Here is a 72,089-nt window from a genome sequence, read left to right on the forward strand (position 1 = left end):
AGACGACTCATCCGAGAGGTCACAAAAGACCCCAGGACAACGTCTAAAGAACTGCAGGCCTCACTTTCCTCAATTAAGGTCAGTGTTCACGACTCCACCATAAGAAAGAGACTGGGCAAAAACGGCCTGCATGGCAGATTTCCAAGACGCAAACCACTGTTAAGCAAAAAGAACATTAGGGCTCGTCTCAATTTTGCTAAGAAACATCTCAATGATTGCCAAGACTTTTGGGAAAATACCTTGTGGACTGATGAGACAAAAGTTGAACTTTTGGAAGGCAAATGTCCCGTTACATCTGGCGTAAAAGGAACACAGCATTTCAGAAAAAGAACATCATACCAACAGTAAAATATGGTGGTAGTGTGATGGTCTGGGGTTGTTCTGCTGCTTCAGGACCTGGAAGGTTTGCTGTGATAGATGGAACCATGAATTCTACTGTCTACCAAAAAATCCTGAAGGAGAATATCCGGCCATCTGTTCGTCAACTCAAGCTGAAGCGATCTTGGGTGCTGCAACAGGACAATGACCCAAAACACACCAGCAAATCCACCTCTGAATGGCTGAAGAAAAACAAAATGAAGACTTTGGAGTGGCCTAGTCAAAGTCCTGACCTGAATCCAATTGAGATGCCATGGCATGACCTTAAAAAGGCGGTTCATGCTAGAAAACCCTCAAATAAAGCTGAATTACAACAATTCTGCAAAGATGAGTGGGCCAAAATTCCTCCAGAGCTGTAAAGACTCATTGCAAGTTATCACAAACGCTTGATTGCAGTTATTGCTGCTAAGGGTGGCCCAACCAGTTATTAGGTTCAGGGGCAATTACTTTTCACACAGGGCCATGTAGGTTTGGATTTTTTTTTTCTCCCTAAATAATAAAAAACATCATTTAAAAACTGCATTTTGTGTTTACTTGTGTTATATTTGACTAATGGTTAAATGTGTTTGATGATCAGAAACATTTTGTGTGACAAACATGGAAAAGAATAAGAAATCAGGAAGGGGGCAAATAGTTTTTCACACCACTGTACATACGAGGATTAACATGTAAAATTTTGTTTTGAGGATACTTATGGAATTGTATAGGTTTATGTTTACACTAAGCTGGCCAAATTTTGGAATAGTCATTCACACTGTTTCTTGTTAAGACGTTCAGTATGTACTTTCCAATAAAAAGTAAAAGGGCTGGCGGTGAAGAGTGAGACGAGCTTATTCAGTGGTTATTTGAGGCAATGTTATTTGCTTCCGCTTCAGGATTTTAACTCAAATCGACTGGTTGAAAAGATCTTTTTACTCCTTATTTGAATTAATCTTTTATTCAGCTTGCAGTTTTTTAGGAGTGGGCCTAATTTTATTTTTATTATTTTAAGATATCTTTAAAAACGTGTTTTACGAGTCCGGTCATAAAATGTTTAACTTTTTTGCGCGTCTCATTAAAATATATTTTTGTTAAGACTAATTTAAATTACAAATGATGAAGGTAAACCGACAACTTTTGACGACACGTACGAGAATCCAGCCCATTGCATGGCACAATCGCCCAAATAATATTGTTACCATTTTGAACAGAAACATTACTAAAAATGTAATTTTTCAAGACAAAAAATGCAACTTTAAGAAAAAAATGTAATGTTAAGCAGGTTAAACAACACAAAGAAAAATGCTTACCGTTTACACAGTAACTGTCACAGAGCGCTGCCCTGAGGGTTTTACGTGACTTCTGTTTCGTGCGTTTCTAGTTTTGAAAATTATACGAGAGAATCTGTCCGAGGTTAGTTTATAAAGGCCGCCTCTTTCACCATGCCGCAAGTCAGTCACGTACTGTACAGTATCTGCTGTACTAAAGATCCGTAAAACTGCTCGCAGTTACAACGGAAGATGGAAACTTTACTACCGACTGAGCTGGTACTAGTCCAGTCGTCTGATCGTGATAAAGTTAGCTTGACGTTCGACATTCGTTTGGTATTCACACTTTGAAGTTGCATATCTTTGAAAAAATAATAATTTTTTAGAAATCAACTGGGAATAAATTAACATCTTGCATTTTTTTACAAACTGGCCGATATTTCCACTTTTGGTTGCGGGGTCGCTAAAGTTAGCCCAGCTTGCCAGCTCCCACTTAGGTTTTCATTCGCCAAATAGGCATTACCGAAATTTCTAGTGCCGACACTGGACTTTTGTAGAGTCCTGTTTTTTCATTTTGTTAATAAAACCTCTTTTATTTTATACCTGTTGACGTTTCCTTCCAATATATCAGGTCAGACGCAGCACGGGTTTACGGTCGTTTGGAGCCATCAGTTATCTAAGCGCTAATGGGAGACTGCGCATGCTCTTCCCTGATAGAGACCGCTTGGCCCTGCTTAATGAGCTGGAACTGAACTTGAGCACATGCTCTAGGATGTTGTTGTTATAGTTACGGGGCTACGTGGTTACAAAAGACTTCCGCCCAACTGAGCTCATAAAGGGAGATGCCGCAGCATGCTCAGTCTTGATTCACCTTGGCACGGGCCAGGCTCTCTAGAGAGACAACCGATAAAATGACAGACTCTCCTCCTGACGTGAAAGGATGCCATTTAGGAATGTGGTCGTTTTTTGTAAAATCGCGGAGGCGGCTCGGCAACAACCAAGTTAAGCAGCAGTTGAAGGAATGTTACGAGAAGGTGCAGAACCTGGAGGAACAGACGGAGAGCCTGGAGAGGCAGCAGTACGTGCAGAGGGTGTTTCGAGCGGCTGTGTTGGATGCGCTTCAGGTGATCGAGCTGGCGCTCCAGCGGGCCGCTGAGGAGGTGAGAAAACGGCCTGTTTGCAAGCAGACACAGCCCGCTATCCAGATTGGTGCAATTAGGCTACAATCGCCCCCGCCACGTGGCCCCTTTAGTTCGCAAGTTATATCAACCAGCTTTAAAAGATGAACATTACTTCTAATGACCACAGTAGTTACGCGTTTTCAGGGTTTTCCTTCTTAAAATAAAATCTTCTGATTTTCCTACCCAGTCTTATTTAATGAACATCAGCGGTCGTTTTCTATTTTGTTTTGTTTGTACCAAACGCTCTTTTTTCACTGGGATGCCGTTGAGAGAACATTTTTGGGTACTAAAGAGGCAGTCCACATGAACTTTATAGAAAAGTCCTTACATATTGTAAATCTGAAACAGATTCCACAAATAATCGTAGATGATATAACTCTTGCTGTCTGTCACTTTGTACTTGCAGCTGCACAGATGTTGAATTTGTTTGGACTTTGGAAAAATATTAGTGGGTAAAGGTTGAACACATGGCCAGCATTAAGTTGTAGTCCTAACTAACTTCTGTACAATGCTGTTAACTCTACTCAACATTGATTGAGTGCTTTTATCACTGTAAACCAACAAATTAGAAAATGTATACATGGCATAACACTCAGATGTATTGATGGACTGCAGGGTTAATTGATTTGAAAGTTGGAACATTTTAAATTTACTTATTTACTCTGAAAAGTCAGATGTTAAAAAAATCTGCAGCAGTGTCAAAGTGGAAAGTATTCAAAAGTAACCAATGTACTCAGGATTGCCTTGGCATAAATAAATGGGGGTAAAAACTGTCTTTTGGAAATTCAGCATGGCTAAACACAACCCACAATGAGACAAAAAAGACCTACTCTTAGACAAAAGCTTAATTCTGTGAAACAATGCCAAACGAATTAAGAAGAAAACACTGTATATACCGTTTGCTTTGGCTGCTACAATATGTTTGCATCCTTATGATGATATCCTCATCCCTGTACACTCAAGCTGCATGATGGGAATTGAAGTCCCCTTAACAGTGCTGTTTTTTTGAGTTGTCCTCCTCCCATTATAAGCTCTGTTCCTGATACGTACGACACATATCTCAAATTTTAAGGTGGAGTGGCAGCAAGGTACATGCAATATTTCTTGAAAACCAGATCAGCTATTTTTAATAGCAAAAAGGCTAACAAACACACATCCAAAACTGAAAAGGATTAAAAGTTTAAAAAGATAAATATACAAGTTGAAGGGACCTCCAAGGTTATATTTGACACGTTAAACTAATCCATAATTAAAGTTGCACAAAATGTTTCTCTGTTTTAATATTGATGAGTTTGCAATGCTTCTCAAATGGAGATTTTGATATTGCAAATCTTGTATAGTGTGCTACATTAAACATATAGTATTTCAAAGAAAACTGAAATGTCCTGAGAAATCCTCTTAATAAAGAGTGAGTATGCCAGATTTCACACAAATTGGTCCACTAGGGAGGCTAGTTGTTTTATGCAGACAGACAGATGGACACACAAGCATGGTCAATTATAGCAGTTGCCTTTTGCGTTATATGTGAATGCAACCTAAAATCAGTAGTAGGATCTTGGGATTAGAAGGTCAGATGACCGCTACTCACATCACACTTATTTCTCTCCTTCTCTTTCTCCATTCCTTTGTTTGTGCTCTCTAATTCTTTCTCTCAATTTGTGGCCTACTATCACAGTCCATAAAAGAGAGCAACCCAACAGGAGTTGTCTTGTTAGTCCCAATAGCCTCACCATCCTGACTTGCCAGCACTGGTCAGAATTACCCATTTAGAGGGTTATTTCATAACATTATTGCAAAAATATGGGCTCTTTTTCTAGACTATCCCTCCATCCATTCATTTTCTAAACCAGCTTCTCCAGAGCAGGGTCCATACAAAACATAAATTTAGGATGAAGTTAAATGTCAAAAACAGTCCAACTGAAGGCTGTAGGAAAAGGAAGACTGGCTGTGTCATTTGATTTGAGCAATGGTAAGTGCTTCCAACTGTACAGTATTAATACATTTTAATTACATCCACTTAATTTCCTTGCTATGTTCATTGAAATATTATCTATAGAAAATGTAAATTTCTGCTCACATTCATGAGCTGCCTTAAAGGATATACTGTATGATTCGAGATCTTGTACTGCAGTTTCTTGTTTACTTACAGATTGGGTGCATTACATATAGTCAAAGTGGGAATGATGATAGAGTCAGAGACCTTTAGGAGTTTTGGGATTGCACATTATTTTTGAAAAAATATGCTTGCATTGGGATTTTGGCAAATAATCTATTCTGTGCTCCAAGCCATTTTATCATAAAGAGTACTTTATAAAACACATTGAAAATGCCAGACTGAAATTCTTGGACATAGGGACAAATGTCATTTAACACAGATACTGTTATAGAAGAAGAAATACAAATGTCTGACGGACTATTAAACTGAATCTGCTCACTCCTGCCTCTGCAGCAGAACACCTGCCAACATATCGCTCGTAATGTTGATGACTTGTGCCTGATTCCAGTTTGTGTTCAGTTTAATCTCATACTAGAGTTCTCATGATAAAGTAGAAGAGGAATAGTGATACAGATATCTGGCAGTGGTGCAGTCCACATATCAGTTTACTTTTGTAAATTAAAATCAGTCTGTCTCAATGAACTGAGAAATCAGTAGAAACTAGGACTAGTCTTAGAATTAAGTAAAAGTATGGCTAATCGCCCCTTTTCTATGCTTTATTTCTTGTATCCTTTAAGTTTTATTTTAATCTTTCTTTTTTCTTAACATAGCTTGCAGTTAGCATTTTATGACTATGTTGTAGAGCATGCCATTTTTAATGTTTTAGGAAAAATGTAAGTTTTATATTGCAGTTAGTTGAATAAAAATGTAAGCCAATCCTAGAGTGGAGAGCAATTTCCCTCAAATGGAATTGGTAACACATTTCTTCGGTTTATTCTGAAATATTTTTAATCAGATAATTAATGCTGAACATTCTACTCAGCGGGTAATTCAAGTGACAAATGGCTAGCCAAGGCATTTCAGCTTGGGTGAAGTGTTTTCTTAAAATAATAATGCTATAGGTATGAACAGGAGCAGGATTGTGTCTGTTTGAGTTAAATCAAGACTCCATGTTCTCTACGGACCCTTCTTGATAAAATAATTCAGGTTATGGTCTAGTGAGACACCTAGCTCTTCCCTTTACGGATGTGTTTGTGTTCTTTACCGACACCCTTACTTGTGGCTTATAAGCCATAAATGAAAGTACACCCAGGGAAGGGTTACTAGGCTTGCTCCAAGATCGCAGAGTAGAAATTCTAAGAAAACGTTAAAATTAAGACACGTTAAGCATAATCAGTGTACAACAATATTACAAATGCCATGTCAGTAATTATATATGCAATATTAATCTGTATACTATATTACACTAGTGCCAAGTTAAAAGGAAAGACTGAAAGAATTTTTCAGCCTTAGGGCTGCTCTTAATTTCTGTGTATAAAGATCTGCACACAGATAGAATGAAGTTATTTTGGCTGAGTTGACAATCCCAAGCAACTTCAAATTTTTCTTTCCACATAGACCTGTCTGCCTGAGGGTCTGCCATCCAGGATCCCGAGAGCTGTTTTGTCATATGGTGGGTGCAGCAACGTGCCATACCAGTGCATGCTGCCCAACTTGACCTGACAGACCTGTCTGCAGTGACTGTACATGCACTGTGAACGGCACAACTGTGTTCCATTCTTTCCAAACTTAAACTTATCTGTGCAAACTACGCAACAAATGTCGACTCAAAAACAGGTCATGAAAGATTAGCCGTTTGGAATCTGTTGGTATGTGGACTTCATGTCCGCTGAAGTACCATTAATGCTACAACATATTCAATGAAGACGAGGGTAATGGAAACTGAATACACAAGGCGTAAAAAAAAGTTATAATGATCTGTCAACAATACCATTCTAATTTATACATGCAGGATGTTATAAAACAGCATGAAATAACATTTCTTAAGCAAGAAATTGCTACTTTAAACGGTTGTAAAATATTGGCCACATATGTAATTTGCTCTTTATATATGTGGTTCGCTGCTTGAAGAAATATTTTATAATATTCCTGCAAAAACATAATCTGAACCAGCATCCATCAATGCTTTTGTGTCTTTACTGTAAACATATTTTTAAATGCCAGCTATCACATCATTAATTATTTAAACCAGTTTGGTAATGTATACTTTTCATCCCGATTAAGAATGCTTTAAATAAGCTCCTTGCTGATTTTGTTTTCTTATGTGTCGTACATGCTTATGCTTATGGAAACTGCATTATTTTAAATTATGTGCAAAAAAAAAGTTGTCTTTTCCCAGGGTCGATACATTGTTGCTCCAGGATACGGTATGAATGAGGAAGATCATGTAGTTCCTGGACAGATTTCTAGAGCTTGGCAGACTGAAGTTCTTAATGATGCTTTTCATGGCTGGTCATTGCGTCGACTGAAGAAATTCTTAAAGTTTGGCAAAACGAAATGGAAACTAAGGAAATATAAGACAAAGTTACAGACTCTTGAGGTGAAAAAAGAAAACTTGCAGACCTGTCTACAGCAGGACATCTGGGAGTTGGGCAGATTGATGCTGAAGCTGGAAGAGAAGTCGGAGGCACTTCGCCAAGCCGCTTATGAGGTATAAACTGGCTGCAGCCTTACACGTCCTGGATAGTAGTGGTTCAGTAGTCTGGCACATGAGTACTGCGGGAAAAGGCATATACTTTATTAATGTATTTAATAACATAAGTAAGTGAAAAAGAGGAATGAGTTCCATTTGCATCACAATGTTTTGTTTACATAACAAAAAGGAGATCTATTTTTGGTATTTCTATCGGATTTATTATTTGATGCTTCCAGACATTGCTGTAAACTTAAAGATTACTTTCCAAATTGCCATGCACCTGATTGACTAATTAAGTGCTAGTGGTAGTTAAAGTAGACATTGGAGTAGCTGTCAACACTAGGATCAAATGTTGTCCTTGGTGTCAATGTTTGTAGATCTTGCACCTTCAAACCATGTCTAATAAAATTAAGTTTAGATTTGTGTGGAAAATTCTTGCAAATGGCCAGCATCCTATTCAGTATTGGTTCTTGCCAATCATGCTGCTGGGATAGATAGACTGTGGTCTTCCATGGCACTGTTTTGGAGTAAACTGGCTTACTAAATGACCAGACTGATGGATGTTGGAAAAGAAGTGATCAACAAATGAATGACAGTGAATTCACTTCATATAATGTAAAGAAATCTGGCTTTTTATAAAAGCTAAGACTTCTAAATTGATTTACTTACACTTATCTTGCAGGAATATCTCATCCAACATACCAAGACAGTAACTCTGGATATGATTGATGTGGCAGATCTGGAGCTAGCAGCCTTCACAATAGAACTTGTAAACCAAAATGATTTGAAGGATGGAGAGAGATTGGTTAAAGATCATTATTTTGTAGAGATGGAGAAATTAATGCTACAGGAACAGTGTTTACAGGAGGAGGGAGATAGAAATCAGACTGATATACAGGAAGATGTGGCAGGTGTAGTTAAGAAGACAGCTTTAAATCTTACTAAGACATATTTGAGGGACATTGAAAAAGCTGAGGAAGATGATGTTGAGCAGAAGTGCTTTGAGAACAGAGCAGCAACCAATGAGTGTATCTTCGATGATGCAGTTGAGAGTGGTGCACTTATGAGATACAGTGGAATAGAGGAAACAAATAGAGAAGTAAGGTGTCATCATGACCCTGAGAATATTATTAAGGTGAAAGTATTAGAGGCTATAGAGCAGAAGGACACAGAAATGCAAACGTTTGAAGAATACGGAAACCTGGAGATTTTAGAGAAGGACATTAAAGATGAAGCACTGGATGACATTTTAAAGAAGATTGTAACAAAGAAGGGAGAGTTGAGTGCTTTGGTAGAAAATTACATGGAGAAGGCAATGTTGCATGCTTTAGGGCAGATATTAAAGGGGCAGAGAATCCAAGAGACTTTCAGAGATGAAATGCTGACTACATTAGTAGAAAATGATAATATGAATATGGAACACATGGCAGTTATGCAATATATTTTTATTGATGAGGAAATGTTAGACCCCATGACTTTGAACTGGACAGAAAGGGCTTGGAAATTAGATGGATGGATGAAAATGTTAAAAGTTTTTGAACAGACTTTAACAAAAAATAATCATCTTGTGAATGCAAAGGAAAATATGATAGAGATGGTAGAGCAAAATATTTCTAAAGCAGGGATAGTTCATTTTGTGAATCACAACCTCATGGATAGAAGAATGATAGGGTTGTTGAATTTGACTTCAAAGAAAACTGAAGAGCTTGCAGTGTTAGTGGAGACCATGACAGAAAGCAGAGATATAGAAATTGTAGGGCAGAATACTATGAAGCAGAGCAATTTGAAAGTTGTGATACCGAATCTCACTGAGGAAATAATGAACAATTACTGGGAACCATTGGAAAATGACTTCTTGGAGAATAAAATGTTAATGATTTTAAACCAGAACATAATGAAAAAGCGAGAATTGGTGACTTTAGAGCAAGTTATCATAGAGAAAAGAAATGAACAGAGCATAGAGGAGAATATTTTAGAGAACAGAGAGCCAAGTGTTGTTGAAATGACCTTCCAAGATCAGGAAATATGTGAGAGTTTGGAACAAGTATTAAGGAAAATGGAGCAGGAGACTGTGCAGCACAAACTCAAAGATGAACAATTTGTAGAGATTGTAAGATCGAATGAGTTGATGAGTAGGGAGCTGGTGGTTGTGGAAGAGGGAAACTTTCAGACTTTGGAAAATATGTTAAGGAATAAGGGTGAGCTAGAGACTGTAAAACAGGAGGTTGAAGAAAAATGTAAAATTTTAAAGGAAAATAGTGACATGAAAGATAAAGAACTGGACCTTTTTGGACAGACGGAAGAGGAACTGTTAGATGAAAACTTAGAGTATTTAGATAAAATACTTACAGGGGAAATACTTACAGGGGATGCATTTTGTGAAGCTGAACAGCAAAATATAATGAATATTGAAAAGCTGACTATTATAGAGCATCCTCTCAAGGAGAAGAAAACATTGGAGGATTTGGAGCAGACATTCAAGGAGGAGGAAGAGCTAGAAATTGTACAGCATGACATGAAAGAGGAAATACCAGATGAGAAGAATAATGTTAGGGTGGGATATTTGGAGACATTTCAACTTAACTTACAGGAGATAGAAAATGTAGTGGTTTTGAAGCAAAATTTAATTTCAATGAAAGAGTTTAAAAATTTGGAGCTGATCTTCAAAAAGGAGGAGGAGGAAGAAGAAGGAGAAATTACAGAGCAAAATTTAACGAAAAACAGAGTGCTGGATACTGCGGAAAATAATTTATTTTTGACCATGGGACATTTGGAGGAAATATTTGACAAGCAGGGAGACCTTGAGGTTCTAGAGCAAAACATCACGCCTCAAAAAGTAGAAGAGAATCTGGATGAGAATGTTTTGAATTTAAGAGATGCAGAGATTGTGGAATATAATTTTAAAGATGAGGACATTTTTGGTTATTTCAGCCAGACATTAGAGAAAAGACCAGCTGTAGAGGAAATAGAGCATATTATCACACAGATAGCAGACTGTGAAATTACAGAGCAGATTATTTTCAGTGACATGAAGTTGCACATTTCAGAAGAGAACAGCTTGTTAGAGGTTTTTCAGCAGAGTTTACAAGATAAAGAAGAAGTAAGTATTGTAGAGGAGGGCATGAATGAGGAGAAAATACCTGACATTGTTGAGTTTAATACTGTGAAAGAGAGCGAGACTGAGGCTATGGAACATAACCTTGTGAACAAGCAAGTGTTAGAGGCTTTGGATCAGGCTTTAGAAGACAACTTGATAGAGAGAGATGTTTTAAAAGGATCAGAGCAGATGTTTGAGGAGAATGCTGAGGTGGAAATTGTTGGAGAGGTTACAAAAGAGCAGAGTCTAGGAAAGGATGAAGGGCATAATATTACAAGAGATTTTAATGTTGGGAAGCAGAGCTCTATGGTAGATGAAATGTTATATGGTTTTTATGAAGCTGTGCAGATCTTAGAGCAAACTATTGCACAGGAAAAAGTTAAAGACATTCCAGAAAAGAGTGTTAAAAATGAGGGAGATTTAGAAAATATGGAACAGAGTATTTTGGAGGAGAAAATGGATGTAGCCTCAGAACAAACCTTAAAGGCTGAAGGAGTCCTAGAGACATTAGAACAGAGTCTCACACTAGAAAACGTGGAAGAAATTACAGAACAGGATATTGTAAAAGACAGGGAATTTGAGGTTTCAGAACTGAATGTAATGAAAGACACCTTGTTGGGGGCGTCTGAGCAGAGTTTTCAAGGAAAGGGAGTAATAGATGTTGTTAAAATAGATGTCAAAAAGGATAGTTTGGGAGATTTTGTTGAGTATGTTATTGTGAGGGACAGAGAAATTGAGGTTGCGGAAGAGAATGTAATGGAGGATGAAGTTCCAGAGATTTCAGATCAGACAGTGAAAAAAACAGAATTTGAATTTTTAGAGCATAACGTCAAAGAAGTTGATGTGAGAGAAACTGTAAAGCAAAGTATTATGGAAGAAAAATTAGAGAATTTAGAAAATAAGTTAATGGAAGAGAACAACTTAGAGGTTTCACAACCATTGTTACTGATCAAGGGAGAGGTAGAAGATATAGAACAATACTTTGTGGAAGAGAAATTGGCAGTGAATATAGGGAAAGATGAGGTGAAGAATGGAGCATTATTTGTTCAGAAGGAAATGTTAGAAGTATTGAAGCAAATATCAGGGAGTAAGGAAGAGGTTGTATTTGGAAAGGATATAATCGAAAATGAGAGACTGGAAGAGTTTGTAGATCAAAATTTTGTGAAAAATAATAAGTCCAAATATGATGAACAAAACAGTGAGCAGGAAATTTTAGAAAAAGACATTGAGGAGGAAAATTTGGAAGAGTCTACTGACTACAATTTTTCATTCAATGGAGAGAAGGAAACCAAAAAACAGAATGTTATGAAGGAGGTAATGATAGATAGCCTAGATGAGTCTTTACTTGGTATGGTAGGTATTGCACAGCAGTGTATAAATGTAGAAGAAATGGAAGAAACCATGCAACATAATATAGAGGACAGAGAATTGAAGATCCTTGAACATAATGTAGATGGAGAGGAAATATTAAAAATTTTGGAGAAAATATCAAAGAATGAAGAACAGCCTGAGATTTCAGATCAGTTTTTGAAAGGGGAATTAACAGAAAGGTTTGTAGATCAAATTGCAGTTGAGAATACTGAGTTCAAAGCCAAAGCTTTGGAACAAAACGTCACAAAAGTGAGCATGTTAGAGACATGGGAACAAACGTTGCAGAAAAATGAAGCACTGGAATTTTTAAGGCAGAATAATAGAATTGAAATTTTAGAGAATAATAGTTTAAAGGATAAAAATTCAAATGACATGGAAAAGATGTTCATGGGGGCAAAAATGTTGGCATTTTTGGGTCAGACCATAAAGGAAAAAGGAGAGTTGTCAATCTTAGGTGAGACCATCACAGAGGAGAGTGTGGCCACTAATTTAGGAAAGAATTTTTTGAAACACAGTCAGACTGAGGTTGTGGAACACAATTGTAATGACCAGGAACATTTAGAGGTTTTGGAGCAATCACCAAAGGCAACTGAACAGATGGAAACTCTAGAGCATAACATTGCAGAAGAAAGCTTGGGAGAAGAGATTGTTAGGCAAGATATTATAAAGAAGGGAATTTATTTTACACAGAAGGAGTTGGTAGAGGCTTTGGATAAGATTTTAAAAAGAAAAGAACTACTTGCAGTTGAAAATTATTCTGTTGGAGACAAATTTGCTGGATTTGTTGAGCAAAATACTTTAAAGAAAGGGGAATCTTGTGCTTTGCAACCTAATTTCATGTGGGAGGATTTGTTGGAAGGATTGGAACAAACTTCAGAAAAACAAAGTGATTTAGAAATTTTAGAGCAGGGTATCAAAATAGAAAGAACGAAAATGACTGTAGAATTTAACATTAGGAAATCTAGGGAGCTGATATCTTTTCAGCAAAACTTCAAGGAAGTTGACATGTTAGATTTTTTGGTTCAAAACAAAAACAAAAAGGAGGAGATGTATAACATAGAGCAGGCCAGCATGGAAGAAACAGTGGAAACAAAAGGAGAGGGGAATGATGTGAAAGGTAAGGAATTAAAGGTTGTGAAAGACAACTGTATTGATAGACAACTCTTGCAGGCTTTTGCACAGACTACAGAGGTAAAGGGAGAAATTAAGATTGTAAAGTATGATGTCAGAGAGGAAATAAGAGGAGAGTCTATACAGGAGAATAATGAGATGAATGGCTGTTTGGAAATATTCCCAGAGGAGAAAGGCATATTCAAGGATTTGGAGCAGTCATTACAGAAAAGGGCAGAGATGGAGGTTGTTAGACATGATGCTCTAGAGGAAAAATATGAAGATGTTTTAGAGCAAAAGGCTGAGGAGAAGAAGACAGAAGTTGTTGAACAGTATATCATGCAAAAGGGATTGTTAGAGGCTTTGGGGCCTATTTCAGAGCGCAAGGAAGAGTTTGGTATTATAGAGCATTTCATTAAAGGAGATAGAGTAGAAGGCTTTGTAGAGCAGAATGCTGTGGAAAAGAAAGAGTTCAAGGTACATAATGTCATGCAGGAGGACAATTTAGAGTCTTTGGAGCTAGCATTCAAAAGAAAGGAAAAACAGACCTCTGTTGAAGAACATATCAAAAATGAACACTTTGTGGAGACTTTAGAGCAAAATTTTGAAAATTATGGGGAGTTGGGTATCATGGAGGAGATTTGCATGGAAAGGGAGATATTAGAAACTGTGGAGCAGTCTTCAGAGATGAGATGTGAGGACACAGTGAGAAAACTTTCAGAGCAGAATGTTGAGACAGGGAATTATTTCAACTCTTTGAAAACTAACTTAATGGAAGAGAAATTAGAGACAAAAAGAGACGACGAGATCTTAGAGCAGGACTTTGTAGAGAAAAAAACTGAAGAGATTATAAGGGAAAGTATTGTAAAGCAAGAAGACATGGAGGTTGCACAACAGTTCATCATGCGGAAGGAATTGTTAGATGTTTTGTGGGTGATTGCAAAGAATATTAAAGATATGGATTTTATTGAACATTACTCAAAAAAAGAAAACAATGTAATGCAGAATGCTGAGAAAATTGTCGACCCCAGCATTTTCAAACATAACATCACTCAGGAAGACATGCTAGTGGCTTTGCAGCAGACGTTAAACAAAACGGAAGAGCCACAGATTGTACAGCAACACATACAAGATGGTAGACTAGAGGAGACTGTAGAGCAGAATGTTGCAAATTGTAAGGAGATGGATGTTATAAAGCAGAGTTTGGCAAATGAAAATGAAGTTTCGAAGGTAAAATTGGAACTGGAGATCGTGAATGAGGAATTTGAAGGGCAAAATATTGCAAATGAGGGAGAGATGGAGGCTTTTCATGACAAGAACTTGGAGCAAGATTTGTTAGAGTCTTTGGAGCAGAATTTAACCAAATCTGGAGAGCTACAAATTGCAGAGCAGAGAATCAGAGAAGTAGGTTTAGGAGAAATTGATTTCAAGAAAGGAGAGCTAAAGGCTGAGGAGCAGAGTTCTGTTAAGGCAGAAATGTTGGAGGTTTTGGAGCAAAAACAAGGACAGTTAGAGACTGTAGAGCAAGGTGAAAAAAATGAAAGAATGCAAAGTAGTTTAGAGCAGAGTATCTGCAAGGAGCAAAAGGTAGAGGTTATGCAGGAGACCACCAACAGGGAAAAAATGTTAGTAAATATGAAAAATATTTCAAAGACAGATGATGAATTGGAACTCATAGTGCAGGATTGCAAAGTGGAAACACTGGGAGTAGTTTTAGAGCCTGATACATTGACTGAGGGAGAGCTGAAAGTGGTGGAACAGAACATCATTGAGGAGAAAATGTTGGAAGATTTGAAACAGACATTAAATACAGACACAGAGATTGTAGAGCAAGTTATAGGCCAGGAAAGTTTGAGGGAGATTGTCAAGGAAAATAGTGAGTTGGATCATGTTGAGGAAAATTACAACAAGGAGAAGTCTGCTTTGAAGCAGAATTTTAAGCCAATTGGAGTAAATGAAGTTGTAGATTGTCCTGTCAAAGAGGAGAAACTGAAAGAGTATTCAGAGCAGAATCATTTAACAGAAGAACTGCATATTATGAAGGAGGACCTTGTGAATGAGGATACGTTAGAGTCTTTGGAAAATAAAAAACTGAACATTGTAGGGCAGAGCTGTACATTAGCAAGACAGAATGATGTTTTAGACCAGGGTGTTCAAATAGAGGTAGAGTCAGAGGAACAGAGTAAGCATTTTGTGGAACAGGATAATGCTAGAGGTGGACATGCAGGAAACTTTAATGAAAAAGAGAATACTGCAAACTGTAGAGAAGAATTGTTATCAGATACAGTAATGCAGCATGTTGTGAGGAAGGGAGAGCTGATGATGATTGAAAAGAAAAGAACACATGGGAACTTTGTGGGAGAAGGTTTAGAGCAGACTTATTTGGAAAAAGGAGAGATTTTAACTCAAGGTTCAAACATTAAAAAGGATGGAGTGAGAGAATTTATAGAGCAGAATCTTGTGAATGATGGATGTTTAAAGGCTAAAGAACAGAATTCTTTGGATGAGGGAATGATACAGGGCTTGGAACAGACTTTAAAAATAGGAGAGATGCTGGAATTTGTAACGAATATCTCAGAAGAGGAGGGATTGAAAGAATTTGTGGAAGAGAATGCCCAGAAGGATGAGGGGTTTGAGTCTATGCAGGCAAAAGTAACTGCAGAAAAATGGGATGAGACCGAGAACCTGAATATTTTGAAAAACAAGTTGGAAGTGGTAGAACAGGATATCACAATGCAATATTCCGAAGAAGCTGTTCAAAAGGAAGCCTCAAATGAGAACAAGTTCAAGGTTTTTGAACAAAGAATACAGGAGGGCTTGACAAAGTTTACAGATCAAAATGTTGTAAAACAGGGTGAATTGGAAAGTGTTGAAATGCACATGAGAGAGGAGGAAAAGATTGCCTTGAGAGATCAGGGTGCTACAGAGAAGGGGAGAGTGGAGGATATCATAGGAGAAAGTTGTACATTAAACATAGAAAATATGGAACTTGAGATGAGGGAAACAACAGAGCAGAACATTGTAGGGGAGGAAGAGTTTCAGGTTTTAAAGCACAGTGAACAGTTGGAACAGAACATGGTAGGAGAGAAAGAGGCAAATAAAAAAGTACAAAGTGTGTTAGCAGAAGAGGTAAAAAAGAATGATATTCAAGTCTTAGATCAGACTAATAAAGAAAAGAAAGAGTTGAGTATTATAAAACACATTCATGAATGGATTGTCATTGAAGATGAGGAATTGAAAGATACTGCCACAGAACAGATACTTATAGATCAGGGAATGGCAGAAATTAAAAGAAAGACAGACTGGGAAGACCAAGTGGTAGAGCAGGTCCCTTTACGCATGAGACCTAGTATTGAGGCAGGTGAAGATCTGAAGATTGCAAATGATAAAATACTGAATGTTGTGCAGGATAGAAAAGTAGAGGGTGGGAAAGGGGAAGGTGAAGCCAAAGAATTGAGCTGTTTCATAATAAAGGTGCAGAGCAGTCAGCACAAACCTGTAAAACAAAATTGTATTGAGACTGTAGTGGACGTTAACAATGGAAATTTGAAGGATACAAAGTCTACAGTCATTAATAATGAGGTGGTGGATCTGACTAGCAGAGAGTGTCCAGAAAAGGACATTGCACACGTGCAGCGTCTTAAATTTGTACTGCAGAGTCTCGTGTCAAACAAAGGTTTAAAATCAAATTGTACTAAGAGAAAAATCAGAGGTCAAAATGCTACAAAAAAGCCAGGACAGTGTTGGTTGAGGAAGAGTGGGAAAGACATCAATAGGGAGAAATTTGTGAAAAAGTGTAGGGGAAAAGATACAACAGATAATTTAGCTAACAGGAAAATGATGAATATATTGAAAAAGGAAGAGTCAAAGGTACCGGCCCATTGTGTAAATAATACTAATGCTAACAAGTTATTCATAGAGGAGATAATTATTAGCGATGAAATAGTAGATCACATCAACACTGAGAGCATCGAAGTGTACTCTACAGTACCGGATATCCCCAAGGAGGCATCGCTCAGCTATAAGTGTTTTGTAAAAGATTTAATGGAGGTGGAGGAGGAAGGGGAGCTGGGTGCTACAGAAAAGTCCACCGCTGATATCTGCGAAGATGAAACTTTTTTCACAGCACTTGAAAACTTTCAAGAGGAGGAGTTTTTCTGGACCTGTTTTGAGTATTCTGATTAGGGTAAGCTGTTGAAGGATCCAGGGCATATTATGGTTTTAAAAATTAGGCTTAGCTTAAAATCATTTGCGTCATCACAAGAGTTAAACACTAACATGTTACTATTTGTAATCTTTATCGTTCCAACAGGGCAGGAGGTGTCAATGTGGTTAGCACTGCTGCTTCACAGCCATTTTCTCCCACAGGCTGTTTATTTTCGCCTTTAAAGATGTGCATATTCGGTTAAATGGTGAGTGCAAAATTCTTCCGGTGTGAGTGACTGTATGCAAATTGGACTAGTGCCTTGTTAAAGGATGGTTTTTATCAGATGTCCGATACAGTTAGGACTCCTTGACATTCTACTGGAAATTTTCAGATTCAATGGATAAACCTTTCTGGTGTGACAAGAAATGTACTTACTGCCCTGTAACTCATGGACTTGGTGCTCACTTTCCAGCTAAAGCACTGTTTAATTGATAAGTCATACTTAACCCAGTGTGAATGTGCATAACTGAGTATGTGCTGTGATAAACTCACAGCTCACCTGAGATGGCTCTTCACTTGTGTCCAATACTGCTAAGGTGGGCTCTGGTTCACTGCAACCATTTCATAGAAACAGCATATTGAAAACAAAAATGGGAATTGTAGTGGAGTATGTTTAGGACTTATTCACGTAAAGTTAGCTGTGATTTCTGTGATTTGTCAGCTAAAACAGTAGAACTAATTCAACCACTGAAGAAATGTCTCCTTTAATGATGAAATGCAACCATGAATGAATGCAGGAAGTACTTATAAGGTATGACTATGTATGTGTGGTTCTAACAAGAAAAAATAATTTAAAAAATAATAAAGTACATTTAAACATTAATCTTCAACATTAACTGCAATCTGTTCTCTGAGTTGCTGTGCAATACTAACAACTTCCCCTGGATGGCGCTCCAGCTGGCCACTTCTCAGAGTAAAGTGTTTCTAGATGCAAACGTGAAACTTTACCACATAAAAAATCAAATAATTGCATTGTTTTGCAAAAGCAAAAAAGTATACAGTACTGCCTAGTGTGGTCGGCATCACGTATGTGAACACGTATGTTCTGGGCGTCCTGTGACAGCTGGTGAGGAATACATTAAGGATGTGCAATCAAGTGGCAAGAAGTGAATACAAGTCATAGATGTACATTTAATTGTTCATGTGGTGAGTTGTAAATTTAATCCACACAGTTTAGGGTCACAGGGAAGTCAGTGATCATCACAGCAGCACTGGATGTAACGCAAGAAGCAACATGGTACTGATGTTAAGTTGTAACGTACAATGTTACCAACTTCTATACTTTGGAACTTGACAGGTTCATATCCTAATAATACAGAATGCCTTTGCTATATTTATCATAAATACCCAGGGCCATTTCTGGGCATAGGTGGCCTAGGCAAGCGCGTAGGGTGCCCTCTAGTGGTCAGGGTGCATTACTGATGCCCCATGTAGAGATTCCTATCTTTATCTTGTTTAGAAAAATTTGTTCAGGTGAGACCAGAACACAATCCGTTACCCAGAAACGCCTCTGGGTGACGCAACATTTTTTTTAAACAATACAGACCTAGAAACTCTCAGACTCAAAGTGAATGTCCTAATATATTGTTTTATATTATTTTTGCATATATTTGGTCTTAACATCTGATGACCTACACAGCCCAACAATAACACGAACAATAACAACAATAATGATGATGATGATGCCAATAATAATAACCTTCAAACTGTAGCATAGAAGAGACAGACATGGTGAAATAAAATTAAACATTTAAAATGACAACAGAATTGTCTGGAGTGAATTGCTAAAAGCTGATTTAACCCAAATTATGTTTGTCTCCCAAATGGACATACATTAAAACTTGTGTTAAAACTTTTCATATATCATCCTCTGTTGCTCACCACCATTTGTGAGATTCGCTCTGAGCACACTAAAGCAGTTGTGCATAGTGCTTATCTCGCTGGAAAAGCTAATTCATTGATTGGATAGTGTGAAATATGGCCTGCCAGTCATCCCAGCCAATACCCCCAGGCCACCAGGAGGAGCTCTCCCTGCAGCATGGAGGTGCCCCGAATGCCAGCAGGGAATTATGGACAATGGAGTTGTTATCCACAGCCCTGCTGGATAACACGGGGCCGCTAGAAGGCGCTGCAGGGAGGAACGACGAGTATTTTGCCTACAACCCTGAAGTGTGTCCTAGTCACATGGACAAAGGGAATGATGTGCTACTGGGTTGAAGAAGAGGAGTTTTTATCTAACCCGGAAGTGCTAGGAAGTCATATGGACTGCGGGTTCAGAAGCACTTCCGGGTCACTGATTATAAAAGGAATGTGGGAGATCCCAGAGCTGGGTGGCAGAATGGCAACGTGTCTGGGAGTGGAGGATTATTGTTTATTGTATTGGAGAATTGTTTGTATGAGTATTGTGGAGAGGAGGGTGCTTTGTGCACTTTTTATTAATAAAAAGTCAATTTATTGGACTTTTACCTGGTGTCTGATGTATTGTCTGAGGGTTCAAGGGGACGACAGCGCCCCCTATCTGTCACAATAGTTAGATTGCATTATCTACATACACGAGCATACAGTAAATAGGAATTCTGTGTAAAGAGTCCTATTTAAAGATAATCATTATATTCTCAGTTTCACTGAGCATTGTCATTATGCTCATTTTTCAATTTGTTTTATTAATTTAAATGCCATGTATTGCATTAAGTTACTTTAAATGTCTTAGTTCATGTGATTGCATTTCAGCACCTTGAAGACGCAAACACCTTTCTTGTGGGTGTATTTTTCCCCATCCTCCTTTGAATTTCTGATAATAAATTTTTATGAAATTATTTATTCTTGGAAAATCTTAGAGGAATGCTCAAGATCACTGCAGGATAATGAATGAATTAATTACATTTATACCGAAAGTGCTCAGGCAATGAGAAATCATTTAGCCTTCTGTGTGTTGTGTCCTTTCTTCTCTTTTCAAATATTCAGCCTTTTTGTCCGTCTTGCCTGCCATCATTTTGGGAGACATGGTAACAGGAATGTTCATTGGTGAGACTCTAATGGCTCATTATGAGTGACAAAAAGGGTGGCTGCATGTGCAACTGTATCCTATGATCACAGAACAACTAGTTCAAAGCTGATTCCTGTAGAGTGACTGGAATGGAAAAATCTGGCTTGGAAAATAAAAAAAAAAATGGATGAAAATTTATCTGACACAACCCAAAGAGGATAATCAACCAACTCAGTAATTGTTCATTCAGTGTTGATCACCAAAATCCAGCAAAGCATTTTTCACAGTGAATATGCTGTGTTTGTCAGTGACCTTGTTTGTCAAATATTTTCCTGAAAATTCATCATGCAGCCAGTTTAAACAAACTTTTTATCCAAGTCCCCATGATGTTTTGTGAGTCCAGTGAGACATATGAGGAGATGCATCCACTTTCGGAGCTGCAGCACCAAACACCACCGCAGATCTATGCCAGTAGTTGTAGACCAGCAGTTTGGTGATAGAAGTTTATGCGTGAACACAAATCAATCTGATGGATGCTTGCCAGTGTTAGATGGGTCAGCAGGTACAGTATATAACACAGATCCCAGTCGTGGGCTAACAATAGGAGAAAAACATGCATATCCACTTTAACACAAAACGTGTACACAGAAGGAAGCTGGAAATGTATAGATGTATTTCTCTCTGTTATAATAAAAAAAAATTCTGGGATGAGACAAGACTTTTTCAGAGAGATACTTTCACGTCCTGCAAGGTGAGACTTTGGGCCAAGAGATTTAACCACACCCGGGGCTGAAAACAAAAGACAAAGAGTAGATGACAAAGTAGAATGTCATAAAGAGGTTAAAAAATGTTGGCGCGATACACATACAGAAATTCGATAGTCTCCAAAAAATGATAGTAAAGATCGCATTAGCACAAACAAATGGAAATTATTACTCGGTGAAATAACGGAACAGCGATAAGATATCGCACTTTATGTTGGAGACTTGTAGATCGTCTAATTCATGTTGCCATCAGGGAAAAGTAGTATTTCTTCCCAAAGAAGAGGTGTATCCACAAGAATTAAAAGATTTATTGTTTGGTGAAAGTTAAATCCACTTATGCGATCGGCAGAGAAATGAAATGGGTGGCGCGTAGCGCAGGCCGGGGGGATTGGTAAGTGAAGCAAGCAGGGGACAAAGCCCCCTTGTGTGTCTTATAGATAATGTCTTTTTACCTGGACTTATATGTGACCTGTATGTAATACGTTATCCTACCCTTTTAACAATTATTACCCAGAGTGGTGCATTTAATGCAAACAGAAAGGAGTATCCAGGGGCTTTATTGTTGCGCTTTTTGGCAGCAGCGGCAGTGAGTGAGCAAAAGTGTCAGAAAAAAAAATAAACCAAACTTTTCATTTCAAGAGAGGCGCGTACCTGCTATGAAATCTTTTGGGGTACAAACCTTAGTGAATTTCTGCTTCCAGTGTTCGAGAAATGTTAGTCTTCTGATATTTAATTTGCATGGTGATGCAGTAGTTAGCACTTGTGCCTCACAGCTCAAGTCACATTTTGGGCCACAAAAAACAGTCCACCATTGAGGGCAGACATTTTCCTCTCTGTCAGGGACTCACAGTGCCAGTGCTAGGTTATTTTGTGCCAATCAACTGTTTTGTAGCTAACCTGTGCGGCTGGGTTTATGATGATCTGTGCCCTAGGCGAATGCCTAATTCACCTTAATGGTGGTGCCGGCCCTGAGGGCACCAACTATAGCATTGCACTATTACAGTTCAGTTCAATTAAATTCAGTTTATTTTTGTATAATGCTTTTCACAGAATGTGCGCTCAGAGCACTGTGAGAAGTCCTCATGTAAATTAGCGAGTATGATCTTTACAAATTACTAAATACAGAATTAGTACCCCTAAATATATAAATTTGTTAAAACACATAGAAAACAAAGTAGAAACTGATTAACATAATTGGAAACCAACAAAGAATACCCTCTCAGAAGTAGCTTCAACTCCCACCTCCGCCAGAACTTCGACCACCTCCCGAGAGAGGTGGGGGACATTGAGTCCAAATGGGCCATGTTCCATGCCTCTGTTGTTGAGGCGGCTGACCGGTAGCCGTAAGGTGGTTGGTGCCTGTCGTGCCAGCAATCCCTGAACCCGTTGGTCGACACTGGCAGTGAGGGATGCCGTCAAGCTGATGAAGGAGTCCTATAGGACCCTGTTGTCCTTTGGGACTCTGGAGGCAGCTAATAGGTACCGGCAGGCCCAGCGGAATGCGGCTTTGGTGGTTGCTGAGGCAAAAACTCGGGCGTGGGAGGAGTTTGGGGAGGCCCTGGAGAACGACTTTCGAACAGCTTAGAGGAGATTCTGGTCCACCATCCGGCATCTCAGGAGGGGGAAGCAGTGTAGTGTCAACACTGTATATGGTGGGGATGGTGCGCTGCTGACCTCGACTCGGGACGTTGTGGGTCGGTGTGGGGAGCACTTCGAAGACCTCCTCAATCCCACTAACATGCCTTCCAATGAGGAAGCAGAGCCTGGGGACTTGGGGGTGGGTTCTCCCATCTCTGGGACTGAGGTCACCGAGGTGGTCAAAAAACTCCTTGGTGGCAGGGCCCCGGGGGTGGATGAGATACGCCCGGAGTTCCTCAGGGCTCTGGATGTTGTAGGACTGCCTTGGTTGACACACCTCTGCAAAATCGCATGGACATCAGGGACAGTGCCTCTGGATTGGCAAACTGGGGTGGTGGTCCCCCTCTTTAAGAAAGAGGACCGGAGGGTGTGTTCCAACTACAGAGAGATCACACTCCTCAGCCTCCCTGGAAAAGTCTATTCGGGGGTCCTGGAGAGGAGGGTCCATTGGATAGTCGAACCTCGGATTCAGGAGGAACAGTGTGGTTTTCGTCCTGGTCATGGAACAGTGGACCAGCTCTACACCCTTAGCAGAATCCTGGAGGGTGCATGGGAGTTTGCCCAACCAGTCTACATGTGTTTTGTGGACTTTGAAAAGGCGTTTGACCGTGTCCCTCGGGGAATCCTGTGGGGGGTACTCAGAGAGTATTGGGTACTGGACTCCCTGGTAAGGGCTGTTCAATCCCTGTACAATCGGTGTCAGAGCTTGGTCCGCATTGCCGGCAGTAAGTCGAGCCCGTTTCCAGTGAGAGTTGGACTCCGCCAGGGCTGCCCTTTGTCACTGATTCTGTTCATAACTTTTATGGACAGAATTTCTACACGCAGCCAGGGCGTTGAGGGAGTCCGGTTTGGTGGACTCAGGATTGGGTCACTGCTTTTTGCAGATGATGTTGTCCTGTTTGCTTCATCAGGCCGTGATCTTCAGCTCTCTCTGGAGCGGTTCGTAACTGAGTGTGAAGTGGCTGGGATGGGAATGGTCACCTCCAAATCCGAGACCATGGTCCTCAGCCAGAAAAGGGTGGAGTGCCCTCTCAGGGTTTGGAGCAAGATCCTGCCCCAAGTGGAGGAGTTCAAGTATCTTGGGATCTTGTTCACGAGTGAGGGAAGAATGGAGCGTGAGATCGACAGGCGGATCGGTGCGGCATCCGCAGTGATGCGGGCTCTGCATCGGTCTGTCGTGGTGAAAAAGGAGCTGAGCCACAAGGCAAAGCTGTCAATTTACCGGTCGATCTACGCTCCTACCCTCACCTATGATCATGAGCTATGGGTAGTGACCGAAAGAACGAGATCGCGAATACAAGCGGCTGAAATGAGTTTCCTCCGTAGGGTATCTGGCTTTCCCTTAAAGATAGGGTGAGAAGCTCAGTCATCTGGGAGGGGCTCAGAGTAGAGCCGCTGCTCCTCCGCATCGAGAGGAGTCAGATGAGGTGGCTCGGGCATCTGATCAGGATGCCTCCTGGACGCCTCCCTGGTGGGGGGTCTGGGCACGTCCAACCGGGAGGAGGCCCCGGGGAAGACCCAGGACATGCTGGAGGGACTATGTCTCTAGGGTGGCCTGGGAACGCCTTGGGATTCTCCCGGAAGAGCTAGAAGAAGTGGCCGGGGAGAGGGAAGTCTGGGCCTCTCTGCTCAAGCTGCTGCCCCCGCGACCCGTTCTCGGATAAGCGGAAGAGGATGGATGGATGGATGGAAACTAACAAGAATAAGTCACTCAAAATGTGTTCAGTGTTTCCCTTGCCCACTGATTTCAATGTATTTCAAATGAGTCTAGTGAAGTTTCTGAAAATTTCAGCAATTAACAAATCATAAATCACATAGTATGAAGTATGAAATACACAGCCTCAAAACGACTATTCTCATTGTAGAGCCAAGTCATCCATGGACTTCATAGAAATACAGGAATGAAAAGGTAAGGTTTTCAGGTAAATTAATCATTATAATTAAAAGTGCCCACGGAAAGACCATATGGTGAGCGTATCATTGAGCAAAAGACACGCAGAATCAACGACTTGTGGTGGGAAGACATCAGAAGATCTCTGGCGTCTCATGGGTTTGGCAAGGGTAAAGCATCTGTGTAGTGGCCTTGCATTTTGAATCTGCCACAGTCTTACTTATTGCTGTTTCAGTAAACCAAGGTTTATTAACAACATCAGAAATGGTGGTGAATCCTGACTCAGTGCTTTGGGTAATGGAAACCGGTTGTGATTGCAGTCGAGGTGTTGGGTTCACATGTCAGGGTACTTACAACAACCTGAACATCCAAGGTCATTGACAGAGTCTAACATTTAAGAATCCCACTGAATCTCACTAAAATCCACATAACTGGGATGCTGCCAATGGAAAAAGTGACTTCAGGAAATGGAAAAAATTAACAACTTGTTTCTTTTACAGATTAGGGCAACAGTTCAATGGAGACAGTGCTCATGTTTCAACTACAGTTCTTTTTATTTCTGTCTACTCTTGTCAAATCTACAAACCACAAACCATGCATTTTGTGTCAAAATACACAAAAACACTCCATGACATCTCTCTCTGTCTAACGTGATTGTTTTTACCCCTATATGTTACAACTTGCTGCAGGCATTGTGTTCTTTTCACGAGCTGATTCACCACAAAGTATTAACTGACCTATGGACTCATATAGCACGTCTTTTAGTGCCCAACCTGCCATTTGTGGCATCCATTATTTTCCTAATGTCTCCATTGTATTTAATTTGCAAAACCAGGTAAACAATGGCTTAAAAAATGAACCTTTTACATGGACAAATTTTGCTTTGGGGTTTTAGATAACTTTCCTTGTGAATAGTAATGGTCAAAGTAATAGAAAGACAACTTCTCTGTATTCTGTTTGGTCCAATTATTCTTTTTTTTGTTTTATATTTTCTGAATTTTTTTTAAATGTCTTGATAATGTGTAATTATTTTATTACGTTTGCTACTTGGGTGAGTTGACATAGTGGATCGTGATTCCAAATGGATGGGTGTGTAGTAAAACATTGGTGTTGTCAGTGATGTTGGCATAGCGTCCTTCGCTAGTAGTGATTTACTGTTACTCAAGAATAAATTAAACTAAGAAACCTAAACTAATCAAGAATCATTTAAAGGTGTCAATGTAACAACTACCAAGAGTGCATTTTTTGGGAATAAAGGTGAAAGTATTAACAACAGCAGAGCATAAGCAAGATATTGCAGTTATTTATTTGTGTACAGATGGAAAGGGAATCGGGACAAATTTGTAGTAGCTTTAGAGTAGTGGGATATTAATGGTCAGGGTGTTGTTGCTGTCGTTGATCATTGAGGGCTGGAGGAGTTTTTCATTGATACTTGACATCTGTTGCAATCATTATGTAACCCTGGAAAAGGAATAAAAACATTTTAACTGATTAGGATGTCCCACTGTTTCATGTTGCTTATTATTAATATCAATCAGTGGCATAACTTGGGGCAGTCCGCCCTGGGTGGCACCTTTTTGGGGGTGGCATTATTGGCCAAAAGGCTCAGTACAATTTGTGTGTAAGCAGCAGAATTCAGAAAAATATCGCTCATTAATGAAAAAAGTAAAATTCTCTGATTTGTATCCACAAATGCTTCGAAAATAATTTTTTAGACTATCCTTCTGTGATGGCATCAAACACAGCAGTTGAAATTTATGAGGCAATAACAAAAATAAACATTAAACATTACACTGATAATTTCTAGGAAGATAAATTTACAATTTATAATTTTAGTTTTGTTATCAATCTGAATGTGTTCTTGCTCTGCGCAGAAAACATCCCCACCCGTCACTTGTACACTACACTGGTTCTGGTTTTCACAGCGTAATTATATTAAATTAATGATTAGAACACGGCTTGTCAGTGCGTCTATACTATATTCTTGTCTAGTTAATGCTTATAAATACTGTATATGAAAAAAAATATGCAAAATATAGCTTCATTTTTCTCTATATGTCATTTTAATTTTCTATTCAAATAGGTTTACATATTCAGATATGTTGGAGGGCGGCAAATTGAAGCAGTGCCCCGCCCCGAGCGACACTGACTCGAGTTACACCACTGATGTCAATTTATTTATAAAGCACATTTATATAAAAAAAGATAAATTAAACATTCTGACAAAAATGAATAAAACAAATCTGAATAACAATCAAAAACTCAATGAGAGTCAAAATACATAGAATAAAAATGTTTAAGATATAATTCGAAGGAAGCTAAAGTACTGTAGATGCACTCCTGATATAGAGTTGCAGTGTATTTCAGAGTTTTTGGTGCACCAACTGAAAAGGCACCATCACCTCAGCATTTTAACTTTGATCTGGGGACATTCAGCAGCATTTGGTCAGAAGACCTAAGTGACCTTGTAAGAGTGTGGCAATGCACACGGTCAGAAAGGTAAGGTGGTGCTAAGCCATTGAGGAGTTAAAGTCTTCAAATCAATTCCAAAATGGACTGAAAGCCAATGAAGAGAGTCCAGAATAGGAGCAGTGTGCTCTCATTGATGTGCACCCATCAAGAACTCGGCAGTGGCATTCTGATCCATCTACACAGGAGAGAAGGATGACTGACTGACTCCTCTGTACGAGTTACAGTAGTCAAGACAAGATGTAAGAAAGTTGTGGATCACTTTCTCAAAGTGTAGTAAAACCCCCAGCTGAAAACTGAATTTATCTGTTTATCAAATTTAAAGGCGTTATTAAATAATACCCCGCAAATTTTTTGTAAAGTGTCAGGGGGCCAAGGTAACCTCAGACCCCCTGAATCTGGCAAAGCAGTTGCAATTTTAATGCATTGCACCTTATACAGTTATTTTAGAATACGGTTTATGAAAAGCTGCAGAAGTGATTTGTATTTAGCTTAGGATAACAAGGAAGATTTTGTAAAACTGAAGGAACCTTAAACTTGCATCTCTTCATTTCCTGTTAAAAATGGAATAAAAGTGTACTTGCCTGCATGATGGAAATCTGAGGGTTTATAAAATTCACTTGAGCAATATTTGGAAGAGGGAATCCATTACTTAAGAATGCTGCAAGTAAGAGCAAGAAACATTCATTTAGAATACAACCCACCATGTCTAACTTGACAAACATCATGACAAGTTGATAGTATGTTATCATTATATCCAAGAAGACTAAGAATATACAGTACTACTCAGAATATGACCGATTTTCTCACCATTCATTTTGGGCAAGGTGTCCATGCTCAGAGCAATTTCCATAAAGTTTTGCAACACATTAGGCTGTAAAATTCAAATACACAGTATTAATATCATCTTAAATATTAGGGAGTGGATACTTTGAGCTCTGTCAATAATAAAAGCTTAGTGATTGCTCAGAAAATTCTGCAAGGAACTTAATATTACATTAATTAAAGATAGAAGTGGTATGTTTGAAGTAATTAAAGCAATTTTCACTTACTAATAAAAACATTTTTTTATCTTTTTTCACTTGTATTTGCCATATACAATATCTTACATTTGGAATTTGTCGTTTTTGCGGACCTCAATTTACTATCCAGAGACACACAAAGAGGGAGAGAGAAGCTTGGGGTCAGAGTACAGGGTCAGCTAGTTTTATAGTCCCCTGGAGCAGATTAAAGGCCTTGCTCAAGGGCCCAACAGAGTAGCATTCCCTCTGGCACTGCCAGTATCTGAACCAACAACTTTCCGGTTACCAGACCAGATCTTTAAGCCAGAGAGCCACCACTCCGTAAGGTGACTGTCAGGTTTGTCAGCTTTTTAAAAGAGCAGAGATAATAAACAGGAAGTAAGAAATTGAAAATATTGGTCAGAACATGAAGAGATCTTACCTTGAATGTTCCAACTGATGTCTGTGCCAAGGACAGATTTATGCTATTGAGAGAAAACATTTTTTTTTTCCATGAGAACCTTGACAATTAAACTGTTAGATATGTGAAGTTTTCTCTATTTGAAGTGAGAAGGAGTAAGTCCTTGGCACCCTCTGCAATTCATCCATCATGTCAAGTGCAACCCCACCCTTGCACTCTTACCTCTGCCAAAGAATTGGACGTAAACATGACATTACTGTGGCTCAGGTGGGTAGCCACTCTGCTATTGGCATATGGTGGCATCAGTAGCCTTTCATAATGTTTTTGTTTCAGTTTGTTAGTCTGGGTTGTGTATTTTAAAGCAGCATTTCTCACTGAATTTCACTCATTTCAGAATATTAAACCAGTTTAGTCATCACCATATGATAGCCTTACTATTAATAAAGTTATAGTATGAATGGTAGCACTTAATGACAAGTAACAAATTGACACTTAAACAAATGATAACTTTAACCATTTTGTTTTTTGTTTCTATTACTGGTAGGTAGTTTGGTGGGAACTTGCTTTTAGTCACATGCAGTTATGCACAGTTCTTAAAACTGTTTTGTCAGGTAGTACTTTCAGTTCAGACTTGTTTCTCATCAACAGTGCAATATGGAGTTTAATGCTGTGGCATTTACTGTGCAGCTGGCGCCCTGCCTTGTGCCCTGTGTTGACTGGGATTGGCTCCAGCAGACCCCCTTGACCCTGTAGTTAGGATATAGCGGGTTGGCTAATGGATGGATGGATTTACTGTGCAACCAAACATGCTAGTGCGACATTCCACAAATTTTCAGTGATAATCCGCTTTGAGAGAATCTGAGCTCCAGCAACGGCTTTACTGTTCTGCACTGCACTAACTTGGTGTGTCTTCAGACTGTTCCTGGTGAATATACTGCTGATGAAACGAGGGATGAAATGAATCGTTGGGCTCTTTGTATCAGGCACTTTCTTGACCAAAAACGTTTTATATGTTTAATCATTTCTGTAAATATGTCCCTTTTCCATTTTAATGTATTCATATTTTTACTTAAATTTACCTTGTAGAGGATGCCATGGTAGCACAGTTGTTAGCTCTGCTGCCAGTTTGCAAACTCACTCTGTTTTTTCCTCCCAAATACTTTAAAGGCATGCAGGTTTGGTTAATAGGTTTGTGTGTGTGTGTGTGTAAGAGACAGAGTGTCAGCCCTGTGAAGAACTGGTGTCCTGTCCTAAGCTTGTACCCGGTACTTCTGGCACAGGCTCTGTGACCCTGAATTGGATTAAGCAAGGTTATATATATCTCTATTATATAAAAAAATCTTGAGACAAGTAAAGACATTTTCAGAGAGATAATTTCACGTCCCGCGAGATGAGACTTAGTGCCAAGAGATGAATTGAAAACCTAACAGGTCCAAGCGGGGGCGGAAATAAAAGACAAACAGTAGAAGAAAAGACAAAGAGAAGAAGACAAAGTAGAACGTTGTAAAGATGTTGGCGTGATACACATTCAGAGCAGGTTAGAGATTATGAAAGTACTAAAATTCAAAAGTCTCAAAAAACTGATAGTAAAGATCGCATTAGCGCAAACAAACGGAAATTATTACTCTGTGAAATAACTGAACAGTGAAAAGAGATCAAATATATGGACATAAGTGATATGACAGAGCTACTACAAGTTTAATTTCAAAGAAACCACAATTCGGTCAGGTTTATATTTATGATCACGGGGAAGTGATGCAACAAAAAAATCGAAAGTGTTAAACGATTGGACGTATTAGAAATTCTACAGCCAATAATGGATACAAATCCATACATCCAAAAGTATTGCACTTCACACTAAATTTATCTGAAAAACACGGACAAAGAAGTTTTCTTGGATTTCTATATGAATCCGAAAGATTACAGTCGCATTTATAATAAACCAACATGTGAAGAATTGTCAGTGATAATAGTTTTGAAAGACAGATATCAAAGACAGAATTGATATTCTTGTTTATGCAAAGCACAGCACAATTTGGCGCAAGCAGCAGCTCAGGGAAATGACGAGTGCATAGGGCCTGCACCGGGGTTGGCGAAGCGAGCAGGGGGCAGAGCCCTCTAGTTGTTAAGAATATTATATTTGTGCTTTAGTACAAGATCCATTCAGTATATTAAAATAATAATATTGACATTTTTAACCTTTATGTATTTAAATTATTTAGCTATTATTATACTCTGCTAACTATAAATGTTATTCCCTCAAAATCAGTGGTCTGTAATCACTGGAAGGTGACTGTATAAGTGATTTGAAGGGTAGCTGCCATGCTATACTACAGGTATATGTCTGACTGGAGGAGGTGCTGTTATATTTAATGGGCTCCCATAATGCATTATGCTCCATCATATATTTTTTTTTTGCTGGCTGTCTCTTTTTAACTGGGTTAACTAAACTATGAGTTTAAGAAAATTTGTCTTATCTAGCACATTACAATGTAAAGCTATATAGACAAAAATAACACTTCATACCAGTACATTAAAAAAGCAAACAAATGTCTAAAATAGAGATTATGATGTGCTTATACAACTTGTAACACAGACTTGTTTTAATGCTACATCTCCCTTTTGATTATCTTACCTGTTCAAAGACAAAGATCCATAGAGAGAGCTTCCTTTAATAAAGATGTTGTTGCTGAATGTTGCATCCTGCATGAAAATTTAAATGAAATTTGTTATTTTTTTAAAATAAGTAAATGGTTGACATATTGTATATGATTTATTTGTGTATTTCCCAATTTATTTGTTTTCTATGTTTCCTTAGAAATGGCAGGGCACCATTTGGTGCAGCCCACTGAATTTAAGATTATTTTAAATTAAGTATCAGGTATGGTAAATAGTGGTCAAAATTGAGTAAAAAATGTAAAAATGTGCAAAAAATTATATTTTTTTGGAATAGAAATATAAAAATGCAGAATAGAATTGGAAAAAAACAGAAACGTGTACTAAAGATTAACTTACTTAAGTGTGATTAAAAATAAATTTACACAATCATCCATTAATCCTTTTATTGATCTTTACACAGGAGACATTCAGTGGCATTGCTAGGGGTGGACGGAGGGGGCGGTCCACCCTGGGTGGCACATTTTGGGGGCGCCATTATTGGCCAAAAGGTTCAGTACAATTCGTGTATAAGCAGCAGGGTTCAGAAAAATATCAATCATGAATAAAAAAACTAAAATTCTCTGATTTTTACCCACAAATGCTTCAAAAATAATTTTCAGACTGTCCTTCTGTAACGGCATCAGATACAGCAGTTGAAGGCAATAACAAAAATAAACATAAACATTACACCGATAATAATTTCTAGGATGATAAGCAACTAATTTACAATTTATAATTTCATTTCATTATTAATCCGAATGCGTTCCTGCTCTGCACATAAAACATCCCCACCTATCACTTGTACACTACACTGGTTCTGGTTTTTGCCATGTAATTATATTAAACTAATAATCAGAACACAGCTTATTAGTGTGTCTATACTATATTCTTGTCTAGTTGATGCTTATAAATAATTATATGTGAAAAATTATTGCTGTTTCTATATATATATATATGAATAAATCTATACAAAATGTATCTTAATTTTTCTCTATACGTCATTTTAATTTTCTAATTAAATAGGTTAACATATTCAAATATGTTGGAGGGTGGCAAATTGAAGCCCCGCCCCGAGCGGCATGAACTCTAGCTACACCACTGGAGATGTTCAGTTGCCAGCACACTCTGTGTTTGTCTTATGATCACACACCATCACACCACACTGGCCTAGTGCCAATAGGAAAGGATGCTATGGGTGCAGAATAAAATGTAATTCACCACATCTCAGGTTTTGATTCTGACTATTACCACTTGACATTAACCGCTGTTGGCCAATAGAGCCTCATTTCTCCTAACTCGCATCTTACTGCCTTTTTAACACTGCATGACATCTGGCAGGTGAGAAATGGACAGAGTTCAGAGCAGCTGAAGAAGTAAGAAGTATTTTTCAATGCATTCCATACTAGCAATGGGAGATGTCCGCTACAGCTATTAATGTGGAAATACAACTCCAGCTATCTTGTTACACAAGATATGAACTTTCACAAATGAGCCATTCTTGGAGTCTTAAAGAACGCAGACACCGATGTGAGGACAGCTTTTACACAAGTCTCTGCACGCTGTTACAAGGCCATTTCAAGAAACTTGAAACCAGGATTGGCATATGAACTTGGGGTGCCCTGATTATTGAATAGTATTATGATAAACTACATAACTATATTGTCTTACTTTAGATTCCTTTTGAATATTTCAGAATTAAAACAAACATGTCTTCATGATAACTGAGACTTTGCTGCTTGCTTTATATGCTTTGGATTGGTCAAAGAACTCCAAGCAATTGTAGCTGGCACTTACTGGTAACTATAAAAGGGTAAAGATTTTTATGGTATTTCCATCCCGGAATGTTTTTTAATGTGTATGTGGTCCACCACAGCACTAAACTATATGGACAAGCACATTTCAGGGGTTATTGGTCCTGTGAAGAGATTAGAATAAGGGATTAGTTGTGCTTGGCAACAGCCAAGGCAGCACACTTGTGGTATGTAAACAGGTCTTTGATTTAAAGGCCACAGGACATGTAATAAGGAGGGCAGGAAAGAAAGGAAGGAGACTCATAGCTGAGGAGTTTAGAGCAGAGAGCATTTTATGAAGTAATGACCGACAACATCCCCAGAATGATAAAGCCCAAAACCAATGCTGAACTGGCTCTGTAGTATGTATTAGTAGCTATGATACCCGTCAAAGGCAAGTAATGGAACACATTTAAAAATATTTGATATCTCTTGCTTTTTGTGTACTCTCAGCGCTCCTCCAATGTCATTCTTTGGTATCCTTTTTTTGCCCAGTGCTTCCTATCTTGATTGTGCACCCATAAAGCCTGCCTGTGACACTCTGCCATTTTGAGGAGCCTTTCTTGTCACCAGTCTGTTTTTTGACTACCACCAATGGTAGACTGGTGGCCATTACCTGGCGAGAAAATATTCTAATCTAATTCCTGTGAATACTTCCCATGTTTGAAAGCTACGCTCAGCATTCCTCCCACACCTTTTCTTGGTATCCTCATGTGTGTCAACCTGTCTTACCCAGAGCTTCCTGTCTCGATCACATTTGACTGACCAACTAATGTGAAACTGACCACACAGACTGCTCAAAGGGACCAGGAACTCACACACACACACACACACACACACACACACACAGACTGTAGCATTTTAATTTATTGTAGACAGATTCCTTTTGTGTTTTACTGTCTACTTGCTCAATGCTCCTCTCACTGCAGTATGTTATTCATCTAAAATAAAAATAAAAATCTGAAATAAAGTGAAAAACATGTTGCATGATGTCTGGATCCAGGTTTTGCATTATGCATTATTACAAGTATTGTTAGACTGGTGTTGATCTTTAGCATGGAGAGTTTTCCCTAATTAAGAAAGTTAAAGAAATGCATTTTAAATGAGACAAAGTATATACATACAACATTAAGAGTGAAGATGGGCACAACAGTGTTTTGCGGCTTGATGCCTTGGACTTGAACCGTAAAGGGAATCTCCATTGTCACAGAATTGGCCATCATCGTCACTGTTGGGGCTTTGTTGGCAATGATTTGCATCTGCACTGGCAGGTCGGGATACAGCTTGGCAACCTGTGAAGAAGAAAAGGTTTACACACCCAGTCAGCTGTTATGTGTAATGTTTTCTGAACACCTGGGTTTAGGAGCCACTTGAGCACCAAATCTTTATCCTCAGTGACTGGAAAACACTGTAATGGCTCACCCCTTACCCAGACCGGCCACTAAACTACCAAGACTATTTCCTTGGTCTAGCCTGAAAACTCTCGAGATGGTAACAAGCCATACTTCTTACAGGTTGTCCTATTTTTCCTGACACAACAAAATAACAAGCAAACAGTAGACATACTGTACATGTAAAACCAAACACGAAACACAAGAACAGATGAATGATAAATGGCAATTGAAATGAAAGTGATAAATGAGTCCAAAAGTGAATAAAGTCTGGTAATAGCTGAATATTGGCTGATGTGATATTTTGCTTCCTCCCAACAATACAAAAAGCTACCTCACCATAAGTGTCCTCAGCAATGGTTGATAAGTATCCAAACCCCGGGGTTTCTCAGTGCGGGCAGTCGTGATAATGATACGGATCCTTAAGAAGCAAGTAATGGACTTGTATGATGAACGGAAAGGAGTACAAATATGGATGCGTAAATGATTCTTTCTTTCTTTCTCTCTCTCTCTCTCTCTCTGTCCTCTCCTCCTCTATTGCCTTTTGCTCCTCTTGTTTAAATACAGAATGTCCCGGATGTAACTGGTGGATTCAACAGGCAATTTCCATCTTTCCGTATTCATAATCTTTCCCTTTTTAATTTAAGGGGACAGCATTTACTAATACACTGTCAGAGGTGCCAGGGGCGACGACCCAGCTGGGACACCATAAAGGACCGGAAGAGGGCGTGCACCCGCCTTGGATCACATGGGAAGCCCAACCCTGTAGGGGCCCGTGGTCACCGCCAGGGGGTGCCCCAACACCTTGGGAACCCTGGACCTCAGTACTTCCGCCACACCAGGAAGTGCTGGGGGGAAGAGTAGCAGGGACACCCGGAATGCTTCCGGGAGTACAACCGGCACTTCCACCACACAGGGGCGTGTCGACGGGTGATTGCCGGGGAGCATATCCGGGTGAGGATAAAAGGGGCCGCCTCCCTTCATTCGAGGCGAGAGTCGGGTGGAAGAAGGACTAAGCAGAGGAGAGTGGAGGCGGCCTGAAGAGTGGAGGCATTGTGTGTTGGCCAGGACTTTGGGGACTTGGGGTTTGTAAATAGTTGTGTTGTAAATAAACGTGTGGTGGTGGATTACAACATGTCTGCCTGTCTGTGTCCGGGTCCCGTTCACAACACACAATAAGTATAGCAAACGGGACAAAGAAAACAAAACACACTCAGTGCAGACGAAAAACAAATACTTATTATTATGTAGCCCCGCTACAACACAACAAGCTCTGATTTAAGACTTTCTCAGTTTTGTGGGCATGGTTGTTTTTTATTGAGCATTTCATATGATAACCTATTTATTCTCAAGAAACTCCTAACATGTTATCAATCTCTCTATCTGTAGTGGTAGGGTGTTCTAGTACCGTGTTAGCCATTATGGATGCAGTAAGAAGTCAAGTATAAAATAACAAGCAAACAGTAGACATATATGTAAAACCAAACACGAACCACAAGGACAGATGAATGATAAACGGCAATTGAAATGAAAGTGATAAATGAGTCCAAAAGTGAATAAAGTCTCGTAATAGCTGAATATTGGCTGATGTGATACTGTATTTTGCTTCCTCCCAACAATACAATACACATACCGCTTAGAATTAAGGCCAAAAAGTTCTATCTTGGTCTCATCAGACCAGAGAATCTTATTTCTCACCATTTCAGAGTCCTTCAGGTGTCTTTTAGCAAACTCCATGCGGGCTGTCATGTGTCTTGCCTCTCCTCAGTGTGTGGAGACAACCAGGCACTGCTCATCACTTGTCCAATACAGTCCCCACAGTGAAGCATGGCGGTGGTAGCATCATGCTGTGGGGGTGTTTTTCAGCTGCAGGGACAGGACGACTGGTTGCAATCGAGGGAAAGATGAATGCGGCCAAGTACAGGGATATTCTGGACAAAAACCTTCTCCAGAGTGCGAAGGACCTCAGACTGGGCCAAAGGTTTACCTTACAACGAGACAATGACATCTAAGCACACAGCTAAAATAACGAAGGAGTGGCTTCACAACAACTCTGTGACTGTTCTTGAATGGCCCAGCCAGAGCCCTGACTTAAACCCAATTGAGCATCTCTGGAGAGACCTAAAAATGGCTGTCCACCAACGTTTACCATCCAACCTGACAGAACTGGAAAGGATCTGCAAGGAGGAATGGCAGAGGATCCCCAAATCCAGGTGTGAAAAACTTGTTGCATCTTTCCCAAGAAGACTCATGGCTGTATTAGCTCAAAAGGGTGCTTCTACTAAATACTGAGCAAAGGGTCTGAATACTTAGGACCATGTGATATTTCAGTTTTTCTTTTTTAATAAATCTGCAACAATTTCAAAAAATCTTTTTTTCTCTGTCAATACGGGGTGCTGTGTGTACATTAATGAGGGAAAAAATTTATTTTAATGATTTTAGCAAATGGCTGCAATATAACAAAGAGTGAAAAATTGAAGGGGGTGTGAATACTTTCCGTACCCACTGTATATCAGACCATCGATTCTTCCATGTTACCAGCTCAAGGAGAATGACTGCTCAATCTCCAACCTGCCTTGCAAAGCTGTTGCTTTTGGAGCTTGCAGGTGGTGTCCACTAGCTGCAGGTTTCATTAGCCTTGCACTGCTATACAGATCCCAAAACTGACAGCAAATTGTAAATTCAGGTGACATTTTGAGTGTTTTTTGCCTTTCAATTGACATTTGAAAATGACTTACACTTTACTTTCTTAATATCTTTCATTTTTGAATAGGGAGTTTGAAACATTTCAAGGGTTTTTATATAAATTATTGATTTTTTTTTTGGAAACAGCCATGCAGGTGTAGTTATTGAACCCTGCCTTGATTTGTTTGGTGAAAAAGTAGAACTTGAGAAACTAGAGCCAGACATTAGGAAAAGCGATCTCTTTTACCTGAGGAATTAGGATTCCCAATGTGTTGGTGTTCAATGAAAATGGCATTCCAGCTGGCCACTGCAAAAAAGAAATAAAGCAAAAAAGATTATGAATTGGGATGTCAGTATTGGTGTAATGAAATACTCCCACATGAAGACATTATGCTTGGCAGCGTTCTTAGTACTCTACGGTTACTAGCATTCACCTCAGTGGGCTGTACAGCTCAGTAATCATGAGTCACTTATAATGATAACCCAGCAGCCGGTGGGCTTGCTCTCAACATTTCTTGCACTTAGCTGTGTTATTTTTCCCTTTTGAACAGTTGTCATGTATTACCCATGCTCTCATGGATCACCTTTGCAGTCTCCAGTTTTCCTCCTTAAACTGTCCACAGGCAGCAAGTGTCACTTGAGTGTGTCTGTGTCCATAGACCTGCCAGTCCAGGAATTCATTTGGCCTTACACCTGGTGCTTCTGAAATGGGCACCAGTAATAAAAAAAATGGATGGATGTCGTAACTGGACGACGAAATTGAAGCTTTAGAAGGTCTGCTGCACTGTAAACTGTGCCCTGAAGTTCAGGAATGGGAAATCAGCGAGTCCTCGTCATTTCAGTGTTGGCCTAATAATTCAGTACTGCATGAATCCTAGTCTAGTTCTACAGCAGTGTAGGCATGCTATCTGGACCAACCCAAGGATACTGAAGTAAAAAAGTAATACAAGTCAGCTTAGGTCACATTTCAAAGTTTGATTTAAATGTGGCAAATGCATACTACAAATGTTTCCATTTTTCGACAATGGATTAAAATACAGGGACACATTTTAAGCACTGTTTGTGATTGTAAAAGCATATGATGTGCAATGGCCAATATGCACACATTCAGAACTGTTAAAATGAGATCCATGCCACCGATAATTAACGTATTAAGCTCAGATTTAGGGGCTACGACCCAGCACAGGACTTCAACCCACACAGCGCACACTCACACACATAGGAGGGTCTTAGAGTGGTCAATTATCCAAACACACACACACACACACACACAGTTCTTTGGTATTTTGGCTGAAAATCACTGTAAATGCAAAGTGCTTCACATGTGCAAAAGGATCATGAATTGTAAGTACACAATTATTGATGTTCTTTTAATTAAAGCAACTAAAAAAGATTTAGAGGTTTATGTTCAGAGAACATTCTCATCATCTAGGAAATGTGCGGAAGGAATTAAAAAAGCATGTAACATGTATTGTACAATTGGTGAGTATAACTCAAGGGATATTATGTGCAGACTGTGTAATACTCTTGTGAGACATTACCTGAACTCCCATATGCAGTCTTCCTCTCTACAATAAAGGCACAGCAGCTCTAGAAGCGGAAGCAAGTGCATCCTGGGACAAAACAGTATGTCCTACTGGGGATTAAGCCTATTTAGGCTTGGATAGAGAAGGCTGGGTGGGGATCTAATCCTGGTCTTCAAAATTCTCAAAGACATCACTAAAACTGACCCATCAGAAGTACTGTATTTCATACAAATCGTGAATTGCATGCTGCAGGGCTCAGGTGATAATTCTGGGGAAGTACATTTAACACCAAAGCCTGGACACACTTCATCATACAAAGAGTTGTGCAAATCTGGGACCAACTATCAATTCATGGATGAGAAACTGGGACAGCTTACCTGTTAGCTAAATGAAGGAGCTTGAAGGATCAAATGGTCTCCTCTCACATTAAATTAAACTTATGTTGTATGTTATGTTCAGAGTACCATTCACAGTTATGAAAACATGAATTTTTTGGCTGCTCCTTGATGCCTGGATATTTCAAATGTGATTACGCCTCATCTTATATTATGACCCTCTGCTTACAGTAAACCGAATGCTGGTTTAGTAGAGATGCCACTTTGTCATAACATAAAGGAGAACCTTCTTTCTAAGAATCTAAACTGGAGAGTTGCTTTCTTGCCCGATATATTCATTTAGGGTAAGAATATACTCAGAGATAAAAAGAGTTGTGACTAACCTCTCACAGAGCCTTCCTGGGAAATGTCTAAAATGTAATTGTGATTCTGGACAGTGTGCTCAATTACTTAAAGCATTGTGCTGCAGACCACAGAGCTACCAGTTCAACTCTCACCAATGACTGAATGTATGACTCCAAGCAGAAATTCAACCTGCCAACACTGAAATTTCAAAAATGTAAAACCTATTGATGTTTGCGGCTTAGAATAAAGCTTCTAAAAAAGATACTACTACACAAAGCATGATGTGGAGAAGCTTCGAACTGGGTGATTGCATGGAAAATGCAGTTTAATGTGGCACTGTTGAATATTGAGGGATGTTTTGCTTAGATTATAATGTGCACTAGTGAGGCCTCATCTGGAGTATTGTGTGCACTTCTGGTCACCACGGTACAAAAAAGACATAACAGCCCTTGAAGCTGTGCAGAGGAGGACAGCCAAGTACATCCCACAACTTAATGACCCATCATACTCTGAAAGATTTGGAGATTGAAACCTGTTAGTCTCAAGTAGAACTGTTTAGGGACCTATTCCAGGTCTACCAAATCCTCAAAGGCATTGATAAAGGAAACCCAGCAGAATTCCTTCTGCTTAAATGTGATTCATGTACTAGAGGACATCAATGAAAATGAAGGCGAAGACCATTTAAGACTGAAGCCAGGAATGGCTTTTTTACACAAAGAGTTGTGGGACTCAGGAACAAACTACTGAGATATGGAGTTTAACCAGAAACCCTGACAAACGTATCCATCCATCGTCTAACCCGCTGAATCCGAATACAGGGTCACGGGGGTCTGCTGGAGCCAATCCCAGCCAACACAGGGCACAAGGCAGGAACCAATCCTGGGCAGGGTGCCAACCCACCGCAGGACACACACAAACACACCCACACACCAAGCACACACTAGGGCCAATTTAGAATCGCCAATCCACCTAACCTGCATGTCTTTGGATTGTGGGAGGAAACCAGAGTGCCCGGAGGAAACCCACGCAGACACGGGGAGAACATGCAAACTCCACTGCGCCACCGTGCCGCCCACAAACGTATCTATTAGCTAAACAAATGGACTTGATGGACTAAATGGTTTCCTTGTTTGTCCATTTTCTTATGTTCTTATAACCGCAGAAAACATTTGCTTGGGATTGACGAGATAGAGTAGGATTAGTTTTCCTAGAGTACCTGTACTACTAATAATATCCAGGACAAATATGATTTTTAATTGGTTTTGGATAAATTTGCAGCATAGGCATTATCTTGCAGATATATCAGATATCATTTTCTGCTTAGGACCTTTAAATAGGCCCTGACACTCTTTGGGATCTCAATGGCTAAACAGAAGCACTGCCTGCCTTTTTCTTGAGCTTCTTGTCTGCTCATCTCTTCTAGTTCATTGTCAGTTTTTATTTGAAGTGACAGCTCACCCACTTGAGAGCACTGCTTATATGGCCTGATTGATGCCACTCATTTAGCATACTAAATTACAATTCACTAAAGCAGTGACTGGTTAACTGCACTACGTCTCATTATAATACATGTGGAAGACTTACTGTGTCTTGTGTGACTGTCATCTGAAAGATACCGCTGTCATAGTACACCTGAGCACCTGTGTTCAGAAGATATTCAGAGAGCCCCAGGTACAGCATGGAGTTGTCGTTATCTGGAAGAGAAAAGGCCTGAGGAACCAGAGTGTTCTTTTGAGGATGAGTCCTGCTGATAATTTCACCCTAGGAATAAAACAGATAACACTAAGATCAGGAAACATTCAATGTGTCTGCTCATCTTTCTGTACTTTCTGACACATTCTTGCTGTAAATAAATTACTGAGCTGTATTGCTATTAAAATTGCCTTGTAATAGTTATCCTAAGAATGGCTGTTTGTAGCTGGGTGGAGCAGCAGGTTACAGTTCTTAGATAAAATGTCCACGGAGACCATAGTTAGATGGTCTTGGTAAATTAGCTTTAACTGACTTCAAGGACACACAATGGAAGTCTGGATTTATTTGTGACATTTTTCATTCCATATGAACAACTAGTTAATGACAGTTGAGTCAACTTCTGTAAACTGACCTTTAAGTCCACATCAATGTAATTCTGGGAAATAATAGGGTTGTTAATCAGGCCGTACTCCGCTTCAGCAATTGTATTGACTGGTGTCTGGACTAGAAGAGAAATAAACAAGTGTTACTGACTGCGACAGCTTCATTTCAATGAATTGCGGAAATGAAAAAAGAAGCCAATGACTTACAATTAAAAGTGCTGATCTTGGGGTTGAAGTAATTGATGCTTTCTGTAACCAGGGGACACACCTAAAGATATTTTATTTCAATTAGTATTTTATTTAAGGGCAAATATAGAATGTTCTGATCAGCAAATAAGAATCTATGACAGAAACCTATAAATTGGTGAAACATCTTCTGACATGCTGTGTAAAGATTATCAGAATCGTGGTAAATGAACCTGCTTAGGTACCAAAGGATTTGCTGGGTCTTGATTATGGGTGTCGGGGTTTGGTCTTCATCAGCAACATGTATGATAAACGTTCTTTGGACAGGAAGGTTCTGTCCACCCTGACTATCCCTGTTCTGATAAAAGATGGCTGAAGTGACAAAGTTTCTCTAGTTCCATGGACATCTACTCTTTAGAACATAAGATTACATTACTTTTGCTTTACTTCACGTAGTGCTGAATACCTCTGGTCTGTTTGTAGATGGACGGGGTGGGTGAAACCAAGCCCTAGGTATGGTCAAGACAGAGTGTGATTTCAGAGCCCTAAAATATAAAATACGATAAGAGTGAATTGCCACATTGCATCTCCAACAGTTGGATCTGTGTGGTGCAAAAGCCATTGTACTCCTCGACCTCAAATGTGCAAAGTGATTGTACTCCTTTGCGTGATGCTGCACTGGGTGGGGAAAGCTCTTTTGAAGCTAGTGGAATGCTGGGAGTGTAGCCTTGATTTTTCTGGATGTTAGCTTCTTTACTCCAAAGCTTTGACAGTAACGACCAGAGGTCCTGGCTTCTGGATCTGATAGGAGCGTGGAAACATTTTCAGTTTTGTGTAGCACTGTTCTTGTGGATTCCTTTATTAATTCAGTGGAGGCTAGTGACTCAAATAGCATACATAAGCCTGTGCATGAGTTGACGGGCTCAAGTTAGTTTAGTTAAATGGTGCTACACTTCCAAGGAGTCAAGTACTTCATAATAAAGACAGATGTAACTCTAAAAAAACAACTCACAAATTGGTTGATTTCATAGCGCAGAATTTCTTCAATCACAAGGTCAAAAAGGTTGTAAAGCCAGCTGAGAAAAGAGACAGAGTGATTCATTAAATTATTAGAGGGAGTTTCACGATAGTCATTGTACCAAGTCCTCATGTTATCTGCCAAATAAATGTGTCCACCACCAAAACCAAGCTGCATTATTTGTGCAACCTTAGGAAACAGAAAGAGGAACATTTGAACAATTATTTACCATTCTAATCAGTATAGGTTTACCATTGTCCAGTGTGCAGTGTGTAGAAAAGGGATTGTGGTTAGGATTTCATAAGGGCATATTGGCGAGTATGGCACAAATGAAGTAGTGTTTTGGATTTTTAAATTAATTATTCCATACCAACCTGGAAGCTGTTGAACTTTAAATTGTACAATAAAATGTAGAAATTAAATTTTGTCCAAAATGAACATGTCATTGGTTTACAAGTTTAATTGTCACATTTAGTTTATAGGCAGACTGATTGACCAGTATAAGAATTCAGATATCTGATTTTCCTTATTTAATATAACTGCCCAGCCTGATGGAGCTGCTGGTGTCATCACCACCTGAAGGACGTACTGAGGAGAGCAGCAAGTCAATGAAAGAAGAATGTCAGTGAACTGCTTACCAGATGGCTCTTGGAGATGTGGTGAGCACCCTGTTTTGACGAATTATGTAATAGTCACTCAAAGATCAAACCATTTGCTTTGTATTCCTACTATGTGTATTTTACGCATGACAGGATTTACCCGTGGTGGCTTTTGTAATGCCTCTGATCAGCAGTAGGTGGTAGTATCTCCTTAAGAGTTAATGCACAGAGCTTTACAGTCATAAAACTGTGATGGATTTACCTATAAGTATTAACAACTTATCTCTGATGGCCTCACTGCCTTTAGAAATGGAGCAAATGTTTCTCTACAGACTTTTCCCACCACTTTTCATCTGATGGGATCACATTTGTTTGTGGTGTGGATGCCATTGCAGTGGAACCCAAATGCAAAAAATACCCACACTGAGGTGGTGTAAGGGACGAATGAAGTAAAAGCCCACCTATTTTGGTGATCACTCATTTGATTAAGCTAGTTTGCTCTTCACACCCAAGTACATGTGTAAGGTGTAATTCCTGACAATTCTTGACATTTTAGCTCTTACTGTTAAGATGATTCAGAGAATTGCCAATTGAGTAAAGTACAACACTGGATCAAAAACTAGACTGTACCTAGTCCCACTTTATTTGTAAAGTGTTTAAAATGTGTACCAGATACCAGGTTAAATGAAAGAATATGTTAGATATTGTACTTTTCAATGTGATACTCCCTTTTACTAGTTAAGTGGATCCTCATGACTTCAGAAATCCTTTAGAGGTCCTCCATGACAGTACAAATGGAGTTTGCAGGTTAAGAGAATAAATGGACGAATGTTACAGATATGGAAAAATATTAACAGCAAAACTTCAATAGTGCGATACACTGGCACTTTGTTCAGGTGTTGTTCCTGCCTTGTGCCCAGTGCTTGCTAGGATAGGTTTCAGCTTTCCCATGACGTTGCTCAGGATAAGTGGGTTTGAAAATGGATAGATGGATGGATGGACAGGTTTTTTAATAATAAAAGTATGGCTCGGTATTAATGATGTTATGCCAACAGGTATCCATCATGCAGTTATAGCCGAAGAAAATAATCAGTGAAATTAGTCAGAAAGATGTCAAAGAGGGTTACCTGTGGCCTCCATGGAATCTGACTGTCATGCTGCCGATCTGACTGGTGCAGCTACCTGCGCTAAGGACTGGCACGCCGGACTTGTCGGTATCTACATTGATGTTAGCTGTAATGCTCAGATCAGACACAGAGAGGTCAGCAGAACCTTTTTCATGGCTGTAAAGGACAGAAGGAAAGAAAAACGGTCACAAATCTGAATTTGCTGCAAAAACATTATACCTTTTTAAGCTTAAAACACTTTTACTGTTTTAGGATTCAGATGTTCTTAAATAAATACAAGCACCCACCTTACCACTTCCCTTTCTCTTTTTGGAAATGCATGCCCTCTAGCATCCCTGTGACAATCCGTCTGCCAAGACCCAAGTCCCTGCAGCCAGATCCACTCTCAAAGCAGCCATACCACATGCAGTTTAGAACAGGGCATCCACCTGGAGCTCACCATGTCTGGGCCTGGCCAGAACTTGGATGGGAGACCTTCTGGAAAAAGCTTTTGTTGCTGCTGGAAGAGGTGCCCCCATAATCATATCCTGTCTCTAATTTGCTATCTCTCTCACCCCTTCACCACCTAATAGCTCTTGTGTGGTGAGCGTACTGGCTGAAAATGGCTGCGGTTGCATTGTCCAGGTAGATGCTGCACATTGGTGGTGGTTGAAGAGGCACTGTGTAAAGTGCTTTGAGTAGCTAAAATCCTAACCCTAACCCTAAGAAACCATCACATCAATACAATTAATTATTAATCATAATTATTAATGTAGCTCCAGAGATGAATCAATGTACTATTCATATAAGAACAAAAATGGACAACTATAGGATACCTGTAAAAATGTGATTGTGGAGACATGGCTTAGATGTAAGGAAAAAACAAAAATGTGGATTAGCAGTGTCTGAGATTTTTTGTGCTTGTTGTCATCATAACTCTTCCCTATAAGGTTTTTTTATGTCCAGTGACATTCTAACTTTGTCCCATAACAGTGCCCCACAGCTGCAGGAGATTAGATCAATGGTCCTGTTGGGGTAGCTATCTGTGTAGTGTTGGCACGTTCTCTCCAGGTCTCCAATTTCCTTTCAAATTCCCAAAACGTGCATGGTAGGGTAACTAACAACTCTACATGGCATTACATCCACTTCTGGTACCCAGTTTTTCCTGGTTAGGAGCTCATTCAATTGATAGTGTGGACTATGGCCGGCCAGTCATCCCGGCCAATACCCCCAGGCCACCAGGCGGAGCTCTCCCTGCAGCATGGAGGTGCCCCGAATGCCAGCAGGGAATTATTGACATTGGAGTTTTTATCCATAGCCCTGCTGGATACCACAGGGGCCCCTAGAAGGCGCTGCAGGGAGGAGCAGCGAGACGTTTGCATACAACCCAGAAGTGCGTCCTAGTCACATGAACAAAGAGACCAACGTACATCCGGGATGAAAAAAAGAGGACTTTTGTGATAGGGAATCATGGACTGTGGGATGAAGCACTTCTGGGTTAAGCAGTATAAAGGATTGTGGGAAATCCCAGACAAACGAGCTGAGCTGGGTGGAAGGGTGGCAACGCGTCTGGGAGTGGTGGACTTATTGATTAGTGTATTGCGTATTGATTTATGAGTATTGTGGAGGGGAGGGTGCTTGTGCACTGTATTTGTCCAAATAAAAATTATTATTGGACTTTTACCTGGTGTCTGACGTATTGTCTGAGGGTTCAAGGGGACGACAGCACCCCCCCTAACTACCACAATAGATAAATTAAATAAAAACAGTAGTGGCCATTGTCCCAGAGACTCAAACGCAAAACATTCTAGCTGAAATACTCACAAAAATGTTAGGAACTTGACAGCCCATTCTGCACTAAGACCAAGCTGGGCACCACTTATAGTCACTTGAATGGCTGAACCAGGAACGAGACTAAGTGCTGAGCTTGGAAATGAAGCGCTGGTCATTTGTATCCTGGAAAATAACAATAAAACTTTATTAGAATGGTTATCCTTTTTTTAGGGTTTACAGAATGATTTTAACATTTGGCAGAATAGAAGATTTTGTGTCAGCATTTCCACTTTGTGGCAAAGGTGCATGCTGCTTAGCAGATAAGATAAACAGTTCTAGGAGTGTCAATGAAAAGTACTGGTAGACTGACAAATGGCTGAAGATACTGTAAACTTGAAAATGGTGCACGGATGATAGATTTCAACCAGAAGACTCATGCGGGTAGCCACAAACTTGCCATTAGAGGATTGATGGCTTACAGTGACGGAAAACAGAAGTCAAGTGTTTTGTCATAACAAAAAGATGTATGCCAAAGACATTTCAAAACTAGTCTAGCACCTCCTTCTGAATCAAGGGACATTCGACATGCAGTGTTCCACTGTTAGTCCACCAAAAGGGTACAGTTTCATTAAATTCTAAGGCACAGAAATGAAAACCACCATCATACTCACTGTGTAAAGCTGTATTCCACACTGCCCACTATGGGAATGTGCTCAGTCCCGCTGAAACTGGGAACTGTCAACTGCTGTAGTTTTTCTTGTAGCACAGAAATCCCAATTTCAAGACCTGAAAAGAAATGAAGCAGTCAGAGTTGCACATTGCGCAAGAACTGTTGAGGATCAGGGCCTTGTGATAAACTTTACTCCTCATGAGTTTAATAAAGCTCAGTGATACCATCTTCTAAACCATGTGGAGCTTGATTTCACCCACAGTCGTAAGAGTTCTAGAAAGTTAATTGACTAGTCAGATTTTTTCCAACATTTCAAAATAAATTTGTTCATCCATCTGAGAAGCTGACAAGCTGAGAGGCTCCTCATGGTTTAGCAGGGCTCCAGTTAATACATGATAATAATAATCATATCATATATCATAAATATATATCATATCTTTATATATAATATGCTACAGTGGCTGTCCGTTTGTCTGTCCAGGATTTTAAATCACCTGTAGCTTGCAAACCATTTGACCTATTGACCTGATATTTGGTACACATACAGTGGGATGCAAAAGTTTGGGCAACCTTGTTAATAGTCATTGTTTTCCTGTATAAATCGTTGGTTGTTACGATAAAAAATGTCAGTTAAATATATCATATAGGAGACACACACAGTGACATTTGAGAAGTGAAATGAAGTTTATTGGATTTACAGAAAGTATGCAATAATTGTTCAAACAAAATCAGGCAGGTGCATAAATTTGGGCACTGTTGTCATTTTATTGATTCCAAAACTTTTAGAACTAATTATTGGAACTCAAATTGGCTTGGTAAGCTCAGTGACCCCTGACCTACATACACAGGTGAATCCTATAATGAGAAGAGTATTTAAGGGGGTCAATTGTAAGTTTCCCTCCTCCTTTAATTTTCTCTGAAGAGTAGCAACATGGGGGTCACAAAACAACTCTCAAATGACCTGAAGACAAAGATTGTTCACCATCATGGTTTAGGGGAAGGATACAGAAAGCCGTCCCAGAGATTTAAGCTGTCTGTTTCCACAGGAACATATTGAGGAAATGGAAGACCACAGGCTCAGTTCAAGTTAAGGCTCGAAGTGGCAGACCAAGAAAGATTTCAGATAGACAGAAGTGACGAATGGTGAGAACAGTCAGAGTCAACCTACAGACCAGCACCAAAGACCTACAACATCATCTTGCAGCAGATGGAGTCACTGTGCATCGTTCAACCATTCGGCACACTTTACACAAGGAGATGCTGTATGCAAGAGTGATGCAGAGGAAGCCTTTTCTCCCACAGCACAAACAGAGCCGCTTGAGGTCTGCTCAAGCACATTTGGACAAGCCAGCTTCATTTTGGAATAAGGTGCTGTGGACTGATGAAACTAAAATTGAGTTATTTGAGCATAACAAGGGGCGTTATGCACGGAGGAAATAGAAGACAACATTCCAAGAAAAACACCTGCTACCTACAGTAAAATATGGTGGTGGTTCCATCATGCTGTGGGGCTGTGTGGCCAGTGCAGGGACTGGGAATCTTGTCAAAGTTGAGGGACGCATGGATTCCACTCAGTATCAGCAGATTCTGGAGACCAATGTCCAGGAATCAGTGACAAAGCTGAAGCTGTGCCGGGGCTGGATCTTTCAACAAGACAACGACCCGAAACACTGCTCAAAATCCACTAAGGCATTCATGCAGAGGAACAAGTACAACGTTCTGGAATGGCCATCTCAGTCCCCAGACCTGAATATAATTGAAAATCTGTGGTGTGAGTTAAAGAGAGCTGTCCATGCTCGCAAGCCATCAAACCTGAATGAACTAGAGATGTTTTGTAAAGAGGAATGGTCCAAAATACCTTCAACCACAATCCAGACTCTCATTGGAACCTACAGGAAGCGTTTAGAGGCTGTAATTTCTGCAAAAGGCGGATCTACTAAATATTGATTTCATTTCTTTTTTGTGGTGCCCAAATTTATGCACCTGCCTGATTTTGTTTGAACAATTATTGCACACTTTCTGTAAATCCAATAAACTTCATTTCACTTCTCAAATATCACTGTGTGCGTCTCCTATATGATATATTTAACCGACATTTTTCATCGTAACAACCAACGATTTATTTATACAGGAAAATAATGACTATTAACAAGGTTGCACAAACTTTTGCATCCCACTGTATACTACATGACCTCTACCATTCACTTTCGGGGTGATGATTTTTATTACTCCTTTTATTTTTACTTTATTGTAGAATCAACTCTTGGCAGTGGGCAGCTTAATCATCCCTACCACCTTCGCTGTCATTTCCCCTACCTCTTCGTATCTTAATCATTCTTGAGGCAGATTGAAGACTTAAGTGCCAGCTTAAGTGAAAAGGTAAGGAAAATGTACTAAGTAATTGCAACACAAACACTGACTTAATCACTTTAACGTGAAAAGATGCCGATGAAAGAAAAGAAGAAGCGGGCCGCTAGGGTGAAGAAAACAAGTTCTGCTCTGCTCAACCTCTGAGCAAACGAATGCTAAACGTACAGAGAAAGAGAATGTAAGCTATGAATACTCAAGTCAAGTGTATTCATTGCACATTATCGTGCAGTCCGCCGTTACTGGTCATATATACAGTATACCCTGTAATCATATCATATAATCATATAACAATATGATAATAATGAGCACTTCATTGATCCTTACCGAATAAGCAATCAGTATTTTATATGGTGCTTGTCACCATGCTGCAGCAAACCCTAATGCAGAAACTCAAAAGGAACCAAATGTTTAATCAATATGGACAGAAATGAGTAAGTGCAGGATCCACAGTAGCGCATCCAGGAAAGCATACTAATGTGACAAAGGATGGAAAGAGCAGTCGATACAATAAAAGCAGAACCGTATGTGTAAAATGTCTGTTTTGAAAAGCACAGTGGGGATTTGAATAGTGACACCAATGGATCATTACGAACAGGCATAGAGAGTGAAAAGGCTGAATGGGCATTTGACAAGAGTGAGAATCTTGAAAAGTATGAGAAGGCGGGCATCAGATGACCAGCACTTTCCAACAGGTCTGTGATCAGATGAACTGCTGGCATCAGTTTAGAGGTAAAACTTCTAAAATAACATTATTCAGAAAGCAAAAAAAAAAGAATAATTTTATTGCTAAAACAATAACAGAAAACAGGTTTACCATAGTTTAGTCCTTTTTCGGTAATCCGAGCCACCACACCAGGATTAGTGCAAAGGGAGTCTGGGATGATGACTAACAAACCCAAGAACAAAATGTGGAACATCTTTGCTGGGACTCTTCAGCTCTCCTAAAACATATGAAAATAGGATCACAAACCTTTAAGGGTGTAAAGCATGCCAAGGAGTTGACACAAATGCAAATAATTCTTCTGATTTTATTTTACTTCATAGTCTAATGACATTTCCATCACTGTCAATCCGACCACTGTTGTGTTTCCTTGTTTCCGATGCTGGCAGAATTGACTTTCATTCCTTGCAACGCCACAACAGAGTTACGGGGTCTAGATCAGGGGTGGGCAAAGTCAGTCCTGGAGGACCGCAGTGGCTGCAGGTTTTTGTTACAACCCAATTGCTTAATTAGAAAACAATTCTTGCCAATAATTTAATTTCATGACAAGTTAGTGCTTTAACTCTGCCATGTCAAGTCATTCTCATATCCTAGATTTTTTTTCCTTTCTAAGGATATCATCCAAATGAAGTCTAAAACAGGATGAGTAACTCTCAGTCCTTCACTTTTTGCTCTTAACTTTCCTTCCAATTATTTAATTAAACCAAATAGTGCACAATAAATATTCACAGGTGTAAATGGAAACAAGCTAAATGGAGAACTGCTGGTGTATTTTGTCATTTGCATCTTATTGCTAATAAGAAGCCATTAAAAACCAAGACTACAGCTGTTTAAGACTAAAATAAGCAATAAGGGTTCAAAATCTTAATGAGCGAGAACAATTAAAGTAAAGCAGAAGTATTATACAATATGTGCTTCTTATTAAGCAATTGTGCTAGAACAAAAACCCACAGCCACTGCAGCCCTCCAGAAACGACTTTGCACGACTTTGCCCTGGTCTAGATCATAACTGTCCTGGTCAAGGCAGTTTCAGATTAACATTAAGCGTGATGTATGGAGGGTGCAATTACTGGTAGCATTGCTGTCTCGCAATAAGGGGACCAAGATTTCTATCCTGGGAACTCCCTGTGTGGAGTCTGCATGTTCTCATGTGGGTTTCCTCCAGGAGCTCTGGTTTCCACCCACAGTCCAAAAACATGCAGGTTAGGTAAACTGGCCTTAGCGTGTGTTTGGTGTGTGTGTTTGAGTGTAAGTGTGTTTGACCTGTGATGGACTGGCGCCCTGTCTAGAGTTTGTTCCTGTCTTGTGCCCTGTGATACCTGAGAAAACTCCAGCCTCCCCCCACAACCCTAGTCTGGACTCAGATTATGGGGTGGGTGGCCACCCAGCCACATGGGTTAGCTATTGAACAGTCAGTTAGTGCCCTAAAAAGCTGGGCCTAGGCCGCAAAATAACTTAGCACCAGAACTGCAGGTTAGAATATGTCAGGACGCCTGGCACTACAGCACGACTATTTAATCTTAGACTAGAATGCCAAAGGTATGTTGTTCCACACCCAAATAATTACTTCCTACCCTGAGCCTTTCATTTTTCCCCTTTTCTGCCTTTCCATGTAGGTATGGCTTGAGCAGCCTCATGCTGACTGTTGATGCAGCTTAATATTGATCATATCAACAAATGTCATTAGATCTTCATTGTTAACCTGATGGTAAATGCTTATAGACTTCAATAAAGGAATACTCCACCCAAAAATTAAATTTGTTTAATATGCACTCGCACTCGCAGAAGAGCGTGATGGTAGATACACTGGACAATGACAAATAATGTAAAATCGGCCATGGAAAAAATACATTCTCAAGTAACTCGTATCACATAATCCACATATCCATTATTCAGCTGTTTGCTCAAAATGTGCAAAATGCTAAAATAATTATTATACTTCCAGAAAATCTCCCATAATACTGTGCTTTTGAATTGAAGGCAGGATTCTTTTGTTTTTTTTTTATTTTATTGAATTTATTGTAATCATTCCATACAAATAGAGAAATTTTTACAAAAAATAGAATTGAAAACAAATCAACCCACACCCCTGAGAAAGAGGGCATGGCCAACAGAGTCAAACTTAAAGCTAGTAAAAATAAGTAAATTGATGAGTTTAATAAGCGGATAAAGATAAATGGAGAAGAGAAAGAAATGGGAAGAGAATCTGCTTCCTCAGTGCTTTAAGAGCTTAATCTAAAATATTATTGATTAGATCCTGCCAGGTTTTGAAAAAGTTCTGCAAGATCCTCTAAGTGAGAATGTGTTTTTTTTCCAATTTCAAATAGTACAAAACATCAGTTACCCACTGACTTAAAAGAGGAGAGTTAGGATTCTTCCAGTTGAGCAAGATAAGCCTACGTGTCAGTAGCATAGTGAAGGCAATCACAGTTTGTTTGTCCTTCTCAACTTTAAGCCCATCTGGAAGAACAACAAACGCAGCTCTAAATGGGTTAGGAGGGATTGTGACACCAAGGCTGTCTGAAAGGCATTTAAAGATTTTGGTCCAGAATGATGTTCATTTGGTGCAGGCCCAAAACATGTGACCCAGTGAGGCTGGGACTTGATTGCAGAGTTTGCAGGTTGGATATTGCCCTGGAAACATTTTGAACAATTTTAAATGAGACAGATGTGCTCGATATATAATTCAGAATTCACTGGAAAGAGCACACTTTTATTCAAATTAATTCTGAGACCAGAAATGTTTGAAAATTCTGTAAGTGCTGTTAGGATTGCAGGCATAGTATTCTGTGGGTTTAATATATACAGTACCATATCATCTGCATATAGAGAAATTTTCTGTTCAAGTCCTTCTCTGATAATCCCCTTTATCTGATAAGCATTTCAACAGTGAACTGCCAGTGGTTCAATGGCGAATGCAAAAACTAGTGGTGACAAGGGGCATCCTTGTCTGGTACCACATTCTACTTTAAAGTAGACTGAATTAATGTTGTTAATACAAACTGGAGCTTCTGGATTGGTATACAGTAGTTTGATCCATGCACAAATGTTCGGGCCAAATCAAAATTTCTAATGTAGTGAAAAGATAGTTCCATTCAATCATATCAAATGCTTTTCCTGCATCCAATGATAATAATGTCTCTGGGGTGTTTGACTTTGTGGGTGAATATATTACATTAAACAGGCGTCGAAGATTGGAAGCTAAGTGTCGGCCTTTAATAAATCCAGTTTGATCTTGTGATATTACCGAAGGCAGCAATTTCTCCATCCTTCTAGCTAGGACTTTGGAAAGTATCTTAACACCATTATGCAGAAGTGAAATTGGTCTGTATGATGCACATTGTAATAAGTCCGTATTTTGTTTAGGAAAGATGGTGATTAATGCTTGGCGAAAAGTTTGAAATAGAATTTGATTGTCTCTAGCTTCTGTAAATGTTGCTAATAAGAGGGGAGCTAGCTGAGTGGAGAATTTCTTATAAAATTCTACAGGGTAGCCATCAGGGCCTGCTTCTTTCCCACTCTGAAGTGACTTTATAGAATCTAATAATTCTGATAGTGACAAAGGTTTATCCAATTCCTCTGCACTAAGAGTATCTATTTGTGGTATCTGTAATGCATCCAGAAATGTATTAGATTGTGTGTTGTCTTCTTTAAACTCAGTAGAATATAAGGATTTATAGTAGTCTCCGAATGTGTGCATTATATTTTTATAGTCAATGATTTTGTCTCTGTTCGTGCTGGTGATTGCTGGGATTGCATTGTGAATTTCTTACTTGTGGATTTGTTGAGCTAAGAGCTTATTAACTTTCTCTCCATGTTCATAGTAACGATGTCTTGATTTGAAAATGAGTTGTTCAGTTTCTTTATTTGTTAAGAAGTTGAGCTCTGAATGCAGAGCCTGCCTTTTCCTATGAAGAGCCTCACTTGGACACCTGGCATGTTTTTGATCTATTCTAGTAATTTCGCTGGTTAGCTCGGATACCTTCTTGTTTCTAATTTATTTCTGTGGGAAAGATCTATATTACTAAACGAAGGTTGTATATATGCATGGATGCCAGATGCACGGAAAGCGCATGCGCACTGTGCCTCAGCGCCCCAGAGTCAAACCCAGCGGCTTCCCAGAGTCAGTCGGTGGCACCCAAGCAACACAACACGACCTGTAAACTAAACTTGAGGTTGTATATATGCACAAATGCCGGAGGCCACAAGCAAGCCGTACACACTACCACCGCCGCCTGAACACAACCACCCACACCACCGCATATACCACCTTCGTTTAGTAATGTATCCCTCCAAGCCCGGATCTGCCGCCATGGTCACTTCAGCAAACGAATCCGCCACCATCAGCAAACGACTTCTAGCTAACGACACAGCCATAGAAAAATAAAAACGACACCACATGGATATAAACAATGAACGCAGGCGCCTACAACGCACTTCTGAAACACCAGAACCAGATAAGTCATGGTTCCAAAAAGAAACCACTTCAGTACAAATATGTTTATTTAATTAAATGAAAACTTTCCCAGGATGCACCCACCCTCCATGGTTTTTCTTCCCTCCGAATATCGGAGGAAACAGAAAGTAATTGCCATTCTTGGATTTGCGATTCTTTCAAGAATTGTGTGGTTTGCTGGTATGAAATAATCTTTCCTCTTAAGAAGGCCTTCAGGGTTTCCCAGAGTATTCCTGCAGAGGATGTATTTGTCTCTAGAAAAAAAAACTGATTTGTTTTGATATAAATTCTGTACAGTTTAACATTCCAGCTCACAAAGTTAATTGTCCCATCATGGAGACATTGATTCTGAATTTTTGGTGTCATTTATTAGTCTCAACTGGAAGTGAGACAGCTTTGACCTTAATTTCCAATTTTCCCAGGAGTTATTGACATGCAGCCTATTGTTACGTTGGTAATTATAATTATAAGGATTAAAAGGATAGAATAGATATAGCTTGCTCTCTTTCTCTCCCCCCTTGTCAACATTTTGCCTCCCCATATGAGGCTGGACCCCACTTCACAAAGTCCCAGTTCTCTGACAGGCAGGATTCTTGACCAGTGAATGAGGGGGAGAGGCCTCCTAATGGATGTGCTAGGTTACTGAAATAAATCCCAAATAAAGGTTATTCGCTGATGGTTAAACAAGCTTTTGTTTTGATTGAAAGGGGCACATTTTAGCCACCAAGATTGTGTTTCCTGTCTGTATTAGTTATTTGATGCTGATGGTAAATTAGTAATATGTTACGTGGGAGCTTGTCCATAAAGTTGTTAATGGTGATGGCCGATAATTTCACAGAAGACACCACTGTTTTTCAAAACTAACAGTATAGATCATGGGTGGCCAACTCTGATCCTGGATAGCCACAGTAGCTACAGGTTTTCATTCTAGTCACTTTTTAAATTAGTGACTAGTTTTTGCAATTAATTAACTTCATTTAGTTGATTTGATACCCTTTAAATCAGAGCTGAGCAACGTTGATCCTGGAGGCCAGTAGTGGCTTCAGGTGTTTTTTACCAACCCAATTGCTTCATGAGAAATCATTCAGTGGTGATGAAGCACATACTGCTCAAGTGACATTTTTGTGCTTCATTTTAGTTGTCTCGACTGTCAAGAATTTGAACCTTTGATTACTTGTTTTAGTCTTAAACACATGTATTCATTGTTTTAACTGCTTCAAATAAGGAGCAATAAGATGTAAATAACAAAGGAAGCAGCAGTTTTACATCTGGCTTGTCTCCATTTCAATCCGTGTGTATTAATCTTATTCACTATTTGGTTTAATTAAGTACTCAGAAGAAAACTGAAGAAACTGAAAATTACTCATCCGTTTTAGGCTTTAAATCACTTGGATGTTACATGAAAGGAAAGATCTGTTATTGGTGAGGATTGACTTCTAATTAAGCAACTGTGCTGGAACAAAACCTGCAGGCACTGCGGCTGTCCAGGATTAGAGTTGGCCACCCTGATATAGATATTAGAAAGTGAATAAAATCACTTCTGTATTACAGACAAGATTGTCAAAGACTCTGCCTCCTAATCCCCTCATTGATGACAGTTGGTGGCAAAATGCATCTATGTAGTGGTAACAACAGGGCTTGTGTTAGTAATTTCTGTGAAGGAAGTGCCAAGCAGATTCAAGCTAAATCACAAGTGCCCAGAACGACCTGATGGTAGATCCTTCCCTGTGAGAAAAATTTGGATGAAAACAATCCATCCAGTCTAACATAGCTAGTTGATCTTTATTCACTTAACAATTTAAAAGCACTAAGTTTTGTCTTGATGGTCCCTGAGCTACTATTGTCTACTACACTGTGTCTAGTCAACGTGTTTGTTATTCTTTGGTTTTATTCTTTTTTAAAACTGAGCTCTTTATACCACTGTGTATGATTTGCAAATCACTTTGTTTATGGAGTGGTACACCTGATTCATATCTTGATCCATTTAATTGATGACTAAGCCACAGTTGAACATTTCAGAATTGCAGAGAACAGGGAAGGAAATAACCCTAGACAAGACAACTGTTCATGACAGGTTACACTCATGGACATACTTATAAGTATTTATTTATGCTGTTACACATGTGCACACAGAAGATAGTTTAGGGGCTGGGAAAATTATAATCTTCTCCCAGAAAACTAGAGCCACTAATGCCTCTTCTCTTCCTCTCCCTGCAGATCAGAAGATTGACAACCATGACACCTCTTTTCATATTTGCATTGCACTTATTTAGAGATGCTATTCAGTGTTGCAGCACAGAAATCTTACCTGGAGTACCTGGAGAAAACTAACATGGACATTGGCAGAGTGTACAAACTCAACACAATCACTTGGGTCTCTGCAGCTAAGCTGTGTGACCTTGTTCTCTGTATTATATTATATTATATTATATTATATTATATTATATTATATTATATTATATTATATTATATTATATTATATTATACTAACTGTTGCAACCCTTGTTGTAAAAAGCCCGGGGTCCTAGAAACTATTGAAATCATCAGAAAAAAAAAAACTAAAATATAGAGATGTCAGGTAATTGAAAGGAATTACTCTGGGCATCTCTCTCTGCTAGGAGGTTTCGTTTTGCCGATGTGCTTGCATCGCTTGTGCATTAGCGGCAGGAGGAATATTAAAAAGGATACCATTTTGCTGATGTGATCGCCTCACTTCTGTATTAGTGGCTAAGTGATTGACTGCCTTTCCTCAGATATTTAATTTTGCCGATGTGCTGGCCTCGTTTGCGTATCCTCGGAGGTGGAGCCATTAGCCCGACTCCACCACTCACTTCCAGGCCAGACAGACACACACACTTCCACGCGTAGACATTATTATATTATATTATCCATCCATCCATTATCCAACCCGCTATATCCTAACTACAGGGTCACGGGGGTCTGCTGGAGCCAATCCCAACCAACACAGGGCGCAAGGCCGGAAGCAAACCCCAGGCAGGGTGCCAGCCCACCGCATATATTATATTATATTATATTATATTATATTATATTATATTATATTATATTATATTATATTATATTATATTATATTATATTATAGAAGCAACTGGAAACTATTACCAATAAGAGGGTGACCAGGTACATCTGTCCAAATTAGCATGTTGACGCTACAACCTTCAATAGCACATATAGATTTATAATTTATTAATTTTCTGAGTCTATTTGATCAAATTCAATTTTGTGTGAAATGCGGGGATGTAGATCCATGGGCACAAAGCTAAATTCTGCCTTGAATTAAACAGCAGTTCCTTGAAAGTCATCCTGATGCCCACTCCTTCATTCAGTCCTAGTGGGCCATTTTTGATTTGCCAATGAAGTTAAGCTACAGAAGATCAGAATCTGAGGAGAAACTTGAATAAGTGTAATACATACTGTAACATAAAACTATCCTTGAAGACAAAGAAGTAAGAAAAATGCCATGCAAAGCAATTTATATAACATGCAACTCAAACATGCAATGCAAAAAGAACCCACTTTAATGGCAGAGATGCCCTCACTTTTGCTACAAATGCAAAAACACATTATAGGATGTGACCATTTCTTCAAAATTCAAGGGCTTACACCGTAAGCAGATAATACTAGCAAAATCAATGGGACAGCTATGAGCAGACAGGCTAGATAACGGTACAATTTTTCTGCTATAGTAACATCTAGAATGGCAATTTAAAGAAATATTCCACCCCAAAATTGTATTTCTAGTATATTACTTATCTCATGTAATTTGTAGTGATAACCAGTAAAACATTTACTGTCACGCCTTCATGGAAAATGGAAATAAAAATGACCAGCAAGATATCTAAAACATTCACCAAGAAAATCTCCCGTTACTCATGTTGCATAATCCATATTCCAAGTCATCCAGTTGTATGCTCACTATGGGCAGAACACATTGTTAAAATATTGATAAGTAAATACCTCCAGAAAATGAAAGTAGACCACACATGGAAAGCTCCTTCACATGCGCTTTTGAACTGAAGGAAGGACTCTTGTCCAGTAAATGGGAGGAGATGGGTCTTCAATTCAAAAGCACAACCTTGTGGGAAGGGACTTCCTGTTTGTGGACTATTTCTGTTTTACATGTATTTATGTTGAACTAAATCTGCCATGTATCTGCCCAAAAGTCTTCTGGCTCTAAGGCAGTAGTTTGCAACCTTTTCTATACCCCGCAACCTATGCAAATGCTTGATTTATGTTCTCATCCCCTACAAAAGTAACATCACATTTGAAGATGAAGTCAGATTTCAAGTTTATGAACCACAAACTGAACCACATACAGTACTGCGGGTAATCAAATTCAATTAAAAAAAAGGCTTTTAACTTGTTGAATTAAATTAAGACATACATTGAGTGATTTTAACTTTATGAATTGCACTTATCTTGTAAATGTGTCCCCCATGAAGCTTAGACACTCGCTTGACTACCCAGGGATTGGGGTATCATCAAGCGCCATGAGGAAATGACACACGATCAATGCTCAAGAGGTTTGGGGGATTGGAGACTCCCAAGTAGTAATGGGTGTCGGTACACCGCTAAGCAATGAAACACAGTTGGCGAGCTTTGTCCCCCATAATTCACCTACACTGCAGTTCATAAACAGATGCACTGTACAGATAAAACTGCAGTGCTACTGCCAGGACCACCAGCAAGAAAGATGCGCTGATTGCAAGCAGCATCCAATTCAGTCCCCCTTGCCCTCCCCTGGCAAAAATGTCGATCAAACTTCAAATATCAGTGACATTTCATGATCAGGGCTTGCACAGAAGTCAATACTAGAACTTGCCTTTCTTATAGAACACTGCAAGGTCCAATTTTCATATTCTTAAAAAAAGGTTATTCGCCCTTATGAATGATCTGCCCACAGCAAGGAACCATTGAAAACATGCATTTCTGTGGCTCATTCACAGGTGACAATTGCGTATGCCAGGCTTTATTCTTTTCATATCATAGAACAGGAGCACCAACTAATAAATGACCTACAAATGATGGCACACTGCAAGACACCAACTGCAGAATGACATAGGTGGGCAACGCACCTCACACAGTTTTGGCAAATCACAACACAGCCTTTTTTTTTGTCGCACCCCCTGGGATGTGGGCACCCCAGTTTGGGAACCCCTACTCTAAGGAGTCCACCAATCCATCTAGCTTAGTGTCATCTGGAAACATATCCAACTGGTTAGTTATCATTCTATACTAACAACTCACTGAAAATATAAAAGGTTGTAAGGTCACAAAAGAATGAAAAGTAAAGTTAAAATTTGTTAGAATTTATACTAGCCTCGAACCCAGCATTCTTATCCATTCCTTCATCCATCCCCTTCTAAACCTGCTTAATATAATTAAGGGTTGCACAGGTAGAGAGGATTTCACAGTAGGATTATTAAATTTATACAAAATATTTTAACAATAAATGCAGAAGATGTTTCGACAAAGTAAACTGCATTCTCACCTCTAAGATGCTCCTCAACACAGCTGCTGTCAGACACAAATTCAAGGCCATATATATATATGCTGCGAATGTGGCAAAAAGTTGGGTTGCATGGGCGGTACAAGGACACTGCACAATTAACAATGCACACTTCTTTTTTTCTGTCTTGACCCTTGGTCTAAACTGTGCAATAACATTTCCAATAATCAGTTATCACTTGTTTCTGTAGATATTACAACAGTTCTTCATTTCATTATGAGATTTTCAAAGGGCTATCAGCACAAGTGTATTTGTACTCTTGTGTTGTTAATGGTCTTCTGTAAAATTCTGGCTTGCTGCCTTAATTTATAACACTTTTGGAACAGTGCACTGATGAAAATGATTATGCTGGATCTGCAAGACTTCAAATATTGACCAAACTTGGCTTGTGTTACTCAATGTGTGTGCTGTCCTGGAGCAACGTCCCCAGGGGTGTATGGTGTTAGCTGCTTAATGCCTCTGTTTGATACAAGCAAGACATTTAATGTGAATACTGCACTCTATAGCCCACCTAGAGTTAATAATTAGGAATAAGTAATTTATAAAACCACATATATGCTGGACACATTTTCGACTAAGTTATGTTACGTTTTATGAGCAACATCATACTCAGGATTCCAAGAAAACAGACACCTCCATTTGTGTTATAAGTACATAAAGTGACACAGAATTCTTAAAAATGTCTACTCCCACACCATGACCACTAATGATGCCATTATTGCATTCCATTTTCATGTTTTCCTTGTAATATGAAAAAATAAAATGGATAACCAAATATGACAAGTTGTGCTTGAAAAATCAATGTGATCCCTCTCCAAAGCTGGCCCTTCTCTAATGATGCTGAGCTTACACTCTTTCTTTTAAACATTAGAACCAGAGGTTGAAGTGGGAAACTACATACGAGTACAGAATACCGGAACATTTGTAGTGGTTGTGTACTGGCAGCATTTCTAAGTGGCTTGCAAATATCTAGATATTCCTCCCACCACTCACTATTCAAATGAATGTCACTGTTTCATGGCGACTTACACTGTTACAAGACATTTCGAAACAACAAGGCCACTGCTCTTTGTCCTAGTTCAAGTGTATTAAACTGCTAGAAATGCAAAGAGGGAAGCTCTTTGATTGAATGTTTGTGGATCATGGAACTCAAACATTCCACAGAGATAGATAGATAGATAGATAGATAGATAGATAGATAGATAGATAGATAGATAGATAGATAGATAGATAGATAGATAGATAGATAGATAGATAGATAGAATTATATTTGTTTGCCATTTCACAGAAGCTCTTTAAATAGGATACTGGCACTTGCATCTATCGAGTTCAGGCATGGATTAGAACAAGTTTGATGGGGATAGTGTAAAAGAAAACCAATATCAGTAAAAAGAATGACATCATCCCATCACTCTGACGCTGATAATAGTAAAGTGCTTTCTCTCTTACATTAATCTTCCCTGGACTCATATCAATTTGCTTACAGAGCTAATGGATGTACAGAGGATGCCATTTCTCTAGCTCTGCACACAGCCCTGACTCATCTAGAGGGACAGGGCACATACGTGAGGATGCAATTTGTGGAATATAGCTCTGTCTTCAGTACTGTTGTCCCCTCCCAGCACATCCATAAACTGCACCAGGTGGGCCACAGCATACCACTATGTAATTGGATCCTCAGCTTCCTGAAGCAACATCAAGTGGTACAGCTGGGCCCCCATTACTTACCGCTTACGGCTTACGACCTACTACCACTGCACCGCAGAGATTATTGTAACCCATTGTATTTGTGGGTGTTATCTCAGCTGCACAGCTGCTGATCAGAAAGCTCTATGGCGGGTTGTGTCAAGAGTGCAGAGGATTGTCGGGGTGCAGCTTCCAGCTCTGGAGGACGTTTATAGCACATACTGCCTCAAGAAGGTCACTAGCATCTGCATGGATCCCTCTCACCCATACCTCAGTCTATTTGAACTTCTCCCATCCGGCAAATGCTACAAAGCCTTTCATGCATGGGCCTCGGGGCTCAAAAACATTTTCATCCCAAGAGCTATAAACGCTTGCATGCAGTCTATTAAGTACTCCCGGTGGGGCACTTTGCACGATATGTATATCTACATTGTACTTATATTTTCATATTGTATATCACATTGTTTTATTATGCTATTTTTGTCATTTTATGAGATGATTATTGTTTTGTAGAAGAGATGTACATATTGAATCTCACTGTACTGTGTACAATGACAATAAAGCAATTTAATTCAATTCAGACAGACCATTCAACCCATCAAAGTTGATCAATCCTTTTCATTTCATTTCTTCAAAATGACTTCTTGAGCAGCCCTGGCTAATGACTTCCACTGAAAGTCCTTTTCCTAATAAATTTTGTTTCTCTTGTACTGCATCATTACAGCATCCCACTCTGCTCCTCTGGCTGTTTAGCAACTGCTTACTCTCCCATCATTACTGATATCTATGTGGTGAGAGAGGGGTGTGATGCAGAGGACAGGAAGATATGGCAAAAGATGATCGCTGTGGCGACCCCTAACGAGAGCAGCCGAAAGAACAAGAAGAAGATCTAAAGGCTCATGAGAGTGCAAGGAATTCATTACGCCCATTGATTTGTTAAACTTTTTTTTTTAATCAATGTTGTTTCTGTTTTTAGAATGTTTTACAGTTGTTTTGGGAACATTGTTTAGTTAATTTTTATTATCATTAATTAAGCGTGCCACAATTTGAATTGCTTAGATTCTATGGACATGCGTCTGGTCCCAAAGCTCTTGATACACGTGCTATGTGACCCTTAGCATCATGGCAGCCAAAGTATAAAGGATGGCCACAGAGTTGTGCCTTAACTTTGAAACATTAAGAGGAAACTCAACTAAAAAAAAACAAGAAATGAGCATCCTTTGTCTTGTTTTAAATCTTATGCTGTTGGCTGCTTTTTAATAGCACTTCTTACGCTGCTAAAATCAGTTTTTGGAAGTGAAAGGTGGAATAAACCCAGTCTATTGCTGGCTAACCAGAAGCTGGTGTTCTCTTCAATGAATCACTTCTGAATTTTGAGAATATGTCTTATTGCAAATGTCTGATAGGGAGGAGATGATTTCATCTTTCAATCAAAGCCAAGAACAGACCAGAATCAAAAGTTATGACCAGAACTGTTCTTTACCTAATCGTTTTTTTAATTACTCAAACATATACTAGGAAAGGCCCTGCAGGAGTTAAGTGGTCTTAAAGGTAAGACACATGCCAATTCCAACAGTCATCTTTTAAATCATGTTCACTATGATTTCACACGTCACATGACATGCTCATCATGTGCTTAACTACCAGACAACATCATAATAACTAGAAGCACAAAATGGAAGCACCCTTAATATAAACACACAACCCGATGGTGCCTATACATCAACAAATGAACAAAATGGTGACGTCACCAGAACATCAATGAAAACCATAATCAATAGAAATAAAAATGTATAATACTTCAAATTTAAAATCAAAAGAAGTAGACCATTATCTAACACGTTCCTGATACAATATGGTTTGTGTGAAAGAGACAGAGTAGAAGGCATGGGGTCCCAGTTGGGAAATCCCTGCTTAACAGTTAAAGAAAAGTGGTTCAAAATGGAACAAGTGATCCTGTGTTGGTTAAGGACAGTGCTGAAGATGAAACAATCTTGTTCCTTTGAGCATCTAATGGTCGTTTACATTTTCTAAAACCAGTCATAAAGCGGGTAAGGGGCAGCTGTCTATTCTTGCAGCATCAAATGAATAAATCCTGGACAGGACACTAGTTCATCCCATTGATGCATTTGTCCACACCCACCCTCTTACACTGGACCACTTTAAATCTAAAAATCAACTTAACATGCACAAGTTTGAAATGAGTCCACGTCAACATATTGAGTAAAGCTTTGAGAAATGGAAATTACAATAATTAAGATCAAGGGAAGATTTTAACTAAATTGATTACTTTCTAGAAATTTTGAAGGTTTACCATGAAGAAGTGCATGTTGTGGCTTTTTTACTGCCATACTTCAGTAAACATGTAGGAATCTTTTATGGGCTACCTAAAGACATGTGGAATCCCTACGTGTCTAAGGACTCTTTTTCAATTTAATCAGGCCCTTCCTCTCTAGCGGAACACTGACATCCTCTGCCTTCAGGCTCTGTGTGAGTTCAGCTAGCTCTGGCAGTGGGTGTTCAGGTGGTCTCCATAGCCATGAGTGTAGATATTGTCTTATAGACTTGGGCACCCTGCCTTTTTAGTTGTCTTTCCTTTCCAGTGAGCTGTAGGGCTCTTGTAGATTCATCTAGGAACTCTGTTGCACTTTCTTTGTTCAGAATGCCTTCCCTTCTTGTGGAAGACCTGCCTTGCCAGATACTGGAGGAACCTATTTACTGGCCTGAAGGTGGCACTCTTCTTGCCCTACCCCATCTCATATTGGCAAACTATCTTTCTCCTTTCACACCTAATAGCTAGTATTTGGTGATCACACTGGTGCAAAAATAGCTGTCATTGCATCATCCGGGTAGATGACTGCACATTGATGATGGTTGAAGCAGCTTCCCTACTGTCTATGCAAAGCAATTTGATTGTCTAGAAAAACACTATATAACAGTACCTAACTATCTGACTGGCACTGTTAGAGGTCAAGCAAAGGTAGGGTGCAGCAGATATGAAGTCATTATTTGCCAGTCAGGACTTCCTCATGTCTGAGAACAAGAGTGGAAACATTAAGGTAAAGCAAGATTTCCTTCTTCCATTTCCCATGGTGTCCTCTTAAATGGGTCCCCATAGAATGCTTATTATGCTCACGTTTCTGACATTTGTTATATCATTACTCTTTCTCAGTCATTGAACTATATCCTTAAACAGAAGTGATAATATGACAAAGATCCATAATTAGTTTTGCAGGGTAATTTTGCCTGCCCAGAAGCTGGTAAACAGCAGATGGCATGTGCAGATTTAAAACCTCAGTTAGCATCCAACAAGACTCTTCCTATTATTGTGCTCAAGGCTGCTGGCATACAGAAATCTCAATGTTTCCATAGACCTCTTTTAGCTCAAAGATGACAATGAAAATCTGCCAAGATGCATTGCAGAAATGCATGTTTGATACTGGTCAGGATGAAGGGTATTTATTGGTCAAAATAGTACAAAGTAATGCCACACAAGGTGCATGTGTTGGTATCTGTGATACAAACAATTGTGGCCAATGACTACAGGATCATCTTCATCAACTGAAGATTCTGAGATTTTTTTTTTCCATTTTCTGCTGGATAAAAGCATTTGCAGGTATGTTTATTAGTATTACACCTATCTGCAGGCCTTTAGTCTCTCTGAAGGATATACAGGCGGCAGCACATGGAAAGAATTCATCTTGAAATGTTGGCTAACAAACTAAAGGCTACCCTTGCTTTTTCCAGCCATGTGTTCCTTTGGTAAAAAGAAGGTCAAATCGTCTGGTAACATTTAGGCAGGAGGCCAGTAGTATGACCAAACCTCCAGAGCCAAACAAGCCTACAGTAAGGTCACCTTTAATATACAGTACAAATGTACTGTTCTGGTAGGCACTTTTGATAATAATAGTAAATATTAGTTTGGCAAATAGAAGGAAATACTCAGAAGAAAAACATTTCCATTGGTTTTTGTCCAGAAGCAATGACTGATGGTCTTACCTTAGGCAAACTCTCTGGGTTGGTGGTCAGGAGCCAGTTCATCTTTGGACTACCTGGTTTCATTACAATATTTTCTCCTGTCTGATTGCTTACTAAGCATATGCTGAGTAAAACTTTGGAGTAGGGTTGTAAGGACTTGCTGTGGTGTATCTACCGGTACGTCACACACACAGTAGTGTCTTACATACACAATAAGTGGCGTCCACTCCAATGTTTCAGCATGTACTGTTTGTCTTTGTCCAGCATGTGCTTATTATGGATTCTATCATTCGGTTTAAATTTACAGAGCATACAGTTGAAAGAACAAGTAAGGGAACCCAATGGGATTACATAGATTTCTTCATTAATTACAAATTAAGTCACTATTATAGACAAATACAGTCTGAATAACACACTAATAGTTGTACCTTTCAGAATCCAGCCACCAGATGGGCAAACCAACCCAACATGGTGTGGTCCCAAGCTTGGATAAATAGAAAGGGTTAGTGTCAGGAAGGGCATTCATCAGTACAGGGTGCACTTTGAGAAGAAGCTGGATGGGGCAGAAATGAAAATGCTGAGATGGATGTTGCGGCCTGCAGGGGGTGCTCAGCTCCCCACACCTGATACAGACACACAGGATGCAAGTTCAGCAACATGCATGTTTTAGTTTTCTGTGGAAAAATCACACCAAATCATTTCCCACCAAATGCAGCACAGTTACAGGCACAATACAGCATTTTCTGTTTCTCTCTTTCTCTTTTGTCTTTGGCTTCCACCTCCACTCCTCCCGGCAAGCGTCGTCAACACTCCTGCACCCGGGAGTACTGCTAATGGCCTGTTAACGTGATCCAGAAGCCTCTCTGGGTGAGGCAGAAGCCCAACAAAGTAGGATTCCTCAGTTCCTGCAGCACTCCTTGGTGATACACATGGAACCCAAAAGGGATGTGCCAAACTCCAACTTCCATGGAGTCCTTTAGAGTGTGAGGCACCACTGTAACCCAGAGGGGATTCCATTTGGCCCTCTTGGGGAGATAATGCTCTGTATGTTTTCTCTCCCCCAGCTCTTCAGTTACACAGGTGTTCCAGCCAGGTAAAGGCCATGGTCATCCACCACAATGTGTGGAGTTACAAAAAAGGACAGAATTAAAAATGTAACACTCCGAAGTGCAACAAAAAGAGAGACAGATATCTAATAAAGTACAGGAAAGCAGGCTGAAGTGGTACGGACATGTGATGAGGAGAGAGAGTGAATATGTGGGCAAAAGCGGGATGGGAATGGAAGTACAGGGGAAGAGAAAGGAGGCCGAAGTGGAGGTGGATGGATAAACAAAAAAAGAAGATCTGAAGGAAAAGAGCTTGACTGGCAAGGCGGTGCAGGTCCTACCTGTATGAAAAAGGTTGATCAAGCACATCAACTAAACATAGAAGTGGGAAAAGATGAAGAGGAAGAAGAAGATGTTGTGCTTTTCATGTCTTTATTGGGCACATTGAGTAATCAGTCACAGTGCAGACTGGAAAAAGTAAGCAAACTCTTGTAGATCCTCCTTTAGAGGTGGCATTAGCCTCCACTAGACATTTCCTGTAGCTGCTCGTAAGACTTGCACAACAATGAATAATAATTTTGTGCCATTCTTTCCTGCAAATCTATTTCAGTTCATTGATATTTCTGTCTTGTCTTGATTGCACAGCCCTCTTCAGGTCACACCACTGCATCTAAATCAGATTAAGGTGAGGACTCTGACTTGGCCATTCCAAAACACAAAACTACGTTCTTTTCAGACCTTCTTTAGTTTATATATTTGTGTGCTTTGGGCCATTGCCTTGTTGCATCACCCAGCCTCTCTAAAGCTTGAGGGCATGGACTGCTGCCCTTTCATTCCCTCAATTACTACAAGGTCTCCAGACCCAAACCTTGTTCCCTTCACCATGCTTCACAGCTGGGATGAGATTTTGCTGTTGTTGTGCAGTATCCTTTTACTCCAAACATAGTATTGGGAATTTGTGCCAAAAAGTTCAACTTTTGTCTCATCTGTCCACAGAACACTTTCCCAGAAGTGCTGTGAAACATCAAAGTGGTGTTGGGCAACTTTAGACATGTTGTAATGTTTTTTGACAGCATAAACACCATTTATGTTCAATGCTTTTTTCTGGTAGTTGACACTTGAACATCTCTATAATGTGTCTTCTAAGGCCCTGAGACAGTTGTTTGGATAGAGGCCTGGTTCACACCAATCAACCTTTCTTGAGGAGAAGAGATTTATCACTACCCAGTCATTGTGTACCTTTATTTGAAGGATGAGGCACCAGTTGAACCCACACTTCTGTAGTCATCTCTTTAATAGACAAAGCTTTCTCCTTAACAGACACACCTTTCTCAGATTAGCTTTCGGAGTAGGCTCGCTTGCTTTTTCCTGCCCACACTGTGAACGATTGCTCAATAAAGACATTATAAGCACACCTGTTTGTGTGTTATTCATTTAGCAAGATTGGTAGTTTAGAATTGTGACTTAGATGAAGATCAGGTCACATTTTATTAGTAATCAAAGCAGAAACAGGGAATTATATGAGGTTTGTTCGCTTTTTTCTTGAAACTGTAAAATACAATAATGTAGTTTTATTACAAAATACAGTGGGATGCAAAAGTTTGGGCAACCTTGTTAATAGTCTTTATTTTCCTGTATAAATCGTTGGTTGTTACGATGAAAAATGTCAGTTAAATATATCATATAGGAGACGCACACATTGATATTTGAGAAGTGAAATGAAGTTTATTGGATTTACAGAAAGTGTGCAATAATTGTTCAAACAAAATCAGGCAGGTGCATAAATTTGGGCACCACAAAAAAGAAATTAATCAATATTTAGTAGATCCGCCTTTTGCAGAAATTACAGCCTCTAAACGCTTCCTGTAGGTTCCAATGAGAGTCTGGATTGTGGTTGAAGGTATTTTGGACCATTCCTCTTTACCAAACATCTCTAGTTCATTCATGTTTGATGGCTTCCGAGCATGGACAGCTCTCTTTAACTCACACCACAGATTTTCAATTATATCCAGGTCTGGGGACTGAGATGGCCATTCCAGAACGTTGTACTTGTTCCTCTGCATGAATGCCTTAGTGGATTTTGAGCAGTGTTTCGGGTCGTTGTCTTGTTGAAAGATCCAGCCCCGGCGCAGCTTCAGCTTTGTCACTGATTCCTGGACGTTGGTCTCCAGAATCTGCTGATACTGAGTGGAATCCATGCGTTCCTCAACTTTGACAAGATTCCCAGTCCCTGCACTGGCCACACAGCCCCACAGCATGATGGAACCACCACCATATTTTACTGTAGGTAGCAGGTGTTTTTCTTGGAATGCTGTGTTCTTTTTCCTCCATGCATAACGCCCCTTGTTATACCCAAATAACTCAATTTTAGTTTCATCAGTCCACAGCACCTTATTCCAAAATGAAGCTGGCTTGTCCAAATGTGCTTGAGCAGACCTCAAGCGGCTCTGTTTGTGCTGTGGGCGGAGAAAAGGCTTCCTCTGCATCACTCTCGCATACAGCATCTCCTTGTGTAAAGTGCGCGAATGGTTGAACGATGCACAGTGACTCCATCTGCTGCAAGATGATGTTGTAGGTCTTTGGTGCTGGTCTGTGGGTTGACTCTGACTGTTCTCACCATTCGTCGCTTCTGTCTATCTGAAATCTTCCTTGGTCTGCCACTTCGAGCCTTAACTTGAACTGAGCCTGTGGTCTTCCATTTCCTCAGTATGTTCCTAACTGTGGAAACAGACAGCTTAAATCTCTGGGACAGCTTTCTGTATCCTTCCCCTAAACCATGACGGTGAACAATCTTTGTCTTCCGGTCATTTGAGAGTTGTTTTGTGACCCCCATGTTGCTACTCTTCAGAGAAAATGAAAGGAGGAGGGAAACTTACAATTGACCCCCTTAAATACTCTTCTCATTATAGGATTCACCTGTGTATGTAGGTCAGGGGTCACTGAGCTTACCAAGCCAATTGGAGTTCCAATAATTAGTTCTAAAAGTTTTGGAATCAATAAAATGACAACGGTGCCCAAATTTATGCACCTGCCTGATTTTGTTTGAACAATTATTGCACACTTTCTGTAAATCCAATAAACTTCATTTCACTTCTCAAATATCACTGTGTGTGTCTCCTATATGATATATTTAACTGACATTTTTTATCATAACAACCAACGATTTATACAGGAAAATAATGACTATTAACAAGGTTGCCAAACTTTTGCATCCCACTGTAAGTCTAATAGATAGAATAGCCAAGATGGAAAAAGCAGTAAAGTATCTGAAGACAGTGACAGGGCCACAGGACAAACTAACATTGTCACTACAACTTGCCATTCTAAAATACCAGGGTGGTGATTGACAACAGAATACTAAGACATTAAAGGAGGACTATGCTTGTGGGGGCACATGCACCACCCCAGTCAAATACAACCATCAGCAGTTCTCCCACTGACATTTGCTACATGTTTAGAAAGGCAAATCAAGCTGGCGGCCCCAGTCATTAGCAGTTACAGAAGTGGTGGTGCACTGGCTTTTTAATCTGGTACTTTAACTTTTGACTTTATGCTGGATTTCAGTATCCTGTATGCCAGGGGTGCCCAATGCGTCGATCACAATCAACCGGTAGATCACAAAGGTAGTGCAGGTAGATTGCGTTGCATTCAAAAAAAAAATTTTTCTAAACGTTAGTCTATCATATATCCTTCCTGTAGCATTTGCCACTTGATTGACATACCAGGCGGCCAGCCTGAGATCTCTTTTCTTCTCTTTTCTTCTAACACACTGGTCATCCCACACGCACGATCAAACGCGCGAGCTACTGCAAAACTCCGGCTGTGCTTTAGTTAGCCTTCCAATTTATATTGACTGAAGAAGGAATTTAAAATTGTTTGGGGAGGGTATGGGCTGGATGTGGAATTGGAAGAGGATTTTTTTTCTCACAATGTCACAATCGAAGTGCGTTTGTCTGATCTGTCAATCTATCATTGCTATTCCAAAGAAGGAAAATGTGGAAAGGCACTGTCGAACTGTTCATAAAAACTACGAAACTGACTTCCTTCCGAAAAGCGATCTGAGAAAGAGAAAGAAGAGGGAACTAAAATCGCAGTTAATCGGACAGCCGTCATTTTTCACTCTGCTGAATTCAAAAGCAAAGGCAGACACACCGAAGCATCGTTCCGGGTGAGTCACTCAATCATTAAGCATAAGAAGTCCTTCCAATAGCTACCTTCTTGACTGCATTATTCGGCTCTACTTATTTATGTGAGTTTTCCCACATGACGATTATTAAATCCAAATACCGTAGTGACCATAAATGTATTGAATTGTTATTGTGCCATAAAGGTTATTCAGTTATGCAAGGTACGACAACATATATTTTATGTATAAAGTATACTTAGTATCATTTTTAATGTAGGTAGATAATTTCGACCTGGTCATTTTAAAAGTAGCTCGCAAGCCGAAAAAGTGTGGTCACCCCTTGCTGTAGGGTGTTCTCACGATATCCCATGATATCCAGCATAGCGGCTTTAACCAGCAGTTCGGTGTCTTTGTAATGATGAATGTTAAATGGACACTGGGAGGGAACGCGTATGGCCCTTTTTCCAACAAGATGGTAGACTCCCAATCTGTTAACAATTCCAGGCAGACAAAAATGTTTGCGATTACATTGACTAACTTTTAGAGATTTTCTTGGCATCCTGTCATGTGACCTTTGACTCTGCACAAAAGCAGATGAGTACTTGAGAAATAAGAATGAACATCCTTTATATGGGTATTTGGATTTATTTTACAGGGTTTCACCATACAGTTTTGACTTTTAAAGTTGTTTGATCATTTCTGTTTATGCAACACAGTAAGCTGCATTACAGTATTGCTTTTGAGGCAACATGCTTTTGAGGCAACATCCTTCTATATAAAAGCGGTCGGGATTGTCCTTCTTTCTCATGAGTGCTACGCAGGCGCGGAGTTTCACACATGTCCCGTCCATTTTGCAATGCACGATGGGATATCTAGTTTCGTTTTTCCAGGTAAAAGATGATTTTCTACTCCAGACTGTGCGATATCTTCTTCTTCTTTCTAACTATATAAAAGCGGTCGGGATTGTCCTTCCGTCCCATGAGTGGAAAGCGTAGCGGTATTCCGCTTATCACAGACTTACTACTTGCAGCTTGCGGTACGAAGCGACATGATGTGAGCAGAGTTCTGGTGCTGCCATCGTTTCCTTGCTTTTGTGCGCGATGCGCTGGAAAAATAGACAAAATTATGTCTCTGGAAATAATTAAATTAAATTTAATTAAATATCAGGGGGGTTCAAAAGGGCGACCTCAATATAGAAAAAAAGTTTAAATTTCATCACAAAAATAACAGAAACTACGAGTATTAAAGTAATACCGCTCAAATGCAATATAACCAAATTAATGAGTTTGTATAAAATATCAAATTGATCTACATGTTGAATTGCCTTAAGAAGTGGTCAACTTAAAAGTCGGTCGCCTTAAAAGGCGGGTCAGCCTAGTTACTTCATGAGATGTGATGATATAAATATGGCGGTGATCATATTACACATCATCCCTCAGTGGACAAAACTTCTTGACCTGCAATTCTAGCACATTTAACTTATTCAACAAATAGGCCCTACTATCAGGTTTCTTCTTCTATTTATTGATCTTCATTTTGACTTCGACTTGTGGTTCTCGTTTTGCCCTCCTGTTTTAATTGCCTGAACTTTTAACTCAGTTTTCCCTTCTGACTACAGTTCTTGCTTCCT

The 72,089-nt window shown here is 39.5% G+C and overlaps 1 protein-coding gene across 1 annotated transcript; it reads right to left on the reverse strand.

Annotated features, from left to right (window-relative positions):
• Positions 1-25,804: 25,804 nt before the first annotated feature.
• Positions 25,805-50,054, reverse strand: LOC120515010 (bactericidal permeability-increasing protein-like). The gene is made up of 16 exons (XM_039735698.1): positions 49,957-50,054; positions 49,734-49,860; positions 46,551-46,665; positions 45,931-46,062; positions 44,128-44,283; positions 42,396-42,459; positions 41,405-41,465; positions 41,227-41,318; positions 40,707-40,883; positions 37,164-37,223; positions 33,965-34,132; positions 31,028-31,095; positions 28,414-28,456; positions 27,781-27,844; positions 27,555-27,631; positions 25,805-25,962 (listed from the first exon to the last, which is right to left on the reverse strand). The coding sequence occupies exons 2-16, from the start codon at positions 49,834-49,836 to the stop codon at positions 25,924-25,926; spliced, it is 1,419 nt and encodes a 472-aa protein (XP_039591632.1). The 5' UTR covers positions 49,837-49,860; positions 49,957-50,054; the 3' UTR covers positions 25,805-25,923.
• Between the last annotated feature and the right edge of the window lie 22,035 nt (positions 50,055-72,089).

Source organism: Polypterus senegalus, chromosome 14 (genome assembly GCF_016835505.1).
Source record: "Polypterus senegalus isolate Bchr_013 chromosome 14, ASM1683550v1, whole genome shotgun sequence".
NCBI classification, from domain to species: domain Eukaryota; kingdom Metazoa; phylum Chordata; class Cladistia; order Polypteriformes; family Polypteridae; genus Polypterus; species Polypterus senegalus.

Coding starts and splice junctions, on each gene's coding strand:
- LOC120515010 (XM_039735698.1), bottom strand. CDS start 49,836: ATGTTCCACATTTTGTTCTTGGGTTTGTTAGTCATCATCCCAGACTCC. Junction 28,457..31,027: donor GGATCTTTGTCTTTGAACAG/GTAAGATAATCA, acceptor TTCTCTCAATAG/CATAAATCTGTCCTTGGCAC. Junction 25,963..27,554: donor CTCAGATTTCCATCATGCAG/GCAAGTACACTT, acceptor TTCCTTTTCCAG/GGTTACATAATGATTGCAAC.